Consider the following 72089-nt stretch of genomic DNA (forward strand, 5'->3'; position numbering starts at 1 on the left):
GATACTACAGAAAAAGAAAATTACAGACCAATATCACTGATGAATATAGATGCAAAGATCCTCAACAAAATACTAGCAAACAGAATCCAACAGGACATTAAAAGCATCATACACCATGATCAAGTGGGATTTATCCCAGGGATGCAAGGATTCTTCAATATATGCAAATCAATCAATGTGACACACCATATTAACAAATTGAAGACAAAAATCCATATGATCATCTCAATAGATGCAGAAAAAGCTTTTGACAAAATTCAACACCCATTTATGACAAAAACTCTCCAGAAAGTGGGCATAGAGGGAACCTACTTCAACATAATAAAGGCCATATACTTCAAACCCACAGCAAACATCATTCTCAATGGTGAAAAACTGGAAGCATTTCCTCTAAGTTCAGGAATGAGAGAAGGATGTCAACTCTCACCACTCTTATTCAACATAGTTTTGGAAGTCCTAGCCATGGCAATCAGAGAAGAAAAAGAAATAAAAGGAATACAAATTGGAAAAGAAGAAATAAAACTGTCACTGTTTGCAGATGACATGATACTATACATAGAGAATCCTAAAAATGCCACCAGAAAACTTCTAGAGCTAATCAATGAATTTGGTAAAGTTGCAGGATACAAAATTAATGCACAGAAATCTCTTGCATTCCTATACACTAATGATGAAAAATCTGAAAGAGAAATTATGGAAACACTCCCATTTACCATTGCAACAAAAAGAATAAAATACCTAGGAATAAACCTACCTAGGGAGACAGAAGAACTGTATACAGAAACCTATAAGACACTGATGAAAGAAATTAAAGATGATACCAACAGATGGAGAGATATTCCATGTTCTTGGATTGGAAGAATCAATACTGTGAAAATGATTATACTACCCAAAGCAATCTACAGATTCAATGCAATCCCTATCAAACTACCAATGGCATTTTTTTACGGAACTAGAACAAATCATCTTAAAATTTGTATGGAGATACAAAAGACCCCGCATAGCCAAAGCAGTCTTGAGGGAAAAAAATGGAGCTGGAGGAATCAGACTCCCTGACTTCAGACTATACTACAAAGCTACAGTAATCAAGACAATATGGTACTGGCATAAAAACAGAAACATAGATCAATGGAACAAGATAGAAAGCCCAGAGATAAACCCACGCACATATGGGCAACTAATCTATGACAAAGGAGGCAAGGATATACAATGGAGAAAAGACAGTCTCTTCAATAAGTGGTGCTGGGAAAACTGGACAGCTACATGTAAAAGAATGAAATTAGAAGACTCCCTAACACCATACACAAAAATAAACTCAAAATGGATTCGAGACCTAAATGTAAGATGGGACACTATAAAACTCTTAGAGGAAAACAGGAAGAACACTCTTTGACATAAATCACAGCAAGATCTTTTTTGATCCACATCCTACAGTAATGGAAATAAAAACAAAAATAAACAAATGGGACCTAAGGAAACTTCAAAGCTTTTGCACAGCAAAGGAAACCATAAGCAAGACGAAAAGACAACCCTCAGAATGGGAGAAATTATTTGCAAACGAATCAATGGACAAAGGATTAATCTCCAAAAGATATAAACAGCTCATGCAGCTCAATATTAAAGAAACAAACAACCCAATCCAAAAATGGGCAGAAGACCTAAATAGACATCTCTCCAAAGAAGACATACAGATGGCCAAGAAGCACATGAAAAGCTGCTCAACATCACTAATTATTAGAGAAATGCAAATCAAAACTACAATAAGGTATCACCTCACACCAGTTAGAATGGGCATCATCAGAAAATCTACAAACAACAAATGCTGGAGAGGGTGTGGAGAAAAGGGAACCCTCTTGCACTGTTGGTGGGAATATAAATTGATACAGCCACTATGGAGAACAGTATGGAGGTTCCTTAAAAAACTAAAAATAGAATTACCATATGACCCAGCAATCCCACTACTGGGCATATACCCTGAGAAAACCATAATTCAAAAAGACACATGCACCCCAATGTTCATTGCAGCACTATTTACAATAGCCAGGTCATGGAAGCAACCTAAATGCCCATTGACAGATGAATGGATAAAGAAGATGGTACATATATACAATGGAATATTACTCAGCCATAAAAAGGAACGAAATTGAGTCATTTGTAGAGACGTGGATGGATCTAGAGACTGTCACACAGAGTGAAGTAAGTCAGAAAGAGAAAAACAAATATCGTATATTAATGCATATTTGTGGAACCTAGAAAAATGGTACAGATGAACCAGTTTGCAGGGCAGAAGTTGAGACACAGATGTAGAGAACAAACGTATGGACACCAAGGGGGGAAAACCGCGGTGGGGTGGGGATGGTGGTGTGCTGAATTGGGCGATTGGGATTGACATGTATACACTGATGTGTATAAAATTGATGACTAATAAGAACCTGCAGTTTAAAGAAAAAAAAAAAGAAGTGCTCTTTCCTCCTCTTGCTACTGCCAACCCCAACATAGCCCAACTGGATATTCAGTGCTTTAGGACAAAGACAACCCTTGGTATGCATTCCAAAGATTAGCTCACAGCCCATTTGTTTGAAATGCTGATTCTTTTACCACCAAGTTTAGGTTTCTGGTGTTCTTTAGTCTCTGCAGCTAATTCCCCTTCCCTTCCCTTCCCTTCCCCTCCCCTTCCCTATTACCTGTACCAGCAAAGGTGTAGCATTGGAAAGAGGTCTGAAACCTGTTTGACTTTAAACTCTGCAATAACTAGCAAATCATTTGGTGAAGTAAAATTTACTTTTCTGGGTTTGAAAGTCAGAAGGTTGAGCTCTTTTATCTCTGCTAGTAATTGTAATTCTGAAATAACTCATATCTGAATTGACTGAATGCACTTGTTTAACAAATATTTAAGCTCCCATTATTTTCCTGTTAAGTGCTGACGTACAGGGTGAGGAAAACCAGTAGTAACCCTTGCCTTTTTGAGGATTACAGTAGAGTGGTGAAGAATAATAGCTACCATTCATGCTTTAAACACCTTATCTAATTTTTTGAAGACAGAATTTATAGATGGGCATTATGATCATGTCATAATTAAGTGCAGAGGACTGAAACTAAGCATATGTTTAAAATGTATTCAGGTATTTAATTATGCATTAGTTTACTTATTGACTAAATATTTATTAAGCATCTGCTATATTAAGGGCATGAGATACCAACCTTCGTGGTCTTGATAGTTTATTAGGGAGATAAAAAGAGCTAATTACAGTGAAGAGTGATGACTGTCATGCCTGGGGAAGTAAGGAACGAGGAGGACGTGGACATTTAAGAGTATAAATTTTGTTGTTTTTATTATTTTGAAGTGAGTTATAGTGACTTAAAGTGGCCTATAGTGATTTGAAATTGATCTAATGTTACTAAGGTATAAATAACTGTGAGGCTGATGTATGGAGAAAATCACTCAGCTGATTGCTTAGTATCTGTGTTTCAGCTTGGGTTCGTTGGCCACTAATCATCCTGGCAAATACAATAGCTCTTGTGAAGTGACTAAAAGCAAACAACCCCCCTCCCCCCAGCCAAACCAGTAACAGTTTTTAAAAGTTGCTTCTTTCTGAAAGATATCTCTGAAAAGAAAGCCATTTGCTAGTGCTGTAGGGGTATTTTCAAATCTAATGGTCTGTGATGCTTTCAGAATATGCCTGCTGTTGGTTGGTAAATCTTCCTGACTTCACTCTTGCAGTAGAATCCCAGGCTTAGGGCAAGGGATTTTTAGGGGAGAGGGCTATGGAAATGGGTGTCAATGGAAACAATCAATAACCAATCTATAATATGAATAGAAGAGAGTTTTATTTGAGCCAGACTGAGGACTATAGCCTGGGAGACATCCTTTCAGATAGCTCTGAGGAAATGCTCTGGAGAAGCCTGGTTTTCAGCACAGTTTTATATCTTGTCATAACAAAGAACATCATGACAGGGGCACATTCCTTCAAGGTTTCAAAAAAGACACCTGCACAGTGAGTCAGTATCACCTGGAAAGGGAGCCTTATCATTGAAGGAGTACTAGTACTAGTCAATGCTGCTTGACATCTTAGCTCCTCTCTGACCTGTGCTTCCATCCTGACATCTTCTCTTTCTCACTCTGATCATCCTGCCTCCCTTTTATAAGGTGATTAATTGGGTCCACCAGATAATCCAGGATAATCTCCACATTTTGAAATCCTTAACTTAATCATGTCTGAAAAGTTCTTTTTTGCCATTTAAGGTAACATACTCACAGGGTCTGGTGATTAGGACATGAACATCTTCAGGGGGCCATTATTCAGACTAGGATTTACCCCGTAAATGTTGCCCTACATAATGTAGTTGCCTCACAAAAAGTTGATTTTGGTGAAAGGTGTAAAAGTGATTAACCACCCTATTCCTTTCCATGTAATATTATTATGTAATTTGTATGGCTTATTTAAAATTAGAGTAAGAATTATCATTTTATATTTGTTTGACCTTTTTCAAAGTACACTGCATGATAAATACATGGACTTGAATGGATTTAGAGGTTAAAGGAATTGCTGCTTCTCCTACAAGTCAAACTCAGCCATTCTCTAAAAGAAAGAAGCCACTACACGTATGTATGCTATATAATTTTCCTCTTGTAGGATGATTCATTAAATAATTTTCTGACTCCTTTCTTCATATTTTTATGACTACTTATACTCCCAAAATATTTAGGATTAACATTTCCTAGATTTGAATAGTTGAACCAGCAAAACTGAAGATAATCATTACTTTAAAATTGATCATTACTTGAATTTTTTTAATTTTTTAAAATATAAATGTATTTATTTGTTTTGGCTGTGTTGGGTCTTCGTTGCTGCATGCGGGCTTTCTCTAGTTGTGGTGAGCGGGGGCTACCCTTTGTTGCGGTGCACGGGCTTCTCATTGCGGTGGCTTCTCTTGTTGCAGAGCACGGGTTCTAGGTGCGTGGGCTTCAGTAGTTGTGGCACGTGGGCTCAGTAGTTGTGGCTTGGGAGCTCTAGAGCGCAGGCTCAGTAGTTGTGGTGCACAGGCTTAGTTGCTCCGCGGCATGTGGGATCTTCCCAGACCAGGGCTTGAACCCATGTCCCCTGCATTGGCAGGCAGATTCTTAACCACTGTGCCACCAGGGAAGTCCCAGTTTTATTTTCTTTAATTAAGCTTATCATTGTTTTCTTCTTATTATTTAAAAAATTATCTATTTATGTCTGCAGAAAATATAAAAAATAAAAATGGTAGAAAGAAGAAGAAAATAATATACATTTTGTGTAAGCTAGGTAGGAAGAGAATCTGGGCTTCTATTATTAGGACTTTTATTCTTTTCAACCTTCATAATATCACTATTGTGTATATCATTGATTAGGTGCAAGTCTAAAGCTACTTTGTCCCTGTATCCACCACACAATTGAGCAAATATAAAATTTAGTTTAGAAATACATAAAAGTGATATATATTTCCTTGCTATTCTTACTGTTTCAAGTATTGAATGCCTACTGTTCATCAGTGGACATGATATATGTTTCAATAACTTATATCACTTAATTCTTACAACAAACCTTTGAGGTAGGCATTATTATTAACCTGCTTTTATTTCTGTCTATCTATCTATCTATCTATCTATCTATCTATCTATCTATCTATCTATCTATCTATCTATCTGGGAGATGGAAGGATTTATTACTTGCAATAAGTAAGGAGAACACCAGGGATCTTTTCCCAAAGCAGTATCTCCCTGAACTGCAAAACTGGGGAAATTTTAAACTAAGGGTACATGCATATTCATAAGGGGGCTTGAGCAGAGGAGAATTCAGCATATAATTGGGGGAAAGTTCGACAGAGTCCAAGCTTTAGTTGACTGAAGTCAGGAGGGTCAAATCATCATTCCATCCCCCACCTGAGTGGGGGGCCTTAGTTCCAAATAAACCTAATTAGTTTAACATTCCTCTCTGAGATGTCTCAGGGTTCCTTCGAAGCATCCCAGAGTTAACTGGAGGCCGGCATCAGGATTTACTGAAGCTCAGGTTCTTTATGTCTTGTTGCAGAAAGAATTTAGGGAGAAACAAAGTGATAGGTAAGAAGTGGATTTATTTATAGAGGTACAAATTTCATAGACAGAATGTGGTCTGTCTCAAAAGGCGAGAGAGGCCCTGGGAGAAACACGCTCCACAGAGCATGGGCCATCTCAGAAGGTGAGAGGCCTAACCTGCTTTTAGATATGGAAGAACTGAGACTCCTAGAGATTAAGTGACTTGCCAGGATTTTGGACTTTAGTTCTGACTTCAAGATCTGTGCTCTTTACCGTGTTCAGCCATCTCTCTTATATACATGAGTTAGTGCTTTGAGGTTTTTATGGTTCATAATATTATGAGTTAAATCTGAATTATCTGATAATTTGAATCAAAGCAGCCCTTCCTGGGGGAGGCTGTGCATGTGGAGGGTCAGGGGGTATATGGGGAATCTCTATACCTTCCACTCAATTTTGCTGTGAACCTCAAACTCTTCTAAAAAATAAAACTCATTAAAAAAAAATGAGTTGGATAAAAAAATTGTTGGATACAAAAATATCCAACTGTTAAAATAAAGGGCCAGATAGTAAATATTTTTGGCTTCATGGGCCATGCAGTCTCTGTTGCATCCATTCAACTTTGCTGTTTTTGTGAGAACACATAGACAGTGCGTAAGTAAATGAGCATCGCTGTGTTCCAATAAAACCTTTCTGTATTTATAAAAACAGAGCTGGGCCTAGTTTGCTGACCACTGGCCTAGGGATTTATAAACTATAATTTATCTTTATTCTGGATTGGCTAGCATAATTTGGTTGGAATTAGATAGGAAAGGTAACTGCCATTCTGAAATATTTATCCCTATGACCTCATTATTAAATAGATCTATTTAACAGATTTGAATAAGTCTATTAAAACATTTTCTGGAGAATAATAATGATCATGATGATTATGAAAACTACAGCTATATTTTATTTAGATTTTCTTCCTAAAGTTAGATGATGTTATAATGTTTCCAAAATATAATTAAGAAAATATTTGATAGGTGATAGAAGTATGCTGCTATTTTAGTCTATGCTTCATATATAATACATAATAATATATATTATATTAAAATTAATATAATCAATATTATGTACATTTGTTTCTATTTTATTATTATATATTAAATATATATATTCATTTAAATGATCACCTCATGATTTTACATTTCTACATTTTAACTATTTATTAGGATAGTACTTAAAACAATACCATTTTAAAATTGATACTGAGCTGAATTTGTTTTTTCTTACTCTTACTGTCAGAGTGATGAAGCCCAGTCTTGTTTAAAATTTCTGTACTTGCTATCAGTATAACAAAAATGACCATTAGATGATATTTCAGAAGTAAGCTATAAATGCTTATGGGTAAATTATTTCCTGCTTTTATTAACTTGAGCTTTCCCTAAGATTCATACATAGTTCTTATTCCATGGTGGCTAAACTCACTGTAATTTTCAGGTCTTTGCACAATTTTTGGCAATAAAATCAAACATTTACAAACATATACCTGTATATATTTGTCACTTCCTTGCTTAAAATCCTGTACTGTCTTCCCATTACCTTTGGGATAAGGTCCAAGTTCTTTAACTTGTATTATAATTTAACAGCTCTGGCTCTGAAGCCTTGCCTCATCCTTCTTCTCTGGGTATAGACTTGGATACAACACTTTCAAAGGGTTGTCCTGGTTTTATACTACTTTTGGAGCTACTGTCCCTCTCTGGGACAATATATATTTGCTTAGTACTCTTTTTAGATTTCTCTTATCCACTGGCTCTGTTATCTTTCATCCCATGGAACTGTGGCAGGGAGCAAAATAACACCAGAAGATAGAATATTTCAATATTCTAGAAATGGCAACCAGACATTCTCAGTATTAGTGATCTCCAATTCCAATGACTGTTCTGGAAGAAATGATTGACAATGGAGTTTTTCTGGGGCAGGAATAAAAAACCTATCCAAAACTCCTAAGAAGAAAGAAAAGTCATTTTTTCTTCTATTTTAGAACCAGGAGGAAAGTGGTGGTGGTGGTGGGGAGGTGGTGGTGGGATGAATTGGGAGATTGGGACTGACATATCTACACTAATATATATAAAGTAGATAACTAATAAGAAGCTACTGTATAAAAAAAAAAAAAAAAAGAACGAGGACTGATCTCCAGCTGGGAGACAAGATACAGGCTTAACTGGTATTTGAGGCCAGTGCCCATTCTGAGCAGTTCCGTGTGCTTTGATTGCTCAGTGATGCTGTACCAGCTAAATGTTTTAAATATGACCTCTCTTTAGAAAATAGATTATAATGGTCTGTTTCTTAGGCATAAATGCTAAGTTAAATGGTAAACCTGTTAATGTTAATAAGGAAAAATTAATACTAATTCTGATTTTTTTATGGTGATAGTATACTTTTTACTTCTAGGAGTAGGACATAATACCTGAAAATTTGCCAGTGCCAACAGACAAATATAAACTAAAATATCAGCAATACAAAACTGAAATGAAAGAGGGATACAAACAGCATAGTCAGAGAAATGCACAAAAGACAAAGTCAAATATCACACATCGACAGACTCCGAGAAACAAGATAGATGACAAGGTAATGTATGAGGCTTTATAAAATAGTAATGAAATTTAAAGAAAACAGTACACGTATTATAGAAACATCTTTTTGTCTGATATGTCTTGCTGTTAGTCATAATAAAGTATAGTAGCTAACATTTATTTCTGTGTGCCAGGGACCATTTTAAGTATTTTACTTACATTAACTAGTTTATTCTTCACAACAACCATAATGGGTTATTATCACCATTTTCAGGCGTGAAAACTTTAGTTATACGACCTACTGACCTACTCATCTTTTCTCTGCTAGTAGTTTTTCACTTGCCTTGGGTTGGAAATAAGACGGTATTATAGATCTGTTTTTGATGTAGCTGTCTTGAACTCTGCTGGTCTCACAGATTAAATTTTAAAGTTGAAAAGTGGTTTCAGACTTCAAAGTGACCCTGTTTTATTCTAAAACTGTCATCACTCCATGATTGTCTTCTAGCTCAGTTTGGGAGATGTTTTTAAATATCATGAACTGCTGAAACTGTTATACTTTAATTTAATCTTAATTAGGTGTAAACTCACCATTCATGAATATAAGAGCAAAGTAAACATAATAAATTTAATGGCTTTCCACAAGCATACCAGAAAGGTCAATCTTGAATTTTACAAAGGTTTGAAAACATAGTTTATGATACTACTGGCCATACTTTATGAGAGCACTTGGGTACAATTCTTCATTCAGTTAACTTTTAATAAGAATAATGTATTTTCAGGGAGGTTTGATGGTTGTATTTACTTAGCATTTTACTGTAGGTAAAAAAATGATAAATTGTAAGCAGATGCGGCATATCAGCTTTTTTTTTCTAACGCATGTAGGAACTATCTAGAACTGACTAAATCACATGGTGTTTAGCTGAAAGAGTAACAAAAGTTATGGGATTATTTGGTCTCTTTTATTTCAAAACAAATTTTCCAGATCCAAACAGATGCACATAAATATAATATTCTAGTATCTGTAGTAATAGACAGGATAATTTCATAACCATTTAGCATCTGGCTGTGTATTATTTGTAGGATCTACCATGTGACATTTAGATCACTGTAATAATGTTGGGAAAATAGAATGAAGGTTTCTATAAGTGCATGCTTTATTTTCCATGGCAAAATGGTTCAAATAACTTTAAAGTAAAACCTTGGTGTCCTTGAACACAAGTTCAAATGAGGACACTTGTTTACTTTTGGTTTAAGAGAAGACAAATATTGTTTGCAAATCTTCCCATATGATTGTAAATATTTATATAGTATGAATAAAGGGTTTTATAAATAAAAGCCAATATTTACATATTTTCTTCTGGAGAAGATCCTGTTTTACTTCTTCGATTGTTTTTTTAACCTGCATTTAACCTACATATTAAAAGTTTAATATGTTCTTGATAGTCTTTCAAAAAAGCCCTGGTTTCTATATATTCTATATATAATAATCTTGTACTTAAGGGGTTTTAGCAACTTACCTGATGTCTTTTTAAATGTATACCATTATGAGAACCAAAACTGCTGTATAAACGTGCTGTTAGTAAATCCTATTATTATTACATGAATTAACACTGGAATAGTAATCTCTGGAAATAGAAGAGGTCCCTGATATCCAAAACATAAGCCCCTCTTTAAAGCAGGGAGCCACATGTAAATTGATTCTCTTTGCTGATAAAGAAAAGCTAAAGTTAGATATATTTAGAATCCAAGATAATAACTAAAGACCATAGCTACTAACTAATCAGGCTGATTTATCAGTCAACTGATAATGTCAAACAGTAAAATAAAAGTTCCACTCTGCTTGATTTTTAAAGGCAAATTTCCTGTGTTGAGTTTTCCTTCCATTTAGTATAAAAAGGTGGTGAATCTCTTATTGTCGAATTGTTTTGCCACCTAAAACGTAAACTTATATGTGTGTCTATATATATATGTATTTTAAATAATGAAACATCTTTAAATAAAACATGAAAATCATTAAACTTCAATTTTACAGAAAATAATATTAATTCCCAAATTAATATTAATTAATTGTACTTATAATTAATCATTCCAGATATACCTTTTTTCACCAAGTCTATAAAAAGACAAAACACCTTTTGGATTTAGAAACGATCACCCTAATTCATCCATTCATTGTTTATTCTTTCAAAAATAGTTTTCTAATGTTTAACTACATGCAAGGTACCTTTCCAGGCACTGGTGATAAGTCAGTGAGTAAAACAGACAAAAATTCTTGCCCTTACAGAGCATATAACCTAATTAAGGAGTAAGCAAGAAAAAAAAAAAAAAAAAGAACAAATGAATGAATGAACCGATCAGTTCATCTAATATGAGAGATGATGATAAATGCTATGGGTAGAAGGGAACTGGAAAGGCTAGGACTCGAGGTTGGGGTAGCAGTTTGTACAGGATCATCAGAGAAGATCTTTTCCATAAGGTAGCATTTTAGCACACATATGAAAGGGGTAAGAGGTAAGCCAGTCAGGAGAAACTCTGTCATGAAGTGTCATGAAGTAGGAGTGGGCCTGGAGTGTTTCAGAAATATCAGGAGCAGTGTGATGAGGGGGAATGGTGAGGGAGAGGTGGGAGGAGATTGTTAGTGAGTTAAAGGGAAGATGAGGCTGGGAGGCAGACCATGGAGGTCTTGTAGACTGCTTAAGGACTTTGCCTTCTATTTTGTTCTGTTGAGGATGGGTTTTATTGAGGAGGTCATCACAGTAATCCAGGCAAGAGGTGAGGACGCTTGCCTGGACCGAGGTGGTCACAGCAGACTTGGATAAGAAGTGGTCATGAGGAGGAGTCGGATTCTAGATAGATTCTGAAAAGCAGGGCTGAGAATATTTGGTGATGGATTGGTTTTAGGCTTGAGAGAAAGGAAAGATGAAAAGCAACTCTAAGGCTTTTGAGCTGAGCAATCGGAAGGGTGGATTTGTCAATAACTGGAGTGGGGAAGACCACTGTGAAGTCTGATTTGGGGAGGTTAAATTTGAATACCAAGTGGAAATGTCACGGTTTCCTTTTTGTAAAAGATTAAAAACAAGTTGAAGCAAAATAAAATGTTCTTGAAAGTTTCCTCCAACCTACACATAATGCAGAGCTTGGCTTCTACTTACACATATCTGTCAATTTAATCTTTTAAATTTACCTTATATAATGCTAAACATCTTTTTGGTGCCTGTTAAAATAAATCACTATTTAGGAAAAACAGATATTAGTGGGTAAATAAATAAAATTATAAGGTATCCTCATAAATCTGTTCCCCAATAGTACATACTTAAGATTTATTATTCATTCATTGAATAAATAGCAAGTGCTCACTACATGTGGTCCTGTTCTGGCACCAGGGATCCTGCAATGAAAAAGACAGGCAAGGTTCCTGCCGTCGTGGAACTTATATCAGGAAAGGCAGGCAACAAGTCATAAACAAAAGTATAATAAAGTTTCATGTAGCAATCAAAGGTCATGAAGACAGCAAAGATTATGAAGATGGAATGTGACCTTTCAAGGAAGATCTAAAGTAAGAACAAATCCTGGGGGAAAGACTCTTGAAATCTATTATATTTTTGACAAGTTGCTATCCTATTGGGGCATTATTTTTTGTTAAGCTCATGTAAGCACATCCTATATTCAGAGAAAAATTTAGTGTTTATCTCTTTAGGATCCTTGTCAAAAGTTCAGAAATAGCAGACATAAAACCAATGAATCACCGAAGTAGTAATTAGTAAAACTTTTGTGCACACACCAAAAAGACAGTTCGTGAACTGGGAGTACTCAAATCAGACACGGGATGAGACTCAGCCATCTATTGTTATAAAGCAGTTTATGTAGTGAGGCGGCAGTGACTTTATTCTTCACAGTGGTTGGTTATAATATGAAAACTTTCTTAAATGATAGGGGATTGGTTAGTGGTTATCAATTTGGGGGAACAGTTTACGTTTTGCTTATGATTTCCAGAGACATAAGCAAGAAATGACCCAGGTCAAGTTAGTCTCACTTGTCTTGCAAAATAAGCTAAATTAAGCTTTGCTTTTATGACTAAACTGGTATTGTCTGCTCAGGGAATTTTCAAGGCTGGTCTCTGTTTGTGTTTGATTTTAACAATCTCAAAGGATACACCCCATCTACTGGTACTTTACTTGCGAACTTAATTTTATAAAGGAGTGACATGCCCATATTTATTAAGTTCACAAAGACTCAAATGGACAATTATAATAGTTGCTACTTTTTACGAAATGCTCACTATATGTCGGGTACTTTTATAAGTGTTGGACATGTATCATCTCATTTATCATTTTCGTGTGTGTGAAGTAGTTACTAATGTTAATTCCCATTTTATCTATGAGTAAACCAAGGCACAGAGGTGTCATCTAGCTAGAAAGTGGGAGAGCTGGATTCAAACAGGCAGTCTAATTGTCAGAGCCTGTACTCTTAATTTGACATATCCAGTGATCATTTTATCCTTTATTTTGTTAAAAACAAATATTCTAAGTATGTGTATGAGGGTTCACTTATTGCTTCATGTCTAGTGTGTACAAGGTGCAGAAGCCATCACAGATGATCTTACAACTCTGGATAGGAAAGCCCTCCTACAGCAAGGTTATGCAGACAACCCTTACATCACACAACAGAGTACAAGAAAATCTGATGCTGTAAGTTATTGGTATTTTTACTCATTTGATAAGATAATTTGCCCTCCAAGATTTTACAGACTTAAAATTGAATAGATAATTGCAACAGTTGAATTTGGCCTGAGGCGAATATTCATTAATATGCAAATTCAGTCCTCACTCTTACCACAGATTGGCATTTGGTATGTTTACTGTGGAAAAATCATCTTGAATCTTTGGGAGTTTGTAAAAATTTAGTTTATACTGTTCAAAATGTTCATTGACCACTACTTATGACAATGGGCTAATCTGCATCACCCCTTCCCCCAGAGAGAAGTAGCTGGATGATTTATTTATTTATTTTTGAAAGTTATAAGCTAATAAAACTGTAGAAATTCAGGCCAATTAAGAAAAATGGCAAGGATAAAGCAGTTTTTCTTTAGGAAAAGGGAAACAAAGCTCTAGACTCTCAATATCTCAACTTTAAATTATATGTTTTACAAAATCACTGAGATTGCTTAATGAGTATTACTTAGACCAGTTCTTGTACAAATAGATAGGTATAACATTTCTATAGTGTCCTGGAGTAAGCAGACCAAGCTGCTTGGAGTTGGAGTCCGTTGGCTACCTAGACACCCACAGGTGATTAAAATCTTAGGCACACCTGTAATGGATTGATGGAATATCAGTATGTGTAGGCTCAAGAGTTGAGAAAATTCTGCTTTAGATGGCCTAAATAATAATAAAACATGGATTTAACTAGTTACATTATCATTGAGAGGAAACTCAAAATAGATTTTATTTGGATAACAATCATCCAGAATCAATACATTTTGAACTGACAGCAATTTGTAATCAATCTCTGGGCCAGCTGGACTGATTTTCTGTGGCTGTCCCAAGTTGGTAATTTGTTCTTTTACTAAAATCACATATACATTATTTTCTATGCCTATTATTGTGTAGATATTTATACTTAATAGAATAAGGAGTATTGCCAGGATGAAAAAAAAATTTAAAAAGCTACTTTATAGGGCAAAGTTGTGTCCCAGATAGGGCTTATTTTGATATATTCCTGACGTTATACTTGCATGGATGTTACTTAAGGCCCATTGGGTACTGTTCTTGGTATAAGCCAAAGCCATTTGGGAGTCAGTGGATTTCTTTTCCTTATAATTACTTTCTTCGTGACATCATATCTAAATTCACCGTCAAGCACATTTTACTCTATTGTGGTAGCACTCATTTATCAGGTTTTTAAAGGAAAGTTTATGTGAGTAAACTTTGAATGCATCTGAAATTAGTACCAATTTACTTCTAAAATGTAGGTGGGAATGCTTCAATTTAGTTTTTAACTAAATAAACAACAGAAGCAGTGAACCTATGGTTTTTATGTCCATCTCTTCTAGTTTGTCATTTTTCAGTGTTGTCAGATCCTTTGCATCTGTGTGACTTCTGCTTCTAATCTGCTTTCTGTTTACACAGACCTCTACATCAGTGTGCCTGAGGGTGGTTCTAACCTTTCCTCCAAAGTGTAAGCCACCATAAATGTCAACACCCAAGGTGGGCTTTCGGCGTGGACTCTATATTCATTAACGTCACCTCTTTTGCTTGCTTCTGGGTTTTACATCCATTGTCTGGCCGATATGGAAATCTCCTATGATTTCTAACAAAATTTAAGTGTATTATTTTTTAGGAAATAAATGTATTTTTAGGTTAAAAAATTGGAATTTAAATTTATTAATGATGAATATAGTAATCTATATTTAAGAAAGAAACTGGAAGTGTTTAACTTATATTTTAGGACTCTTGTATTAACTATAGGATTGTTCTGCCTTGTGGACAGTGACATTTTCTTTATTTTCTCTTCTCAGGAAACTGTGGCTGCAGAGAAGAAACAGACTGTTGCAGAGCAAGTGACGATAGACCACTTATCCAGGTAAGGGTTAGTAACTCGTAATAGAAATCCATTCAGAAAGTATTCATTAAATTTCTTTTTTTGTACATGACACCCATATCTTTGGGTGTCAATCAACAAGTGGTCAACTCAGAAGTTTCCACACTTTCTGTGTTCACTGCACTTGTAGTGTTTTAGTAATTTTTTCACCAGACTCCTTGGCCAATAGAAATACCCAACAGTTCTATTTATTAACTATTTTTGTCTAAACAACTTAGTAAATATTTACTTTCTAACAACTTAATGGTCATCTGAAAAATAATACACATAAATTGAAAGAAAAAATATTTTAATTTCATTTTTAAATAAGCACAATTACTTACTAATGGGATGTCTGCACTTCTTGGCACCACACAATCTCTCAAACCTTAGAATTGTGTAGGATGATGCAAAGATGTGATATCATTCATTGAAGGAGTGTAGCATGATATCTTGTTGAAACTGTGAATTATCTTGAACTAGTAGTTTTTGTGGTATCCAACAAATATGAAGTATCACTATTTCCCTCAAAAGTTAAAAATATCTACAGGTGTCTCTGTGAGTTCCCTGTGACATCCCAGTGTGACTTAGTGCACAGTTTGGGAACTGTGAGACCATCAAGAATTTTAAAACCTAATGTAAAGTTTCACAACCCTTAGAAAACTATATAAAGTTTCAATACCTGCTGTGCTAAACTGCATGAATATGTAAGTATTGTAGGATTCAGAAGAGGCTGGAATAGTCTATGAAGTCTTCAAGGAAGAAGTAAGACTTAAGTTTAGCTTTGAAAAAAATAATCGTTTAGTTGGGTGGCAGAGAGAAAGAATGATGGTCTACATGCATGTGTCTTAGTTAATTCTTTGAAACAATTAATTTTACTTACAGTCTTTGGTGTATCTCCATTATCTCATGAACTGACTTTATGTTTTCACCCCCAAAATGCCACCACAGTGTCTCTTCATAAGATAACTAGTGACATCCATATTGCTGGACTAATGGTGATTTCTTCATTCTCATTTACTTGACCCATCAGTGACATGTGTCTGGGTTGAAAACTTTCTTCCCTTCAAAACACTTTTCTTTTTCTCCCTTGACTTCTGGCATACCACACTTGGCTCATTTTTCCTCCTACCTTCCACTCCTCAGCCTCCTCTCCTGGTTCCTCTTCATCTCTCCAGTCTTTATACATGGGAATACACAAGGGCTCAATTCTTAGACTTCTACATTTACTTCCTAAGTGATCTCACCCAGTATCATGTCTTCAGTAACCATCTACATGCTGATGCTTTCCTAATCCAAGATCCCAAAGTAACATTTTCCAAACTGGGTTCCTGAAAGTGGTTTCCCTTCCCTCCCCTCATGATGAAATCCTCTTTAGTTTTCCTCCATGGCAATCCCATTCTTTAAGTTATTTAGGCCTAAAATCTTGGTGATGCATTTAATCCCTCTCTTTCACTCAAATCCTATATGCAGTTTGACAGCAAACACTCTCAGGTCTACCATCAGGATAAATTTACCCCCTCTGCTGCCACCATCCCTGTTCACACTGTCATCTTCTTTTTTTTTTTGAATTTTATTTTATTTATTTTTTTATACAGCAAGTTCTTATTAGTTATCTATTTTATACATATTAGTGTATACATGTCAATCCCAATGTCCCAATTCATCCCACCACTGCCCCCCACCCCCGCCACTTTCCCCCCTTGGTGTCCATACGTTTGTTCTCTACATCTGTGTCTCTATTTCTGCCCTGCAAACCGGTTCATCTGTACCATTTTTCTAGGTTCCACATATATGCGTTAATATATGATATTTATTTTTCTTTTTTTTTTAGCATCTTTATTGGAGTATAATTGCTTTACAGTGGTGTGTTAGTTTCTGCTGTATAACAAAGTGAATCAGCTATACATATACATATATCCCCATATCCCCTCCCTCTTGCGTCTCCCTCCCACCCTCCCTATCTGGCCCCCTCTAGGTGGTCACAAAGCACGGAGCTAATCTCTCTGTGCTATGAGGCTGCTTCCTACTAGTTATCTAGTTTACATTTGGTAGTGTATATATGTCAATGCCATTCTCTCACTTTGTCCCAGCTTACCCTTCCCCTCCCCATGTCCTCAAGTCCATTCTCTACGTCTGCATCTTTATTCCTGTCCTGCCCCTAGGTTCTTCAGAACCTTTTTTTTTTTTTTAGATTCCATATATATGTGTTAGCATACAGTATCTGTTTTTCTCTTTCTGACTTACTTCACTCTGTATGACCGTCTCTAGATCCATCCACGTCTTTACAAATGACCCAATTTCGTTCCTTTTTATGGCTGAGTAATATTCCATTGTATATATGTACCACATGTTCTTTATCCGTTCGTCTGTTGATGGGCATTCAGGTTGCTTCCATGACCTGGCTATTGTAAATAGTGCTGCAATGAACATTGGGGTGCATGTGTCTTTTTGAATTATGGTTTTCTCAGGGTATATGCCCAGTAGTGGGATTGCTGGGTCATATGGTAATTCTATTTTTAGTTTTTTAAGGAAACTCCATACTGTTCTCCATAGTGGCTGTATCAATTTACATTCCCACCAACAGTGCAAGAGGGTTCCCTTTTCTCCACACCCTCTCCAGCATTTGTTGTTTGTAGATTTTCTGATGATGCCCAATCTAACTGGTGTGAGGTGATACCGCATTGTAGTTTTGATTCGCACTTCTCTAATAATTAGTGATGTTAAGCAGCTTTTCATGTGCTTCTTGGCCATCTGTATGTCTTCTTTGGAGAAATGTCTATTTAGGTCTTCTGCTCATTTTTTGATTGGATTGTTTGTTTTTTTAATATTGAGCTGCATGAGTTGTTTATATATTTTGGAGATTAATCCTTTGTCAGTTGCTTCGTTTGCAAATATTTTCTCCCATTCTGAGGGTTGTGTTTTTGTCTTGTTTGTAGTTTACTTTGCTTTGCAAAAGCTTTTAAGTTTTATTAGGTCCCATTTGTTTATTTTGTTTTTATTTCCGTTACTGTAGGAGGTGGATCAAAAATGATCTTGCTGTGATTTATGTCAAAGAGTGTTCTTCCTATGTTTTCCTCTAAGAGTTTTATAGTGTCTGGTCTTACATTTAGGTCTTTAATCCATTTTGAGTTAATTTTTGTGTATGGTGTTAGGGAGTGTTCTAATTTCATTCTTTTATGTGTAGCTATCCAGTTTTCCCAGCACCACTTATTGAAGAGATTGTCTTCTCTCCATTGGCACACTGTCATCTTCTGTCTCCTGTATTATTTCAGACACTTTTTAAGTGGACTCATTGTATCTGCATTTGCCCCTATTGGTCTGTTCTCAACCCAGCAGCCAGAGTGTGTCCATTAAAAGACAAGTCAGATCAAACCCTCCGGTAATTTCCCATCTCAATCAGAGTAAAATCTATAAGACCTATGTATTGGTTATATATCACCATAAAACCTAGTAGCTTAAAACAGCAGTCATGAATGATAGCTCATCTATCTTCAGGTCAGCTGTCCAGGCTAGGCTTGGCTGAGTAGCTCTTTTCACTTACTTTTGCCAGTTATATATGAGCAAAAGCAATGGGCTTAATTCTGAGCTTAAGCCTTAAGAAACCTCATGTGTTTCCATTTGCCTTTTTGTGCTTCAGCCATCTTTGTGAGAAGAACACAGCTTGGTCAACCCACTGGTCTCAAGAAGAAAACACTTTTATAAATGCAGCCAGGCCACTTAGCCAAGATTATCTTAGATGAGCAGATCCCCAACCAACCTACCCTTGCATGAATTAGTTCAATTGAGATCAGCAGAGCCATCCAGCTGCCAAAGCAAATCAAATAGCTAAGCTTAAAGCCAAAGGGAAAGAAAGTACACTACACTTATAATGAGGCCATGGCAAGGATGTGGATCAGGAGTGCTGAAAAACTGAGGTCAATAATACATTCTCCCCAAGCCCTGCATGATTTGCCCACCGTTAGACCCTGGACCCCTTTTCCTACTTCTCTCCCTCTTGTTTACTCTGCTCCACCATCTGGCTTCCTCCCTGTTCTGAAACATATCTGGTTCACTTCTGTCTCAGGTGCTTTGCATTTATTTTCCCCTCTGCTTGAAATGCTTTTCCCACAGAAATCCATATGGCGGCTTACTTACTTTGCTTTCTGTCTTTATTCAGAAGTCACCAGCACATTGTCTTTTTGTTTAAAGAATAGTAAGAGGAAGACATGAAGCTCTGAGTTCCCTCAAAAATTTCAATTTATTTTTAGATAATGCTTATGGAAAAAGAGATAGATAAGAATATTCACTTTTTTATGGTCAGTGTTTTTTAATTATTAAATTTATTCATTTAATATCTGACAGATCATGTATTCTGCCAGTAGTATAAATTGGCATTTGTATATGAGCTTTTCCAACTGCTTATAAATATGTGGATGCTAGAGCAATTCAGTATAACATTTAATTGTCAGACTTTGTATTTTCCTGAATAGGGCTGTAATCAGTGATCCAGAACAAAATTTAACCAGTGAGAAGCAAGAAATTGCTCATATCCTTCCAAATTCAAAGCTGGTACCTCTTCGATTTAGGAAAAGAACACTACATGAAACAAAGTAAGAAGGTTTTACTTATATAAAATGAGGATGTAGTATGTTATAAATGTATTTTTCAAATGTACTTTTGTATCTAATGGAAAAGTTTTTCTGCATGTTTTTGCTTTTTTCTATATAAAGGAAAGTGGAATTTTTGGAGTTCAGATCCCAGTTCTGCCACTTTAAGATACTGGGGTACACTTTGCCCTCCAGATCTTGTATTTAGAATTTAGGAGTCATAGCCAGAACCTTAGGCGATAATATGTGTGAAAAGACACAATATAGTAACTGAGACATTTGTATGTGAACAATATATATTGGCTGAATTTCAATGACATAATATATTCAAGATTAGTATTTAAAAATTATTACTTTCTGCCTTTTACTTTGTACTTTATAAAATCTTTGGTTTGGTATGGACTTTTACAGTCTGCTAGTGCAGTCCACTGAAATTTCTCAGTGACTTCACTGACAGTTGACATCTAGCCTCAGATTTAAAAGAATAGAAAACCCACCAGTTCCTGCAGCAGTTCTTTTATATTTTCAGACTGCCATAATTGTTAGTACTTTTTTATAACTTTTATCTTTTTATCTCATTCTTATTTTCTGGAAGCCTTTGTTTCCATGTCTTTTAATATTTGAAGGTATCAAGTATTAATTTCCTATTGCTGCTATAACACGTTACCACAAATGGTATTTTAAAACAACACAAATTTATTCTCCTCCAGTTCTGGAGGTCAGAAGCCTAAAATCAAGGTGTTGACAGGGCTGCATTCCTTCTGGAGGCTTCAGGGAAGAATTCATTTCTTTGCCTTTTTCAGTTTTTAGGGGCTACCTTTATTCCTTGGCTTGTGGCCCCTTCGCCCATCTTCAAAGCCAGTAATGGCTCGTGTTATATCAGTCTGAGGCTCCTCTTCTGTAGTCACATATCCCTCTGCTTTCCTCTTATAAAAACACTTGTGATTGCATTGAACCTACCTGGATAATCCTGGTTAATCTCCTCACTTCCAGATCTTTAACTTAATCACATTTGCAAAGTCCCTCTTAACCATATCATGTAAATTAACTAATTACGTGTTCTGAGGATTAGGATATGAATATCTTTCGGAGGCCATCATTCAGCTACCATATACCTAAACATCTCTTTCTTAAAGTAAACTTTTATAGAAATAAAACATTGATTCACAAAGTATACACATTTTAAATGTACACCGTAGGAATTTTCACAAACTGAACAATACTCATGTATCATTCCTAGACCAAGAAATAGGACATTACCCCAGAAACCCTCCATGTGCTGCCCCTCAGCTACTACCCACCTCCTCTGCCATAGCAGGTTAACCTCTCTACCTTGATATTGTAAGTATAACTATCTGGTTATATATTTACATGAAATCGCAAAATTCGGACGCTGTGTCTGGCTTCTTTTGCTCAACATTATGTTTGTGAATTTTATCCATGTTATTTGTGGTTGTCCTTTATTCTCATTACTGTACAGTATTTTACTGTATAAATATACCACAGTTTATTTACTCACAGCTGTTGATGGACATTTGGCAATTTATGAATAGTGCTGCCATGAACTTTTGTGCATTTTTTTGGTGAACATATGTACCCATTTCTCCTTAGTACACACTTACAAGTGGAATCGCTGGCCCATTTAGTATGCATATGTTCAGCTTTAAAAAATACTGCCAAATAGTTTTCCTAAGTGGTTGCTGCAATTAAAACTCCCACCAGTAGCAGTAGGAAGGTGCCAGTGGTTCCATATCTTTGCCAGTGCTGGGAATTGTCTATATTTTTCATTTTAGTTCTTCTCATGGGTATATATTGGTGATTTTCGCTTGCATTTCACTGGAGGCTAATGATGTTGAGCACTTTTCATATGTGTATTGGTCATCTGGATATCCTCTTATAGGAAATGTCCATCCAAGTCTATTGGGTTATCTTTTTCATATTGATTTGTGGAACTTACTTCTATATTCTAGTTATGCGTCCTTTTTAAGCTATATTTATTGGATGTATCTTTTCCTACCCTGTGGCCACCTTTTCATTCTCTTGACCATGTCTTTTGATGAACAAGAGTTGCTAAGTTTATAATAGACCAGTTTACCAATCTTTCCATTTATTGTTAGTGTCCTTTGTGTCTTCTTTACACAATCTCTCCCTACCACCAACTCATCCCTCTGACTCATAATGCCACTTAGGTCATATGCGAAGTTGTTATAAATGCATGGTTGGTTTCTAGGCTTTTTTTTTCAGTCTCATCTACCTGTTATGCATTCCTGGACCAATATTATCCTGTCTTAATTAGTATTGTTATATATTAAATACCTAAAGCTTGTTTAGCTTTAATATTGTCTTGGCATACTCGGCTCATTCCTCTTCAATATAAATTTTAGATTTAGCTAGTCTAGTTCTATGAAAAATCCTACGGGGGTATTGCTTACAATTATTGCAGTGATAGGCTTCACTCCCCTTATTCATTATTCCCAGAGGAGGAGGAGAAAATTCTGCTTCATAGAGTGGGAAGCAGGAATTGGCATGTGTAGTGCAGCCCTTCCTCTCCTCTTTTTCTTAGGAGCCAGCTGTCTGCAGAAGTGCACATTCTCACCTATGCACTAAGTTTTACAGGGTCCCTCCCCAGCTGGAATGAGTGGGTTGGTCTGTTTAATTCTAGTGTTAAGGACTTAGGTTATTGTTGCTACATTTCTAAGCCATGGTTTCCAAGTGCTTTATCAATAATAAAATTCAAATGTAAGTCTTCATCTGCCTGATTCTTATTTCTCTATTGGTTAAGAACTTGGAGATGTATTAGTGCTACTTATTGGATACATAAAACCCCAACATGGAACTTTCCATTTTATAATATAGATGCCTATTTAATTATTTTATGTTTTCAAAAAGACTCTAGACTCCTTGAGGCTATTATGTCAACCTATCACCGTTAAACTGAGTTCTGTTTACCTTTGAGAAGCAATATAATGTAATGGTTATGAGCAATTTTCTTTGGTTCTGCCATGTGCTAACTGTATAACTCTGTAAACTTGATTTTTAGAATGTGGATAATAGTACTTACTTCCTAGAGTTATTGCAAGCATTAAGTGAACCAATACACATTAAAATGATTTTAACACAGACTAGTGTCTAAGTTCTTAATAAGTAGTAGCTATTATTATTACTTTCATTTTCTCAGCATTCAAAATTGCTTCAGGCACATAGTGGGCATTCAATAAACACATTAATACTAACGGATTAAATTGAATTAAGATGACCAAGCTTTCATGGCTCCTCTCTGTGTTCACAAACTCTCATTTGGTTTACAGATTCTTATTTGCTATATCCTGCTTACCTTTCATAGAGACCTAGATTTTATAGAGGTATAACTTTTCAAGATCTCAATGAGCTACAGACTTACTTACTGTTTACATTATTGCAATTTCATTATACCTGCAGTTTTATGGGAATATCATAAAATTACTTAGGAAGGGAAGTAAAGAAACATCACTCAATCTTCAGATTTCTTAATATAAAGGAGATTATTGGTAGTAGGGTGTCAAAGTGTGTGTCATTGGGTTTTGCTTTACATTATGAAACAGAATTTTAGGACTGGCAGTCCTTGTGAGATAGTTCAATGCTATCTAAAGGCCATAAAGATTAAATAACTGATCTGAGTTTCACAGCTAGAACTATAGCCAAGACTGGAACCTCATCCAGCACTCTTTCTCTCTACTCCATTTTGGCAAAGAATGTTTTCAGCTACGCATAACTGAAAACCTGACTGACAGTGGCTTAAACAAGTCACGATTTATTTTCCTTATACAACCAGCTGCTTGGAGGTAGGCAAGTTGGTTTTAGTTCAGTGGCTCAGTGATGCGCAGCTCTGGGCTGGCTTCCCTGAGATCGTATTGGCCTCTCCGACATGGTTACCTGATGGCTACAATGGCTCCTAGCATCATATCCCTGCCACGTTCACAGGCAGGAACTCTTCCCGTGCCACTCTCTTATCAGGACAAAAGAAAGTCTTTCCTGGAAGTTTACTGGAAGAACTGGGTCCCTTAGTCACTTCTAATTGCAAGAGGCTAAGAAAGCAAATTCTGTGGTGGGAGAGAGGCAAAGAAGAGGGCTAGAAATGGCTGTCGGGTAGCCCTGCAACTGTGCCAGGCACAAATTTGCTATCTCTGCTCCGTACTGACTTTGTAGCACTTTGATGTAAGTTCTAACGTTAAAGTCATTCATGTATTATATACCATAGCTCTGGGTTATTTCTTCTCTGTCTGCCACAACTAGCAACCTGGAATAAAAAGAGGTTTATACCTCATCTTTATCCAATATGTGCATTTTCAAAATATTATTTTTTTTGGTACTTTTATCATTTACATCAAATTTAAATTTGTAATTTAAATATAATTATTAACAATTGTATTTCTTAACAGGATAAGAACTCAGTCTACATTAACTGAAAGTATGCTTTCTCATAAAGTACAATTTGATGGTAGGATCATATCAAGGTAATTGTCATTTTACTAAACTTTTTAATCCTATGATTATAAAAAGGTATTTTCTTTTCAAATAAAAATAGCAATAATAATATTAGTTAAATTTGTCACATTTAAGTGAAAAATGTGAATTTAGCACAAACGTTTTTAGGTAATATATATTTAACCTGTTACAAAAATTATGGGAAGTATGAGTCTAAAAGAAAAACATTTCAATTAGAAGTTATTTAAAATGTGATTTTAAAATGTCTTTCAAAAAGAAATTTACAAGTGAATCTTTAAAGATACATATTACTATTAGAAGATCCTAAACTATTTAAAAATCAACCCTTATGTAAGCTGCTTTATTTAATTTCATTTTAATGGCTTAAGTTAACACTAAACTATTGGTAGATGTAAAGTGACAAATTCTTAAATCTGTTATCCAGTCTTATAAACTTCCAGTAATACGTAATGCTACTTGATGTTCTACATGAATATTAAAGGTAGGGTGGTTTTTTAAAAACTATATTTGTTCAGTGATTTTAAACTTGCCATGAGAAAAGGTAATAAATGTATATCTATCTCTGAGTGGCTTCTTGCAAGCTCAACATTTTTTTTTAAGGTCTTTCACTGTATCTTAAGTCTATGCCAAAATAGTAATCTATATTGTAATATATCCATATTCGTATCAGTGTAAGATAAAGCTTTTTTCTCCATCCAAATCTGACTTAAGTTGACACTTCAGCAAGCTCTGTCATGGTTTCCCATAACTCTTGCCCATTACCACACATTTGAGCGAGTCCTCTTGTCCCTCCTTGATATACACTATCCATTTATTATTAAATATGAAAAGTATCCTACTTGAAAATCTTTGATATTATTCTGTTTTTCTAGAAATGGACGTGATGCTTGCAGAGAGCTGGTTGGGTTCTTTTTTACTCATGACCAGTCCCTTACAATTTATGAGATTCGGCAATTTGGGAAAAATAGGTATGCCATAAAACATTGTTACAACTCTCAAGATGATTACTTCCCAGAGAAGCTGAATAACTTTACATTTTTGTCATTTAACTTCTAGAACAAATGTGCTTCCTTTTATTCAAAAAAACATTTATTGTCATCAGCATGGACGAAGAAAAGGAAAACAATACCAACTTGGTGATTTTTATATTGTAAGTTGAGCGTGTGTGCGCGCGCATATGTTTTACTCACTGGTGTTGGATTTTGAGGGATCCTGTGGGGCTAGCGGAGCAGAGTTTCTAGTTTCCAGTTTATTTTTTTCCCTCCTTCCTGAGCAGGGACATTTGTGTTGGCTAATGGTTGATATTTCCCCAGGAGGTTCTGTCTCTCAGCTCCAGATCCCAATGGTCTGAATCTAAGCATAGCATTTATTCCCTGTAACACTCCCTCCACCACCACCAATTCCACAATATAAGCCCAGGAGAGCTTGTCTCTTGGTACTTTTAAAGGCCCTGCCAGGCTATACTGCTGGGTAGGTGGCCACTTCAATAGTACCAGGAGTAATTCTCCACCTAATGCAGGCTTATCTTCTGAGGACACACATTTTTCTCCACATGGGGCACTTGGCTTCTGGAGCCGTCATATATCTCCTAGTTAGCTTATCTTCCTTGTGATTTCCCTGCCTTGCACACCTCCTGGCGTACGGCGTATAACAAGGATTCCCTAGCATGAGTCCATCATAGGTAATGTCAGAATTTGTATAGTGCTCTTAAATTTTAAATTGTTACATTCATGTCACCTCATGATTAAAATGTAGCACTATCCACAGTGATCATGTAACAAAAATATACTCATAGGCCAAATCACTGGAAATGGAACTGTGAATAACTTAAAAACATTCCCTGCTTTTGTGGGAATTACAGTCTAATGGGAAACAGTCAGAAGGGCCAGATAGGAGGGGCAATGACCCAGTTTTGTCGAGTCAAAGGAGGCTTCTTGGAGAAAGTGCCATCTAACCTTGACCTAGGTAGGCTGGGATACGTAGATGGAAGAGGGTAGGGAAAGGCTTCCAGGTGGAGGAGACAGCTGGTGCAAAGAACAAAAGCATGAAAGACATGGCTTTTTTTGAGAACTGAAAGTAGTTCAGTGTTGTTGAACTCTGCTTCAAGGTGGGGGTGGGCAAGAGACGAATCAGAGCTTATTAAGAGTGGCCTTTTGTTAAAGACTTGTCAAAAATGTCTTGGGGAGTCACTGAAAGGGGAGAGGTGGATGAAATGAAGGGAGGTGGCATCATCAGGTTTGTGATTTAGAAAGACTTCTCTCGTTGCAGTGTGGGGAATGGATTGAAGACTAGTACAAAGGACCAGATTGTATTGAACTACATTAATCTAGGAAGGCAGTTGAGACAACCTGAATTAGGCGAGTGACTGTGGCTATGAAGCTAATTAGAAAAATTTAAAAAAAAATTTTCAGGCAGTAGAATCATAAGATGTAGTGACCAGCTGGGTGAGGAGTTGGGGGTGAGGAAAACCTTTACATCTCAAACTTGGATTTAATGCATTATGCATACACTCTATATCTGTATCTATTATCTATATCTATATCTGTGTGTATGTCTCTTAAGCCAGCCTCTAGAGATTGAGAAAAGTATCTCCAACTCACATTTCACAACCTGTAGGAAGAATGTTTAATGCCTATCCCAGATAGATGAAAGTTACCTCTAGCCCTGAGCTGCTGTCTCTAATAATTTGTTTCTTCTCACTGTCCCTGTTCCATATTACTTGAACCAGATGTGGAGCTTTGCTCCCTCTTATGATTTCCAAGAAAAAGAGAGAGAGAAAGAGAGAGGGAGAGAGAGAGAAGAGGGAAGGAAGGAAAGAAAGGAGGAAGGGAGGGAGGGAGGGAGGGAGGGAGGAAGGGAGGAATGGAGCAAAAGAGAGAGAGAGGGAAAGAGAAAAAGAGAGAGAGAAAGAGCCACACACAAACTATATATATGATACCTTCGGTGTGTGGCAGACATTTTGAAGGGGATATGGAGGGAGGTTTATATTGCAGCAGTGAACGGAATTTACAATTTGTTATTAGACAGTCTTATTCTTAAAAATATGTCCTTTGAATATTTCCCATGGTAAAGGCCCTCCTCTCAATTTTCTGACTCCTTCCACCTCTTGCTCTTCCCCACAATCTTCTATTTCTTTGTGCAGAAATATTCAACCTTATCTTTCTTTTTGGGGGGCGTTGGGTCTCTTTTGCCTTCCAGGTGTTGCTCTGGAACTTATCTTTTCATTTCTATATGCCCCATCAAGGTCTTTTTTCTAAATACTCCCTAAAATAAATTGTAATGCCAGCTGTTAAGATAATACTTGTAGAAACATGCACTTGTGTCCATAGACACACACACATAAAAGTGCACCCACATGTGTTCACTCACATACATACATATATTGCTTTGGATGCACTGACACAGACCTCATAGATGTACCGTTACGCACACATGTATGTATACACACATATGCTTAGATGCATAACCCTGCTACGCATATCATGTAGTCTCTTTAATTGCTTAAATAATAATTTCAAGAAAATTTATATACATTTCAAAGAGTGAAGAAGGTACTTATAGTTACAAGTTTTCTAAAGTAAATGCTCCAGGATAAAGGAGAGGAGAGAAATCTCTTCCCTTATTTTCAAAAGAGATAATTAAGCCTCTTATTTTAAATTTGTGTTTGTCCATATTTGACCATATTTATTTGAGAAACTCAGAAATTAAAATAATAATTTTCTAAGTTTGGATTAAGGATTTTTGAGGGGAATTTTTTCAGCAAAGCCTTGATGCTCTAAATAGCTTAAAATTAGTTTTACATTTATGTAATGTTTGTCATCAAAAGACCAGGTGAAAGAGGGTGATGAACCTGTCATAGTTCATCAATTTGCAGCACATCTTTCTGTGGATCAATAGCTCTATTTCTGTATTTTGGGGTGTCATAATTTCCACTGAAATAACTTGTCCTTTCTTCCTCTGATTCTAAAAAACAATTGGAGTTCTTATTTTTTTTCACATGAATTGTTGAATCTAAGATTGTTCTAATTGGGAGATTGGGAAATTAGTTCTCCTATTTTCCTATATTATTAGCTGAAGCCTGTGTGGTTTCTAAATATTCTCTCAATATACTTTTTTATTAGTATAAAAGTATATCAAATCAGATATAATCAAACTTGAATATTTAAAATTAGTATTAGTTGTATTTTACTTCTTATATATTTTATAGTTTAAATAATTCAATTTGTTCATTTCTTTAGGGTGCAAACTTGACATTTTTGAGTTCTGATCATCCCAGACTTCCAGAAAGCATAAAAGAAAACACATTGCTTACACTTCGAATCACAAATATTGATCAGAGAGCTTTGGATTCTCTCAAGTAAGTCAAACATGCATTTGTCATTTTGGAGGTAAGTGAAAACATTATTTTTATTATATTAAAATGAGATTCTATATCAAAGCATTTTGATTTTAGTTAAGATTTATATTTAAAAAAATAAAGCATAGATATACATATCCATTTTATGTGCTATATCTTGTACTCAAATACACTCAATGTGTGGGAACAGTTATAATCAAGTAGAAATTTAAAATGTCCCATTTTAAGTTAGTTAAAGTACTTTATTAATTTGCCTGTGCTATAACACTTTTATTTTACTGAATGCTACCAAAGTAATACACTTTAAAAGATGGGATACAATACAATATAATAACAACTTTTTCCACATTTTTAGTGTGATGCTTTTTTTAAGCACTAAAAAAAGTCTTGGGTCCCACATGCTTGTGGTATTCACTGATTGATAATACATATAATGAAAAAACAATGCTATGAATCAAAAGCTTTTAAATGAATTTTCAGGTTTTTTTTTTCTTATCACAGAAAACATATATGCCATTCTTGTGGAGTGTTTTTTGGTGCTAAATATAATCAAGATAACAATAATTGGTGTACTCTCTGTACATTAGAGGCCATTTGCCATAAATTGGCTATAAGGAAGTCTGTGCTTCTTTGTCTTTTACTATATTGCTCAATATGATTGCATTTTTTTTTTTTTGCTTTTTAAAATAACATTTTTACATTTTATACATTTAAAGGTAAAACTGCTTTTAAATTTAATAGTTTTAATTAAGTATTTTAAAAGAACATTGAAATAGCTACAAAACTGAATATAATGTTTAAAGGTAGTTCTTGGAAGGTTTAAGGATTTTAGCTTTTGATTTATCATATTTAATTCTCCCAAGGATTAAAGCAGGGAGCAAAGGTGGGACTTGATTAATCTCTAAGCACTCTTCCAACTTTCTGTAGCTTATTAAGAGTGAGAATTTATTTGAGAATTTCTTTGAGTCTAGAGCAGGGAAAGCTTAGAGTTTCCATACTCAAGATTGCAAAACAATATATTTTTATCACTGTGAACATGTCAATTGCAGAACTGATTCTGTGGAACATGATGATGTAACCAATGAAGAAGCCAATGACAGATTGGTTTTCAAGGCCATTCAAGGTGTGTGTCATTACTATACTCTCAAGTATTAATTTTCAACCATTTTCTTTGTAAGTAGTAAAGCAGTATTTTCCAGATATATCTTAGATTTTTGGCACTTGATTTATATTTCCTATCTTTTTATAAATTTATACACACATATACATGTTTAAAAATATTTTTAGTATTTCTCCTACTTTAATGATCCTGTCTAACTGAATAACTAGTATTTTATGATTTATGAATTTAAAAATTTTAGAAAGTACTAGATAGTATGGCTTTTATTCATGAAATGAATATAAGTGATTTTTGCAATATAGTACTTGTCTTATGCATTAGATGATATCCTAAAGAGATTTGTGGCGGCCTAGTGTGAAAAAAAAATACTAGACTGGGAGCCAGATTCATGTTTGGACCTGTTCATTCAGTAGACATATGACTGTGTATACTCTTGCACCTCTTTCTTTATATCTAAAATAGGGATAATAAGCTCTTTTATTAACTTTCAGAGTTGTTGTAGGTGATAAGTGAAATATATGTAGGTTTTGTACTCTAAAGCATTTTATAGATTTGTTTCTAGAGTCCACTCTTGTAATCAGTACAGTATACTAGGCTCAAATAGACAAGTCCTTTGTTGAATCTCATAGTCAAGAAGGCAGGAAGGCATTAAACAAGTAATCACGGAAGTCAACATATAATTTATAAATTTTGATAAATCCTGATTTATCATATAAAGATGATATGGGAGTAAGAAGGCTAAAAACAGATTTAAAAGTTGTCTGGGATTGGTATTTGAACTCTCAAATATTCTTGATGCCATTGTTACTAAATAGTTTTCTCCGTTCTATCATGATCAATATGGTATTTGTCACTATTGTATCTAGTGACATTTGTTTTTTCTTCTAATGTATTATATTTAATAACTGCTCTGGTAAAGTTACCTATATTTTCTTAAGTAAAGATGGCACAAACTGCATCAAATGAAATCTGTCCCACAAAGAGAATGAGCCTAAGAATATAACTTCTCATAAATTCCTAGAAGAAAGGGTTACTTTAAATGTATAAGTATAGGATAGCATTCCAAAGCCTTGATGCTATTTAATATATAACCTACAGTTTTAAGATTTCAAACTATTTTAGAAATTTTGAACTGATGAATTGATGTCAGGCAGATCACTCAAAAATCTGTAATTCAGTTGGTAATTACAAAGAAAGAGGAAAGAGATTAAAGATATGGGCTTGACAGATGAAGAGGAAACCTGGAAAATTTTTAAAAACTAAGATTTTATTTGTAACATTTAGGTTATTTTCATGCTGATAAAGTGAACCATTATTTTCCTATATATAAAATATAACACTTTCACCACACAGTGGTGCTATTGTTCTGGTATATTTTACATGTGATTTTGTATATAACCCCCTTTACTAAGAGCATTCTATTTTTCAAAGCCTTTTGTCAGTCATACGTATGATCTGGTTGCATACTCACATCCCTTATGTCAGTTATATCAACTTTAATTTTCTTACCAGAGAGACAATTGCAATTTGATACATCTGTGCATAGGAATAATTTGTTTCCATCTCTCTTCTTCTTAAACAGATGTGCTAAAAGAACAGCTATGTAAAAGAGGTGTTTGTATTTTGACTGGATTGAGAAAATACCTTCAACAATTGGACAAGGAAGGAAATGGACTTTTAGATAAGGCAGATTTTAAGCAAGCTTTAAAAGTATTTCACTTAGAAGTGTCCGAAAATGTATGTACCACAGATAATTCTCTGCAGTGAATGACATATTATTCTTCAGTGGTCTTATTCACTTTTCTACTGAAATTTTAGTAGTTCATTTGTCTCCTTCTTTATGCCTCATTATCAGTGTTAAGCCATCAGGCAAGTCCTGCTGATTTTTAAAATGTCGACATTCATCCCTCCCTCATATACTTATTAAGAGCCTAATAAGTGGGCATTGTTCTAAACTCTGAGAAGACATGCTCTGTACTCTTAAGGTCTTCATAAGTAAAGGAAAGAAAAATATAAATGATTACAAAACAACATGATAAGTGTTAAATAGAGAATGCTTTCAGAACATGTGAGATAAATTGCAAGCCAGGTTATGGAGGAGGAAGTTCATAGGATTCCTGGAGGTGGGTATATGTCAGAGCTGAGTTTTGAAGGATGAGGAGGAATGAAGCAGACGAGAGGGGAGGAGGAGTGTGGATCAGACAATGGCTACTTCAGGAAAGGGAGAAGCACATGTGAAGGCTTCCAGGGGAGAGGGAGTGCGGCAGGTTCCAGGAATTGCCCCAGAGGCTTCACCCCTACCTTTCCCTCTGCTGTGAGTAATCTTCCACCAGACCTTTGCATGGCTGAATTTTCTCATCATTCAGGTTTTCTCTACTAAGAACACTACACTGACACCTCCATCTAAAGGAGCATCCCATCTGATCCCTGATCCTCTCTATACCATTTATCCATTTTGTTTTCTTTATACCACTTTGTATATATCCTCTGGCTCTGCCTGCAGTAGAATGTAAGTCCCATCAGGGCAGAGACAAAGGTGCTTCTTGTTTCCTGCTCTATTTCTAATACCTCGAATAGAACCTGGCGTTTGGCAGGTGCTGAATAAATAGACGATGCATGAGTTGAAATAGATAGATAGGTGGAAGGAAGGAAAAGAGAAGAATGGAGAGAAATAAGCCTATCAGTGTCCATTACATTAAAGCTTTGCATGCTATGCTCAGAAGTTTAGATTTTATCCTGAGTGTATATGAATTTGAAACATGTCTACCTCAAGGATTTTAGATAAGGCATTCTCTTGCATTGTTCTCTTTTGCTTCAAATCGTCTTGTCACATGATATAGTACATTTTGTGGGAGGAACACTGGAAATTGAATTTATGAGATAAAGGTTCAAGTTCTAGCCTTAACATTTGAACTGTGTGATCTTGAAAAGGCCTTTTCACTTTTCTGACACACAGACTCTGCTGGAGCAATCCAGAGATAATACTTATAGTCAGAGTTGCTTTGAAACTCAAATGAGAAAATTACATGCCTTATCAATTGTAAACTTCTGTGCCGGTATGGTATTGCTTATTATTGCTGTGCCATACCTGTCTTGTGTTTTTTTACAATATTTAACCTTGTGGCCCACCTAGTGACACACACTAGGGATTATCTAACTTCATCTCTTCCTTGCGTTAATAATAATAATAATAATAGTAATAAAACAGCAATAGAAAATTAGAAAGATGTGGTGTCTTATACCCTGTTTTTTCTTTTCCTCTATAATATCACTGGAGACTGCCCATGCAATGAGAAGCAAAAACAAGAACATGAGAATCACCAACCTGGGTCTAATTCTGGCACTAGTTTTAGGGAAGGCAAAGTCATTGTTACTAATTTGAAATTTTAAAAAATTGGTATGCCCCCTAAATAGCCTAATTTATATAGAGATACTATCAGTAAATATACCTTAGTTTTTTTTCAACTGAATTATCACTTTCCATCCTGCACCATATTTTAGAAAGAGTTATATAAATTTGTTGCCACTTTTGGTAAATTATTCAGTTCTTGAAAAATGTTTCTTTTAAGCTTCTAGCATTATCTTTTAATTCTAGTATCCCTTGAGTTGGGTGAGCAAATTCATCTTCTATCCATATTACGTATGATTTTAAAGATTAAGCTCATTTTCACACTTAAAAGCTCATTTTATAGACCTTAAAGTCTTTTTATGTACAGGGCATTACAACAGACCAAAAAAATGTATGGGTTGTTGAGAACCGCGGGGGGGCAGGGCGTCTTAAGTTTCCTTATTAAAATTTTAATTGAAAAAATTAGGAGGAAATGGAAGAGAATATTTTGGGGGTAACCATTATTTGTCAGTCACCTTGCTAGGTGTTTCATTTATATTCTCATTTAAAGCTAACAACTTGACTGAAATATTGAAAATCTATTTATCTGAGTTTAAGAAAATCTCATGCTGTATTTTTTTTGGTTGTTGTTAGGAACTTTATGAATAGAATATTCTATTAAATAGTGCCTTTGCCGAAGAAGTAAGTGGCAATAGTAAAATGAATAAATTGGCATAAGGGATCTACTCAAAACAGCACCTTTCAGTGTAAATCATGGAATAATTGTTAGAGTCATTCAAATCTCTTATACTTTCAAGTATGAAGACTAGCAGAAGTACAGTCAGTATCCTAATGCCTTTTGGCATTCCAGTAAGTGAAGTGACTTCTTAATTGTCACTGATATAATACATTAAAGATAATGAAATGGTCAAATTCAAGTGAATGGTAAGCATTTTTTATTGAAAAAAAAAAATTTAAAAAGATACATTTGTGATTTATTGCCACTCTTAAATGTTTCTTAACTTTATGGAACTGTCCACTACAGAGTTCCTCTAAATAAGCTTTTTTAGTGCCTTTGATTGGATTTATATGTAACTTTTTGGAATTTTCTTATTAAGTCCACTACCTTGTCTAGGGCTACAACAGATGTAACAAAATGCTATTATGATGATTATTGTTGTGGCCATATATAACTTAAAGGTGTAACAGTGGTCTCTGTGTGATCATTTCTAGGATTTTGAGTCTTTGTGGCTAATTCTAAATGGTTATGGCAATGGCAAGGTTGATTACGGAGAATTAAAGCGTGCTGTTATTGGTGAAATGAATGAATACAGGAAATCATTTGTTCAAAAGGTAACTTGAAGTAATCTTTCAAATAGTTACTTTTAATAGATTTTTAGGTTCATTCTTTTAAATCTTTAATGAATTACCATTGAAAATGTTTTAAATTCCTTTCCCTGTAATGTATTTTGGGTTTAGTATAACACAAACACACACATACACATACAAATCTACCCAGTATAAAGCTAAATAAATTATGCCTATGTTTTAGGAAAATATTATAAAAGGAAAACAAAATCTGAAATTAAATTTCAGTTCACAAATTGCTAATTCCATAAATTGCTGGCTCCATATAGTTATATGTCTATATCTATTATTAAATATTTCCAAGCCTCAGTTTCTTATCTCACAGAACTGGTCTAAGGTATTACATGTAAAATGATGAGCATTATAGCTGTCCCAGTGTCAAGGCTCAATGCACATTATCTTAGGATGATGACTAAAACATGTTTCTCTACTTTTTAAATATGCATGCTAAATGTTAAAATGAAGATTAAAATGATCATGTTAAATTGTAATTAAAAACAGGAGCTCTGACTTATGTAGGAGAGAAGATACTAGGTTCTGGTAGCCATTTTTAGAGCATGCTTTTGAGCAATGTAGTTTTCTTTTTCTTTTGTATACGTACCTAATATAAAATGTATATTCATCTAATACTGAAACAAAGCTATTGTGAATAGGGTAGTATGAACAATTACATCGGGTACAAATCTCAAATAGAAAATATCAAAATCTTTATCTTTACTGGCCAAAAGACAAAATAAAAACCTTATGTTAAACAAATTCACCACATAATATTTATAAATTTGTATATATTTTTACCTTACATGTCCTGGTGATAGGTGTGAGTATCAGGAGTAGAAACTGGAGGGTTGTCTCTTTCATAAGTCTTGGTCCTGGGAATAGAGGACAAAAGTAGACTTATTTTGCTAGGGCTACCATAACAAATACCATAGACTGGGTGACTTACATGACAGAAATTTGTTGTCTCACAATTCTGGAGGCTAGAAGTCCAAGATCCAGGTGTCATTAGGTTTGGTTTCTCCTGAGGCTGCTTTCCTTGGCTTGTAATTAACTGGCTGTCTTCTCCCTGTGTTCTCATGGTCATCCCTCAGTCTGTGTTGTCTGTGTCCTAATCTCCTCTTCTTATGAGGATACCAGTCATATTGGATTAGGGCCAACCCTAATGATTTCATTTTAATTTAATCACCTCTTTAAAGGCTCTGTCTTCTTCTGCAGTCACACGCTGAGGTACTGGAGGTTAGGGCTTCAACATATGAATTTTGGGGAGGATGCAATTCAGCCCATAACAGGTACCACATACCTGTGACATTACTGTGAATAAACAAACTTGATTCCAGTTTTGACTCATCTGCAAATGTAGGATGTTGCTTTTGGTCAGTTGTATGTTTCTATGGACCCACTCCTCTTCTCAATAAAATATATTTTATGATCCTCAGAATTGCATTGAATTAGAGGAGTGATAAAACAACTAGCATTTCGAAAGGTAGTGTTAAATTTCAGGAAATAGAGTAACAAAACCCATTTAAGAATTATTTAACTTTCTCATTGATTTTAGTAATGGAATATTTGCAGGTTTACTTTTTGAATCAAAATAGTCCTGGTCATTTGTCTTGGCCATTTATCAATTTCACGTGATTCGTAGAGCTGAAAGTTACCTGAGAGGTCTTTTACCCAACTCCTCAGTGTGCAGAAGAGGAAAGCCAGGGTAACAGAGGTTAAGTTACTTTCTCAAGGTCAGGGTGCTAGAAAGTGGTAGTGCACCTTAAGTGTAGGTTACCGAATATCTTGCTCCAATATCTTTCTCCCTGTTTTCATGATGCTTCCTTCATATACCACTTTAGTACTTTAAACTGCCTTGTTTAGAGGTCAAAAATAACCTGCTGCAGAACAGAAAATTAGGTTCTAATGATTTCATAGAAAAAAATAACACTTCTCTCTTTATTTAGGCCTTTATGAAACTGGATTTTAACAAAACAGGCAGTGCGTCTGTTATAGACATAAGAAAATGTTATTGTGCAAAGAAGCATCCTCAAGTAATTTCAGGTAACTATTACAAGTCAAAATGCATTAGATTACTAAAATGTGAGTTAATCAAAGTACTATCTTTAAATTATATTAATTTATAGCATGGACTTGAGGCCATTAAGTGAGGAAATAAATAATTATTTTTTAAACCAGAAATGTGAGAGCTTTCTTTTCTTTTTTTTAACATCTTTATTAGAGTATAATTGCTTTACAATGGTGTGTCAGTTTCTGCTTTATAACAAAGTGAATCAGTTATACATATACATATACCCCCATATCTCCTCCCTCTTGCATCTCCCTCCCACCCTCCCTATCCCAACCCTCTAGGTGGTCACAAAGCACTGAGCTGATCTCCCTGTGCTATGCGGCTGCTTCCCACTAGCTATCTATTATACATTTGGTAGTGTATATATGTCCATGCCACTCTCTCACTTTGTCCCAGCTTACCCTTCCCCCTCCGCGTATCCTCAAGTCCATTCTCTAGTAGGTCTGCATCTTTATTCCCATCTTGCCCCAAGGTTCGTCTGACCACTTCCTATTTTTTTTTTTTTTTTAGATTCCATATATATGTGTTAGCATACGGTATTTGTTTTTCTCTTTCTGACTTACTTCACTCTGTATGACAGTCTCTAAGTCCATCCACCTCACTACAAATAACTCAGTTTCATTCCTTTTTATGGCTGAGTAATATTCCATTGTATATATGTGCCACATCTTCTTTACCCATTCATCTGTTGATGGACACTTAGGTTGTTTACATGTCCTGGCTATTGTAAATAGAGCTGCAATGAACATTTTGGAACATGACTCTTTTTGAATTACGGTTTTCTCAGGGTATATGCCCAGTAGTGGGATTGCTGGGTCCTATGGTAGTTCTATTTTTAGTTTTTTAAGGAAACTCCATACTGTTCTCCATAGTGGCTGTATCAATTTACATTCCCACCAACAGTGCAAGAGGGTTCCTTTTTCTCCACACCCTCTCCAGCATTTATTGTTTCTAGATTTTTTGATGATGGCCATTCTGACCGGTGTGAGATGATATCTCGTAGTAGTTTTGATTTGCATTTCTCTAATGATTAATGATGTTGAGCATTCTTTCATGTGTTTGTTGGCAATCTGTATATCTTCTTTGGAGAAATGTCTATTTAGGTCTTCTGCCCATTTTTGGATTGGGTTTTTTGTTTTTTTGATATTGAGCCGCATGAGTTGGTTGTATGTTTTGGAGATTAATCCTTTGTCAGTTACTTCATGTGCAAATATTTTCTCACATTCTGAGGGTTCTTTTTTCGTCTTGTTTATGATTTCCTTTGCTGTGCAAAAGCTTTTAAGTTTCATTAGGTCCCATTTGTTTATTTTTGTTTTTATTTCCATTTCTCTAGGAGATGGGTCAAAAAGGATCTTGCTGTGATTTATGTCATAGAGTGTTCTGCCTATGTTTTCCTCTAAGAGTTTGATGGTGTCTGGCCTTACATTTAGGTCTTTAATCCATTTTCAGTTTATTCTTGTGTATGGTGTTAGGGAGTGTTCTAATTTCATTGTTTTCCATGTAGCTGTCCCAGCAGTTTTCCCAGCACCACTTAATTGAAGAGGCTGTCTTTTCTCCACTGTATATTCTTGCCTCCTTTATCAAAGATAAGGTGACCATATGTGCATGGGTTTATCTCTGGGCTTTCTATCCTGTTCCATTGATCTATATTTCTATTTTTGTGCCAGTACCATCCTGTCTTGATTACTGTAGCTTTGTAGTATAGTCTGAAGTGAGGGAGCCTGATTCCTCCAGCTCCGTTTTTCTTTCTCAAGATTGCTGTGGCTATTCGGGGTCTTTTGTGTTTCCATACAAATTTTGAAATTTTTTGTTCTAGTTCTGTGAAAAATGCCAGTGGTAGTTTGATAGGGATTGCATTGAATCTGTAGATTGCTTTGGGTAGTAGAGTCGTTTTCACAATGTTGATTCTTCCAATCCAAGAACATGGTATATCTCTCCATCTATTTGTGTCATCTTTAATTTCTTTCATCAGTGTCTTAATTTTCTGCATACAGGTCTTTTGTCTCCTTAGGTAGGTTTATTCCTACATTTTATTCTTTTTGTTGCAATGGTAAACGGGAGTGTTTTCTTAATTTCACTTTCAGATTTTTCATCATTAGTGTATAGGAATGCCAGAGATTTCTGTGCATTAATTTTGTATCCTGCTACTTTACCAAATTCATTGATTAGCTCTAGTTGTTTTCTGGTAGCATCTTTAGGATTCTCTATGTATAGTATCATGTCATCTGCAAACAGTCTGTATACGTCCCTAGGTCTGAAGTGGGTCTCTTGTAGACAGCATATATATGGGTCTTGTTTTTGTATCCATTCAGCCAGTCTATGTCTTTCGGTTGGAGTATTTAATCCATTTACATTTAAGGTAATTATCAATATGTATGTTCCTATTACCAGTTTCTTAATTGTTTTGGGTTTGTTATTATAGGTCTTTTCCTTCTCTTGTGTTTCCTGCCTAGAGAAGTTCCTTTAGCATTTGTTGTAAAGCTGGTTTGGTGGTGCTGAATTCTCTTAGCTTTTGCTTGTCTGTAAAGCTTTTAATTTCTCCATCAAATCTGAATGAGATCCTTGCTGGGTAGAGTAATCTTGGTTGTAGGTTTTTCTCTTTCATCACTTTAAATATGTCCTGCCACTCCCTTCTGGCTTGCAGAGTGTCTGCTGAAAGATCAGCTGTTAACCTTATGGGGATTCCCTTATGTGTTACTTGTTGTTTTTCTCTTGCTGCTTTTAATATTTGTTCTTTGTATTTAATTTTTGATAGTTTGATTAATATGTGTCTTGGTGTGTTTCTCCTTGGATTTATCCTGTATGGGACTCTCTGTGCTTCCTGGACTTGATTAACTATTTCCTTTCCCATATTAGGGAAGTTTTCAACTATCATCTCTTCAAATATTTTCTCAGTCTCTTTCTTTTTCTCTTCTTCTTCTGGGACCCGTTTAATTCGAATGTTGGTGCATTTAATGTTGTCCCAGAGGTCTATGAGACTGTCCTCAATTCTTTTCATTCTTTTTTCTTTATTCTGCTCTGCAGTAGTTATTTCCACTATTTTATCTTCCAGGTCACTTATCCGTTCTTCTGCCTCAGTTATTCTGCTACTGATTCCTTCTAGAGAATTTTTAATTTCATTTATTGTGTTGTTCATCATTGTTTGTTTGCTCTTTAGTTCTTCTAGGTCCTTGTTAAACATTTCTTGTACTTTCTCTATTCTATTTCCAAGATTTTGGATCATCTTTACTATCATTATTCTGAATTCTTTTTCAAGTAGACTGCCTATTTCCTCTTCATTTGTTAGGTCTGGTGGGTTTTTGCCTTGCTCCTTCATCTGCTGTGTGTTTCTCTGTCTTCTCATTTTGCTTAACTTACTGTGTTTGGGGTCTCCTTTTCGCAGGCTGCAGGTTCATAGTTTCCGTTGTTTTTGGTGTCTGTCCCCAGTGGCTAAGGTTGGTTCAGTGGGTTGTGTAGGCTTCCTGGTGGAGGGGACTAGTGCCTGTGTTCTGGTGGATGAGGCTGGATCTTGTCTCTCTGGTGGGCAGGTCCATGTCTGGTGGTGTGTTTTGGGGTGTCTGTGGCCTTATTATGATTTTAGGCAGCCTTTGTGCTAATGGATGGGGTTGTGTTCCTGTCTTGCTAGTTGTTTGGCATAGGGTGTCCTGCACTGTAGCTTACTGGTCGTTGAGTGGAGCTGGGTCTTGGCGTTGAGATGGAGGTCTCTGGGAGATTTTCGCCATTTGATATTACATGGAGCTGGGAGGCCTCTTGTGGACCAGTGTCCTGAACTTGGCTCTCCCACCTCAGTGGCACAGCCCTGACGCCTGGCTGGAGCACCAAGAGCCTGTCCTCCACACGGCTCAGAGTAAAAGGGAGAAAAAAAAGAAAGAAAGAAAGAAGAAGATAAAATAAAATAAAATAAAGTTATTAAAATAAAAAATAATTATCAAGAAAAAAAATATTTTTAAGTAAAAAAAAAAAAACGGACAGAGAGAACCCTAGGACAAATGGTAAAAGCAAAGCTATACAGACAAAATCACACAGAGAAGCATACACATACACACTCACAAAAAGAGAAAAAGGGGAAAATATATATATATCGTTGCTCCCAAAGTCCACCTCTTCAATTTGGGATGATTCATTGCCTATTCAGGTATTCCCCAGATGCAGGGTGCATCAAGTTTGTTGTGGAGATTTAATCCCCTGCTCCTGAGGCTGCTGGGAGAGGTTTCCCTTTCTCTTCTTTGTTCGCACAGCTCCCGAGGTTCAGCTTTGGATTTGGACCCGCCTCTGTGTGTAGGTTGCCTGAGGGCGTCTGTTCTTCGCTCAGACAGTACAGGGTTAAAGGAGCAGCTGCTTCGGGGGCTCTGGCTCACTCAGGCCGGGGGGAGGGAGGGGTACGGATGAGGGGCGAGCCTGCAGCAGCAGAGGCCGGCGTGACGTTGCACCAACCTGAGGAACGCCGTGTGTTCTTCCGGGGAAGTTGTCCCTGTATCACAGGACCCTGGCAGTGGCGGGCTGCACAGGCTGCACAGGGAGGGGAGGTGTGGATAGTGACCTGTGCTCCCACACAGGCTTCTTGGTGGCGGTGGCAGCAGCCTTGGCGTTTCATGCCTATCTCTGGGGTCCGCGCTGATAGCCGCGGCTTGCGCCTGTCTCTGGAGCTCCTTTAAACGGCGCTCTTAATCCCCTCTCCTCGCGCACCAGGAAACAAAGAGGCAAGAAAAAGTCTCTTGCCTCTTTGGCAGCTCCAGACCTTTTCCCAGACTCCCTCCCGGCTACCCATGGTGCACTAGCCCCCTTCGGGCTGTGTTCACGCCGCCAACCCCAGTCCTCGCCCTGCGATCCGACCTCTGAAGCCCGAGCCTCAGCTCCCAGCCCCCACCCTCCCCGGCGGGTGAGCAGACAAGCCTCTTGGGCTGGTGAGGGCTGGTCGGCAGCGTTCCTCTGTGCGGGAATCTCTCCGTTTTGCCCTCTGCACCCCTGTTGCTGTGCTCTCCTCTGTGGCTCCGAAGCTCACCCCCTCCGCCACCCCCCCACCGCCCTGCCGTCTCCGCCCGCGAAGGGGCTTCCTAGTGTGTGGAAACCTTTCCTCCTTCACAGCTCCCTCCCACTGGTGCAGGTCCCGTCCCTATTCTTTGTCTCTGTTTTTTCTTTTTTCTTTTACCCTACCCAGGTACATGGGGAGTTTCTTGCCTTTTGGGAGGTCTGAGGTCTTCTGCCAGCGTTCAGTAGGTGTTCTGTAGGAGTTCTTCCACATGTAGATGTATTTCTGATGTATTTGTGGGGAGGAAGGTGATCTCCGCGTCTTACTCTTCCGCCATCTTGAAGCCAAACAGTAAACTTTAGTATGTTCTTTTACTATAAATGGCTGAGGCCCTTCCTGAGATACAGCAAAGTTTAATGGGAAAACTGTGGGAATTCCAATCAGAGAGATCCATGTAATTCACTGCTTAACCATTTACTGTCTGTGTCCGACCGGTGGAAATAGCCTACTTAATGTCAGAGATTAAAAATAGAATGAGTTAATCAAGTAAAATTTCTTCCAGCAAAGATTTTCATAGGCCTCTGAATCCTGTGTTTGCAGTAATATTTTCTAGCTGCAGTCATGAGTAACTGCTTCATAAAGTAACTAATGCCTTTAACATATTGCATTACTGTGTTATCAGCCTATAAATCATGAAACTATTTACTTGTGTTCTTCTTTCCTCATTTCTAATGGGAATGAAACCGAGTTGTCTAAAACATTAACAAATACAAGAATATCTACAGTAGTAACTATTATTTTGCCTATACATAAGGATACACCCTGTCAGACGCTTTTAAAAGATGCTTCAAATGTGTGTTAAAGTCCTCACCATTAAATTCTAGTTCATGCAAGAAAATGTTTAAATAAATTGAAGGGTAGTTTGACATAAGATTTCAAATTGTTGGAAAGATTTCATCAGGTGACTTAAGTATTTCTTTATCATCATCAGCCATTTCACTGAACTTTTAAGGACATTGTTTCATAGTCAGTACTATTTTACAGGACATTCCACAGAGGAAGAAATCAAAACATCTTTTCTAGAAACATTGAAAGATGCCTGCAGTAAGTCTGATGAAGTGTCATATGGTGAATTTGAAGATTACTATGAAGGTCTAAGTATAGGGATAGTAGATGATGAAGATTTTGTTAATATCTTATGTACTCCATGGGGGATCTAGTTTTTTAAAATGAGTATGTAATCAGTACTAAGCATTTTAAAGGAGAGATGAATTGAATGTAAAGTATCAAACACTGGAATATATTTTTCTAGGGCTCTCATTATTCTGTTTGTTTGTTGTTGTTGTTTTCTCAAAAAAGTTGAGACTGGAAAGAGAAGTATTCAGAAAGATAGATGTAAGGGTATGTGTATATTCACACACATGTACGAGTGCTCGCCTGCTTATAAGTTTATAAAGATCTGTCTTTTTGATTTATTACTTATCTTGAATAAGTAATTATTCAAGTAATTTTAGTAGGTCATATTTTATTAGCCTTCATAGAAAAGTAACATCTGTATCAAACAACAGGTGAGCAGCTATACAGTTACCACGTTTCTTGTCCATTGATTTTTTTTGCTACCCATTCCCCAAAATATAATTGCCACCATTCTCAATTTGATGAACTAGACTTGGGCCCAAAGCCTATGAGACTGAAATAGTTCAGCTTGCTTCAAACATCTGAAAATGTTAAATGAATTAAAGGATATGCAAAAGAAACTTTCCATGCCGTGTGATTATAGATGTTTTCTGTACATAAATATTTAGAATGGTGGAGGCTTACCCCTCAAATGCTTATTTAAACACTGACTTGTCTTCTGAATTCTTGTCTTCCAAATCATGTACTATTGCTTGTTCAATAGAGCACAATGTAATTATTCTGGTGACCAGTTCTATTTGTTCTTTTATTCTGTTTTTAACTGCAATTCCTATTACCTGCACAGAATTATTATTTAACTAGAAACAATACAAAATGGGAAGAGAAATATTTTCTTAGAATATTAAATAAAGACCTCAAAAAGTATGTTATCACTTATATGGACTAAGGGATAATTTAGTAATTCTTAACCAAAATGTAAAAAGTTCATTTGTGTCCTAAAATGAATTATGCTATCCTAAATAACACCTCTTTTTGGTATACTAAACAACTGAAACATTTTTTTCTAAATAGATCTTATTTAACAGTTAGATGTAATCATTCTTTATAAATTCTTCTATGTTCCTCACATCTCTTTGGAAATACAAAGAGAAGAAAAAACTTTATAGAGTTATTTTCAAGTTTATGATATAAAATTTTATGTATTAAGATAAAACAAACTATAAAAAATAGTGTCAAGCAAAATAAGAAGTGGTTCAAAAATGAAAATACATACTGTGTAGAATATGAATTTTGGCATATAACTTCATATCTTTGACAACATTATCAGAAATGTGATGTGTGTGAACCCCATAAATTTAAAGTAGTACTTTTTCAAGATTCGAGGAGGTACTAAAACTTTCTACTGAAATATCAGAAACAAAGTATGCATGGACATTTTAGTGCTATTTTCTCTAGCTAAATTCTTTATTCCTTCTTCAATTAGGTTATTGTAATTAAAACAATATGCTGGAAGATGTTTTGACAGAAATAAGTCTATAAAACTATTTCTGAGTCACATTCTTTTTCTTGGAAAAATTTATCCAGCTATAGTCATTTTAAACCCTACAAATTGTTTTCACATTAAAATGACTAATAACTCTGGGTGTTCAATATGCATGTAATATTTTTCGTTGGTAAATTTTTATTTAGTTCTCCTTAACAAATCTATTCTTAATATTGTTATGTCATATTTTCCTGTGAATATAATCAGAAAATGTATAGGCTGTCATATTGGGGGAAAAAAAGGGGGCGGGGAGATTCTTCCAGGATTTAACATATTAATATAACAGCATATTCTTCAACAAACCTCCACCCTCTTAATATAAATATTCATGTGATTATTTGCAGGAATTTTCTCTGTTTAGGAGATGTAACTTCTTGTAGTTAATTTCTTATTATTTTCCACTGTTATTTCCATGTAGAGCTAGAAAATACATGTTCAGTATGTTATTTGGCATATTTTGTTAAATTATAATTGGTGGCACAATAAATCATTCTGCTTTTGCCTCACTGTCTGCATTCTTCTTTGGTATAGTAAAAATCTATTGTTTAGTATTCAATTTAATAGAAGAGCATTTAATAGAAGTTACATTTTCAAACATCCACAACATAATAATTGACTTGAAATTATATTAAAAATATAGTCTTACTATTCTAAAAATCTCTTGATTAGCTTTAGAATACTGTTATATGTTGTAATGATGTTACATGAAGTTTATGGTTAAGAGTATTTAATTGTTCTCTAGATCTTTAAAAGGTAGTTATTTGTTTGTGGTATAGAATTGCTTTTCCAGTTAACCATACTGTTTATTGAATTCTATATATTGATGTTACTGTTTCTATTCTTATAAGTAAAGTTTTACAGAATTTTCAGGGAAAATTTATATTTAATTAGAAAAGGGATATTATTTAAGAACTTTTAGCTATATTTTAATTAGGAAAGAATATACATTTGTATGATGGAGCAACTAGAGTGTAGTATAGATAAAAGTATATGTTTCTGTTTTAAATTTTATGGTATATGAACATATGTACTTAATAAGCCAGTGATTCTGCACAGGGAGAGTCACTTAGGATCATTCATAATGTAGATGCAGCTGTAAAACACATCTTAGTTTATGAATTACTTTGGATTTCTAGTCAATCTAAGTTGTCAGTTACTTCAGGAGAGAATTGTATAAAGTAAGCTGTGCTTACTGCAGATTATCTAACATGCATTTGTGAGATTACAGTTTATGCTATAGTGCTTGCAAAATAAAATATGTACTGTGATAAATTGTAATCACTACTAGGTTGACCAGAAAGAAAAAAAACATCTACAGTGAAAGTGCTTAAAGAAGTAGAAGGGACTGAGCCTGTATAACAGAAGCCAAGCAAGAGAAGAGAATCCACTGGGTTGACAGGGCTTATTAGAAACTGATGAGAGAAGAAGCTTGTGTCATTGCCTCCTACTTTTATTTTATGGTTATACAAACTTCTAAGGACAACTTACGTATTGGATGTCTTCATACAGTAAAGAATAAATACTCCATAGTGGAGCCACTGTTCATTTGATCATTACTTCATTCATTCAGTCATTTATACCTATTGTGTAGCACTATCCATACAATTGCCCAAGGCAGAGGTATTCTAAATTTTTCTCACACTCTGTATATCCACTCAGTCTCAAGTCCTTTGGTTTCTTTCTTTTGAATCTGTTCCTTTCACTATTCTCAATTGCTTATGCCTTTGCTCAAGCTTTTACCACATACCCCCTCATCAACTCTGTCTCTTCCCCAGTCCTACTTCAACCCATCCTACATATTGCTGTTGGAATGATCTTTCTAAAATGTACACTTCTTCCATGATTAAAATCTTCCCCTGGTATACCATATCTTTTAGAAAAGTTCAAACTGCTTACCTTAACATGTAAACCTAAATGATCTGGTCTCCCTAAGCTCCTCTCTCTCCACTCAGCTCACTCTCCATGACCCCCAAGCCATTCTGAACTACTTACAATTTTTAAAATGGATTGTGAGGTTTCAAACTTCTCTGCCTTCAGAACTGCTCTGTTACTTTTGTCCAAAATTATTTCTTCCACTTAGTGCATCTAAATTAATTCATAGTTGTGTTCTGATACTACCTCAAGAACCATGTCTTTTAGAAAGCTACATCAGACAAACTCTTGAGTCTGATGTAGTTGCCCTTCTTTGGGATCCTCTTGGCACCTTGGATGTGCCCTTAATCCAGCATTTATCACTTCATACTATAGTGATGATTTCGCTTATGTTTCTCCAACTAGATTGTAAGCTTCTTGAGGATAAGAACCATATCTTATTTAACGTTATGGTGTCTAGCATTGTGTCTGACCTGTGGTAGGTGTTAAATCAAAATTTGTTGACAGGATACACGTTTGATTTACTGAGCCTCGACTGTTAATGGTTCTTACATACGAACACTTTTGCATTAAAACGTTTTAGCATAGACCATGTAAATAGTATGAATGTGCACTTTAGGGCAAACTTCAACTACAGGGGCAGTAAGTTTCCCTAATAAAGAATGCACAGGCTGCACTTCATCAACAAGGCCTCACGGCTCAGGGGCTACTATATTCACTTCAGTTAGCTGGGACTCAGTCATTATCGGATGCCTAGGTAATTAGCCTCCTAAACACAATGGGTTTTATTCATGAAAACAGTGTCTTGTTAGAGTCCTAAATGGTCTTGTGTCCACCTACGGATTAGAACGACTTCTGGCTGACCAACTGTAACAATGCAGTAACCAGATCCCTCCCCTGGAGTGTGGCTGCTTCTTCCTCTGGTGAGCATTTCAGCATAGCATTGATTGGAGTTCCCAAAAGGACAGACTGCTGGGATTTCACTGAGTTTACAGAAGAGGTTTGGTAATCTCTCTGTGCCTCCTTGTTAAGATGTGCTTGTTTAATAAATGTCTGTATGTTTGGCAGAATTTACTCTGAAATTTATTTCATTATAACTGGGTAGTGAGGATAAGAGGAATAGCTAATTCACACCTACCTCAAAGATTTTAGGGAGGGTTGGGAAGTCACAGTTAACTACCATAAAGAACCTATTACTTGTGTACAACTAAATTAGCTACTCCTAAATTAGTTGTTAGGTCACAGCTGCAGTTCTCTGTCAGACACTACAGTAGGCATCACGGACCCAAATATGGCATGGCACAATGCCTAAGGTAGTAGAGTTAGAAATTCCAAAACCTAATTCATGATTGTTATAACACAGGCATAAACTAGGCACAGTGGAGCATGGAAGGGCTGGCTGTGTCATCCCAGGGGAATAATAATAACACACCATTCTGAAAATATTCGATTTATTAAGGTATTATTTAGATGGCAATTAAAAGGTTCTATTGATATATATATAAGCTGAAACAGAGAATATTTTGGAGATTTGATCATGGAGATTTTAGAAATATATTAGTGGATACACATTTTCAGATTTCTCTCTTTAATAACCTGCGTAAGCTGATTTGTATAGTTTTTGGATATCCAAGCAAGTAAAGTTATTTGGAAGGATTTGAATAAAAATTACCTCTCTGGTGACAAATTTTAGGCCAAGAGAAAACAATCATGGTCCCTGTTGTGTTTAAGTATTCTTTTTATCAACTTAGAATGGGATTTCTGAGCCATGGCTGAATGATTTTAGATATAAACGAAAAGATTCCTCACCCTTGCAACTGTATGTTGAGTTTTCTGCGATTTTCAGATGATGAGAAAGCCAGGGTGAAACAAATGACTGCAATTCAAGGAAATCATTGTGTGTCACTTTTCAAAGTTGCACACTTATAAAGTAGTTGAAGAGATTCTAACAGAACTTTTAAGTTGTTAAGGAAAAGTAATTTGGGGGAAGTATTCAGGTGACCATCACATCAAGGAAAAGTATGTGCTTATAGTAATATTTTAATGTAAATGATGTTGTGGAAAGAGCACAAGCTTTAAAGTCACTGAATACTGCTTTCAAACCTGAGCTCTGCTACAAATCAGCTATACGACTTTGGGAAGCAACTTAGTATCACTCAGTCTCTACTTCTGCATCTGAAGGTTGAAATGAGGGTTGAATATAGATATAGAAATGGATATACTTAAAGATGTTAAGTGTAAATACATATCTAGATACAGTACTTAGCACAATCTAGCAGACAGATATAACTCAGTATACATTTAGTTCCTTTGTTTTCTTGCTTGAAATAAAGTAATCAAATGTTTTCCTTATTTTTTTCTGATTAATCCCAAATGGCAATCATAAGAGCTATTCTTTTTTTTTTTAAATATCTTTATTGGAGTATAATTGCTTTACAATGGTGTGTTAGTTTCTGCTGTATAACAAAGTGAATCAGCTATACATATACATACATACCCATATCTCCTCCCTCTTGCGTCTCCCTCCCACCCTCCCTATCCCACCCCTCTAGGTGGGCACAAAGCATCGAGCTGATCTCCCTGTGCTATGCGGCTGTAGAGCTGTTCTTTTAAAGGGATATATATTATGGGTAGAAATAGTTTGTATGTCACCATTTACTCCTGCATCTAATAAACTTCTCATTATTATCAATTCTCTTCCTTCATCAGAGCCCATGAAGGAAATTCAAAATCTTGTATTAAGGCTATCAATTCTTTAGTGATTAGTAATAAAATGTATTGTTATTGAAATTAATTGAAAGATGATACATATGGAAGACTAAGTTTATATCTATACAGACTTTAGGCGACATTTCTAATATCTTTGGTGTGTTACAGTAAGACAATAGACTGCCTGGAATTCTGTAAGTGATTGTTTTCCAAAGATGGCTGCAACAGTATCCCATCCCATATAGTGTTCTTACATAGTGAATTTGGCTTCACATCAAGAAGTGGGGTCTATTTCCCCTTTGCTTGGTTGTGGATAACTTGTTACTTCTTTGTAACAATGGATTATGGCTACAGTGATGCTGTGTTACTTTTCAGACTAGGCAAGAAAAAGCCACCTAGTTTTTGCCACATTTGTTGATACCTGAGCCACGTGGGACTGCCAAACTGCAGAGGTTATATGCAGGTGCTCTGATCAATAGCCAAATCTGCACTCGCAGCTAGTAGATAGTATCAATTGTCTGCCAGGTGAGTGAGTCATTTTGGGTTAATTCCAGTCCCAGCCAACATCTCACTATAGTTACATGACAGACCCCAAATGAGAACCACCCAGCTGAACCCTTAGCCCTTCCATATTCTTTTTCTTTTTAATTTCAGATTTATTGAGATATAATTGATCCATAACTTTGTGAGCAAAATAAAATGGTTGCTTTAACCTGCTAAGTTTTGGAGTTAATTTTTATATAAAAATAGTTAAACAAATCCTTAAACTTTGAATAAAGCAAGGATATTAAAAACATTTTGTCAAATATTCAGGGGATTTAATTTTAATTCAGAGGGAGGGTAAGATTTTGATGTATTTCCTATTTATGTTTTTCTTTTGTATTTCAGTATCACTTAGAAGGTAACTATTCTATTTCTGAAATTTCTTGTGAACAATTTAAAACCCACTTTCAGGTTTCATCTGTAATGCCAGAAATATTAGGACTCCTTTTTTACACCCTCCATAACATTCTCTTTATCTGTTGTATCACTCTGCCACTAGTATTTGTCTAAATCAATTATTATCTTCCTTGAGAGGGCAGTTGACATTTTTAACCGTTCATCACTATATTCTCATAGTCTAGTGCAATTCCTGGTTTTGTGTCTGGCACATAAATAGAAAATGAATATTTGTCCACTGACATAATACATAAAATTGTATCTACCTCAACAATACCACTACTTTTGGATCATTTTTATATCATATATTTTATGTTGTTTATCTTATCTATCCTGTCATATTCTTTATGATTTCTATATGAAGAACTGATATTTTTGAAAGTTATGTTCAAAAGTTACTGGAGTTATTTAAATTCCACACCAACTTCTTCTAAATGTTTGTATTTTACCCTTTTAAATGATCACTTTTATCTTCTTTTTATTATTTATGAGTCACTAAAGTAGTTAGTTTATAAAACATCCAAAGACTTTTTTTGAGTTTTCCTGTAATCTTTTAGTTATTGATGTTCTAAGTGCTATACTCTATTGTCCTCTGAAGAAAGATGTATGAGTGGAAAAGATGTTGGAAATTGGCCTTTCTTAGTATGGCTCCTATAGCCACCATGCAGTAGGGACAACTTGAGATTAGTCTTAGATCACCTGCTTTCTCTTTCAGGCTTTTGGAGATGTCACTCCACTGTCTTTGGTAGTCTGAAGCACTCTTAAATTTGGTTTCCTGATGGTAATCTGTTCACTCTCCTTCTGCTTTTGAAGTTTAGTGAATTCTTTTTTCTTGAAATTTAAGGCTTTTATTAGGACATATCCCAGTGTTGACTTCAGCTTGTTCATTTAACACCAGACATATTTTCTAATTTTTCCATTTCTCACCTTAGTTATTTTTCAGAATTTTTACATTATAATGTGGATTATCAATTTTGCTCTATTATTCAGGTATTTTCTTCGAATATTTTAAGGTTGGATTGTAATAATATAATATCCATATCCATATTTCTTATATTAAATGTTTGCTGTTCTCCATATTTTTCTTGACTATCTTCTATTTTATAAATGGCACGTTCATATGTCACTATATCCTTTTTTTTTGTATTAAAGATCCATGTTTATATGTCACTATATCCTTTACTTGTATTAAAGTTCTTTCTTTCGCAGTGGAGTCAGATTAATGTTTTCTGGTTTTCCTGTTACCTTGCAAGCTCCCCCGTCCCATCCCCAAGTTAGGACCTATCAATTGCATCTCCTGAGCCAGCTTTTCCTCAGAACTCAGTAAGAAGAAGTTATCTTTTAGAAAAATGAAACAAAAATACGTGTATGCATGTGTGTATGTGTACACACACATTTATTTTGTACAATCCCTGTTCAGTATTATTTTCCAATTAAATCACTGAATTGTAGTTTCTTCATTAAGAGTCTCACTGGTGTTCCTTATTGTTGGCTAATTCTGAAGCTATAGATAAACACTAATCTTAAGTGAAAGTATTTAGCCTAATTGTTTTTTACCCTTAAGCAGGCCCATAGTACTTCTCCTTTGTTATTTCCTTCAGCAAATATATACTGAATATTTACTATATATGTCAGGCACTGTGCCAGGCACTGAGAGTATACAAACACAAACCACATAGTTACTACACTTGTGTGACTGTCTCATATGGGAAACAGCTATGTTATACAAATATAAGCCAAATTATAAAATATCAGGAACTATGAAGTCCCAGTAATGTAATGGTGGTGGCTAACCAGAGAAAAGTTCTTATAGGAATTGAAACCAGAGATACTTCTTAAAGGACGAGGAGGAGTTATTTAGTGAATACCGGGATGGAGGTGGGAGAAGTGTGGAAGAGAAAGGCATGAGCAAATGCACAGAAGTAAGGACCAGCATAGTAGGTGGTGTGTGTGTGTGTGTGTGTGTGTGTGTGTGTGCTCCCGTACAGTTTAGTTTTGCTGGAATTTGACTAGTCCAACAAGGAGTGGCAGAAGCCCAGAGCAGGTCCTGGAAAGCCTTGTATGCCTTATAAAGGGACTTGGATTTTATACTGAAGGTGAGTGGTTCTTAATCTTTGGATAATGTTCCCCTTTGAGAATCTGTTGACAGCACTGGAACCTCTCCAGAACAGAGGGGGGAGACTTACACATGTTCATAGATTAAAGGGCTTGCACTCAAGACACTTCATATCTTCTGCTCCAAATACAAGCAAATGACAAAATATTCAATGAAATTAACTGACAATAAAAAGTTATTTTGTGTGTGCATTTAAAATAAAGAATAAAATGAAAACTGTAAACAACAATAACATTGTGCAGGAAGGGATTGTGAAAGATGACATGATTGGCTAGGGGTAGAGGTAGCAATACTGTTACATTTTGCTAAAAATTCTAGTTAAGTATTCATGTCAAAATTTTAGCAGAAGTCACCAAAAAGAATAAAAATGTAATCTACAGTTTAAAAATCATCATAGATAAAAGAAAACATAAAAATATTTATCAAATGGAAGGTAAGTAAGGAAGGAATCTAAGACAAACTTTGGATAAACAGAAACCACAAAATAGGATTATAATAAAATCCTAGTATACTAGTGACCATAATAAATACAATTGGGCTAATTTCACCAGGCAGATTTTAGCACATTGAATAAAAAAAATAAAAATTTTAGCCACATACTACTTATAAGGGACACCCAAGTTAAATAATTAATTACCTAAATCAAAACCACACAGAAATGGATGAGGAAATATATACCATTCAAAAAATAACCAAAAGAAAGTTGATCTAGCTAAACTAATATCGGACAAAACATTGTAAGGCAAAAAGCATTTATGAGAATAAAGCAAGGGTACTACTTAAGAATAATAAGATAAAAGGGAAGGAGATTAAAAAATATGAGGGACTGATGGAGTACTAGGTAGCTTGGGACAAGATGGTGTCAAGGGTACACACGATGAACTTTAAGATTCTTTTTTTTTTTTTTAAATAGATTGGGACGTTATCTTTTTTTTTTTTTTTTTAAAGAGCTCCTGACTTATTTATTTATTTATTTTTATTTTTTTGGCTGTGTTGGGTCTTCGTTTCTATGCGAGGGCTTTCTCTAGTTGTGGCAAGCGGGGGCCACTCTTCATCGCGGTGCGCGGGCCGTTCACTGTCGCGGCCTCTCTTGTTGCGGAGCACAGGCTCCAGATGCGCAGGCTCAGTAGTTGTGGCTCACGGGCCTAGTTGCTCCGCGGCATGTGGGATCTTCCCAGACCAGGGCTCGAACCCGTGTCTCCTGCATTGACAGGCAGATTCTCAACCACTGTGCCACCAGGGAAGCCACTGAACTTTAAGATTCTTGAGAAAGAATAGTGCAGTTGGTTGAGAATGGGTGTAACCTAATTGTTGGCAGGTCTCTCTTGTGGTTAGAAAAATTGGGGTAGAGATGAGGAGGCGTGCATTTTCACTTGTGACCAGTGGCTATTCAAAAAAAGCTCACTTTGAAGCTTTCCCAAGTTATTCTGGGAGGCTTGAAAGTGGTATTTCATATGCTCCCAGGACCATTCTCCCAGCTGCATTAACTGAGCTTATGGTCGACTGTTCAAGGATAAATTCCTAGTCTTAGTACTGGATTGGCTACCTCCTCTCAGGACCATGTGGTTCACATTTTTCTTATAGGTTTGCTGAAAGCAAAAATAGGAACTGCATGTACATAATAAGCACAAGGAGGCTGATTACTCAATGAAAGTTTACTACTCTTATTTCGACAAAACTACAAAACATCAACCAAGATTGTTCTTGTCATTGGAGGTTCACGTATTAAAGATCTTTTCTTGTATGAAAGAGGCCTACCCATTTTATATTCTCCACCCCCCTTTTCTTGACATAGAATACATGGTTGTCAGTGGTCTATACCCCTTCTACAGAGGGCAGCCATGAATGGGAGTTAAGGGGCTGGTGAGCACATATTAAGGTGGCAAATGAATGTTAGGTTAGATTTAAATCTGGGGGGAAACTGAAAGCCTATTCCTTGAAATGACTGCTAGGCATCTACTCATTGAACAGTACAAGCATTAGTTACGACTTCTCCTCCAAATGCTAGCAGGCACAGTATGGGGCTGAAGTCAGCTATTGGGCAGATTTCAGGCATCAGGATAAATCCAGATTGGCTTTTCTCATTTGCTACATTGTTTCAATCCACATGACAGATGGTAGTGTCCTGGTATAAAATGATATCACTGGATTAGGATGACAGCTATTGGGGAGTTCAAATTCTGATCATACTTTGAAGGTAGAGTCAAAAGGATATTCTAATGTTGCAAATGGTATATGGCATTACCTATTGCCCTCCAAACCACCCATATGTACACTTATGATGTTGTCCAATGTTTTAGAAATATCAACAGTTAACTACTGAACCCTTCCAGTTAAGTTTGGCAGATTGACCACCCTTGCCCATCAGCTCTCCCTCCAAAAACTTCATTAAAATATCAGTGAAGAATCAAAAAAGTATTAACCACAAGGGTAAATTCAACATAAGGGAAAACCATGGATGAAAGATTTCAAAAAATGTTTAGACAACAAACTGATGGAGGAGATTTAATGAACTTACCAGACTAGAAGAAGTGGAAATCCAAATACCTGCAAGAGGTGGGGTACCTATAAGAATTTATCTAATTTGCCTTGAAGAATGCCTAGAACATGGGCTGAGGTGTGACTGGCAACATGATTGGTTTAATATCTGTACATCAACTGGTTGAACTTGCCTGCGCCCCCGCACTTCCCTGAGCAGTCAGAGGATGACTCTACCCACCTCCATCGTATGCAGCTACAGGTTTGGTCTGGAGAAACTAAGCCCAGGAGCTCTGGATTCAGAGACAACAGACATAGGATAAGATAGGGGTGAGCGTTGGAGCTAAGAACAGTGGAATTGTGTAAACATCTGCGTATTGAAATACTAGCAGGCGGCTTCTCCTGCTTTGCTCCTAGAATCCTAGACAGCCAGGTTGCTGCCCTCCACCAACACACACCAACGCACTTCTTCCAATCAGCTTCTCATTTTTACATATAAAGGGAATGCCGATAATCACTGGACATTTGAGAAAAGACAACTCAAGAGGCAGAGACAAAAACAAACAGAAAAAAAACTTGGACAAAAACAATCAATGGAACAGAGAACCAAAAAAAGTCATCGTTAATATCATCAAAGATAGAAGAAAAGATTATCTGTTTATGAAACCAAAACGGGATCTTATAGAAAAAGAAAAATCAAAGAACAATTTTTAACTTTGGAAATTAAAAATATGATGAACAAGAACAGGTTTGCTTCAGCTTCTGCTGATGGCATGGCATGGCCCAAGAGCTTCCGGGAGACCAGAGTCTGCGGGAGGAGGTGCTACCAGTAGGAGGGTGGGCATGGGCAGCGGTGTGAAGCTGGGCTGTGAGGCTGCAGAGGAGGTGGCAGAGGCGGTGGAGGGTTGGATGCTTGTTGGGGGTACTGTTGAGCTGGTGGGTCACTGACCCAGGGAAGAGTCCATCGTGTTCTTCTGGGCTCAGCTCTCTCCAGGTCAGATGCTGCGTCTCCCACCTAGTGAAGGATCTGGGGGCTTAGGTCTTGGCAGTCTGGAATAAGTTCAGCTCTCTGAGCTACTGAAACTCTACTTGGAATAGGAACAGAAATTCCAACCACAAAAAAAGGACTGAGCTTGACGAAGGCTTTCCCTGAGAACAATAACATTGTGTGTTAAAGACAGAGACAGGTCAAGATTTAAGGGATTTAACCAACTTTTTTATTTTCCATCTTGCACATAAACTTTTATCCTGGTTGTCAATATTTTGGACAGATCCTTGGCTTTTATGAAGGTGAAACCTAAAATTTGTCTTGCACTGGAGTCTGTTGTTTTTGCTGCCTGCCAGAAGAGTTGAAGAAGAATGCAATGATTCATCTTCTCATGAAGTAATCTGGATTAGTCAATGTAAATGCACTGCTTCTGACAGAAAATGAAGGAAAAAAATAACTTTGGAAGAAAAATTAGAACTATGAAATGGAACATACTGCTGTATTAAACTTTTTTTTTCTTACACAAGACTATTATACTTCTTCATATTTCAGAAAGGAAAGAAATATTGAGCCTTGATAAACTGGAAGCTCAGCTGAAAGCTTGCAATTTTCTACTAGTCTTTGCAAAAGCAAAGCCATCTGTATTAACTTTGTGTCTTCTCAATTTGGAAGTAGAAACGTAATTTATTAAGTTATTGCAGTTTCTCCAGCTTGTTATAAAGTATTCAAAGATTGATGATACTGAGTCCTTTTACTGGAGGTAAGTAAATAGTTTCTAAATGACTAGCTGGATATTTTCTCTTGAATGTTGCAAGAAGTTGGTTTGGATTGTCTATAGGCACAGAGCCCACACCCTCCAAGACAGCAACTGTGGTGTTCCTGAGTTGTCAACAATACCGGAAGATTGTTGTCTTGATGAAAGTGAAAGTGAATCCTTGGAGGATGTGAGTTTTAGAGAATGAAGTCTCAGCAGTTCTCTTGCCATCTCAGTGATCAAAGATCCATTTTAGAAATCTAATTACATTGTGTCAGAATTTAAAGTATACATATAGTTTATAAGCAATAAATGGGGAAGTAGGTAGTTTTTGGTCCAGCCCCTATCTAGGTAGGAATACAAAGACTGGAACACCTGTTGTCTATAATTATTCAGATCAGATCTGGTTTATTTTCATATTCTAAGCTATCAAATGGGTTAGGACCTCTCAAATGATTGAAAATGATTTAAATTTTGCACTTTAGTTTTTTCTTTGAATAAAATAATTTTTAGCTACTTTTCCATATGGATAATATATTTTGTTGGTAAGGATGTAGGGAGGTAAAGAGAGAACCTTTTTTTCCCCCATGATGAAATATAAAGTAGAAGACTTTGGTATCTGCTGAGAATAAAAGAGTCGAGTCTGAGTGAAGATGAGGTTTGAGGGGAGTGGTGCAAGTTCTGAATGTGTTTTGAGGGGAAGGTTGGAGGGAACTAATCAAGGAAAGTAAGAGTACTGAGGTTGATGCTGAGGTCCTAGCCAGGGCTGAAAATCATGAATTTATAGTAGTGCAAAATCAAAGAATTGGGAGATTTTTATCCAGTATTCTCAACTACCAAAATGTAGAAACAAAAAAGGTTAACTGTTCCTGCTCCAGGATTTGGGTTTTGCAGTTGCTGCTGTTGCTGAACTTCTGAGGTCCAAGCTCAGTAAGGAAGGAAGTTAGCCTAGGATGGAACTGATAAATCCAAAGAAAATGGGGAATCCAGGGACTGGAGGGTTTGTGGAAATTGTTGTGCAGATTTGGTGGGAAGGAGAGTAGGAAAGAGGTGAAAAAACAAAAATCTGTTTACAAAGTATAGAATATGAAACTTTGAAATTTCTGAGTGAGCTATTAAAATGTGTTCTTTAGAGGAGCGCTGTAATGCAGAGGAGGAAAGGGTAAGGTGAAAGAGGTCTAGGGAATTTGAAACTAGGATGCCATCCTTTGTCTACATGAACGCTAAAATCTCCTAGAATTATGGCAGAAGTGTGGCAGAAAAATACTGTGAGCCAGGTCTGAAAGTCTACATTCAATGAAATGAGCTTAACAAGGATGATGTACAATAAATAGCCTTAAATGAGGATGGACTTTTACAGGCAGATGGAAGAGTAAAAGTCAGGAAGAAGAATGAGGGAATCAGGAGAATGTCACCTCCACTATCTCTCTATATATCCACTTTCCTGTGGACATCGGAAAAAGAATAGCTTTCAGTAGAGAGGCTTATGGGAGTACTAAAAGTCGCAATTAATCAAGGTCTGTCTTCCTGTAGCATTAATTTCCATGCTTGGTAAACAATTTCATACATCTCAGATTAATAGAAACTCAGATCCAGTTTGAAGTAGGATGCTAAATTTATGTACATTAATGATAAAACAGCAAATGACAAAGAAAATTTACACTTATGAAATGCTGCTTTGGGCTAGTCCTATGGTTCCTTCCAAAGACTCTCTTTTCACGGTCACGTATGTGGAAAACTTTAGAATTATCTAGGAGGTAAGGGGAGGGAAAGAGGTCCTGAAAGAGAAGGACACAAGGCAGTTCATTATCCACAGAAAGGACTCTTGCATGGTAACGAATAAGGTGGAGGTTGTGTTGTTTAATAGAGAGAAAGATCAGGAAGAGACATTTGAAAACAGTAATAGTGCAGGTGCCCAGGAAAAGAAAAGAGGAGAAAGTGTAGGATGTTGCAATTTTTCAGTGATTAAGAAAAACAAGAATGAAGATTGTTCACAGGTGATTGTTCTCAGATATTTTCCATTCTAACTTTTGCACAAGTCATTTTTGTGTGGGAAGTACAGTACCCTGCTTGTCTTAGGCATGTGGTGAGGACTACATGTGAGTAGATTTCAGCCAGTGTTAAGAGTGCTGATAAATCCAGGGTTTTTCATGGTGTTAGAAGCCGTGAGTCATTAGTTTAAGTTCCTTCATCATAACCCTCCATGTATCTTATAATTAATTGAAATGGTGATGAGATGACTTAACTTTAGCTCAGTAACTCTTTTCTGTCAGGTCAGAGATAACCAGTGAAGACCCCAAGACACAATTTTACTTTTTTAAAAAATTGGTTTTCATAATGCTTGTCTCTTCCACCTCCTTAGGAGAGACAATAAATGCATGCAAACTGCTAACACCGAGTTTCTCAGCAAATTTAACTTTTAAGTGCCCAAGTATCAGATCTTTTGGCCTTCGGCTCACAGTGTCTTAAATCCCGGTTCTTTTGTTGGAACTATTTGCTTTTATCAAAAATTACAGCAACACTGGTATTTTTTCCTCCTTAAGGGTTATTTTGTCCTCATGAGAGATCGCTAAAAATGCATCAGAGTAAAGACATAACCTCAGAACCCTTGAAGCTCTTTTCCTCTGTTGCCCAAATGATTCTGCTATTTTGAAATTATGCAGCATTTTTCAACCAGAAAGCTTTGTGAAGAACATTTCCTTCCTCAAATGTTTTTGGATGTTGAATTATAGTCCCTGTTTTCCCTGTTAGTGAAAGTGATCACATTATCTTCAGATAAACTAATTTCATGATTTATTAATAATCATATGGCAGTAATTTGACCTGGTATGGCTATGAATGGTGAAATAAACTTTTTATGAGAAACTCTGGAATTTAAAGACGTATATTTTTGACCTAGCCTGAAAGAGCAGCAGTCATTTCCAGAAGGACTGAAGGCAAGCCAGTTGAAAAATATTGTGAGTTTGGAGCCACTGATAAAAGGGAATTTTTCTAAAAAGGCAGGCAGTGGCCTCAGGAAAGGAGACTTGCTAAGGGTACTGGGTACAGACAGGAAATAATAGAATTGCCAAATTGGGTTTTTGAGGATATCAGGATGAGACTTAACCTGGAATTATTGAGTTTAAGTCTAGCAAGAAAGGACAGAGTAACACCTGGGGCTGTTATCAATGGTCTGCTAGCCCGAGAGGGTAATAACAAAGTAATGCTAACCCTAGCATAAATTGTTTAATTTTTATTTTTAAGAGATACTCTTCTCACCTAGGTACAATAAAGCATCAGCTGACATCTATTAAACAAAATCCGTACTTACTCAGTCATTTAAGCATCAACTGATTTACTGAATTTTTAAAAAGACTTAAAATTGTCCTAGAAAATTTCCCAACTGTATTGAGAGGTAGTGGGGATTTGTGGTGGATGCTTAAAGATGATGTGACTTAGATAATTTGAAAAAGAAAGTGTGTGACATAAGGACTAGGATGAAGAAAGGCAATAGCTAAAAACAAAACAATGGAAGTCATATTATAAATATTAGAAAGATATTTGAATGATAGATTGTTTGGATTTTTTTCAAATGGTCACAGAAAAATACTATACATCCTCAAATAGAAAAGTAGCACTGATTTAGGAATCTTAATCAATGATGTCATGTTGGATGGGCGAGGATTATATAGACAATAGGGTGACGGTGGTGGCTATTGCAATTACATAAATACTACGTGAACCTCCCTTGCAGGGCAAGCTTTGCGATTAAGGAAAAGTAAAAAAGGAATAGGTGTGAGAGGCTGTGGTTGTAGCTGATTGCATTTAAGCAAGCTGTTTCCACCATTGGTTTAAGATAGATGTGGTCTGTGTGATGGTGATTAGGTCTACTAGAGTCTATCCTGCCTAACTGAGGAGGCTTCTTGGATGAAAACTTGACCTAAGAGAAGAGGGAGTCAATGACTCAATCTGTAGATATTCAAACCAAAACCAGGCATTTTTCATCCTTGGGGAATAGTGATGCTGAGTACACATCATTTTTGCCAGTTAGATTTGTCTCCTCTATGGATCTATATTTTAAAGTAAAAACTAAGTTTTTTTAAAAAGTCTCTAAGATGGGAACAAGCAACTCTGCTGTGTTATCCTTTAGTAGAACATAACACAAAAAGAGGAAAGAAGCATTTTCCTCCAATTCAAAAATTTGATGCTTCTGGGATTTGAGTGCCACTATTGCAGCATCAGCAGAAATGGTGGGCAAGGCTGGGAACAGTGATCGTGATCCTCCAAGGCTACATCACTAACCAGAAGACATGCTTGTATTTAATGAACAAGGCTAAGGAAGAAAAGAGGGATAACAGTACAGGTGAAACGTTAAAAAATATGACTTGGCTTAAGTACATGCGAGGTACTGGTGGAACTCCCAGAAGTGCTCGGAAGGAAAAGAATTTTGCATAGGATTTGTCCCAAATTATGAAATAAGGGGGAAAAAAGCAAAAAAATGAAAAAAAAAAGGGTGGGGGAGGTGAGATTTCAATTGATTTGGATTAGATAATGTGATAGATAGAATAATGGCTCCACAAAGATGTCCAAATCCTAATCCTCAGAAACTGTGAATGTTACATGGTGAGGGGGAAATTAAGGTTGAGATTGGAATTAAGATTGCTAATCAGCTAATGCAGGAAATTATTCTGGATTATGCAGGTGGGTTCAGTGTAATCCAAAGGGTCATCGAGGAAGAAGGAGACAGAAAAAATAGAACCAGAGAAATGGCAGCATAAAAAAGATTCAACTAGTCATTGCAGGCTTTGAAGATGGAAGGGGACCATGAGCCAAGGAAGGTGGGTAGCCTCTAGAAGATGGAAAAGGCAAAAAAAATGAATTCTTCCCTAGAACTCTCAGTAAGGAATGCAGTCCCACTGACACCTTGATTTTAGCCCATTTCAGACGCTGTCCTCTAAAACTGTAAGATAATAAATTGATGTTGCTTTAAGCCACTAAGTTTGTAGTAATATGTTACAACAGCAATAGGAAGTCAATACAGATGTGAATTTATGGGAGTTGATGTGATTGATCAGGGAAGGAAAAGAGAAAAACAAATATATGAATCTTTTTTTTTTTTTTTTAATTTAAGTGGTCAATTGGGATAACAATGCATCCAGAGAAGCCAACCATAATTGGCAATGGGAGATGTTTCGGGGTAGAATAATGAGATTCAACTGATTTATGTTGAGTTTGAGGTAGTAGAATGCTATGAAAGCGTAAATATCCAGATGAAAAAATAGATTTGGATTTGGAAATTGACAATATAGAGAAGTATAAGAATAGAAGATTAGTCTAAAGAGTATTTTAGGCAAAAATATGGTTTCATTTTAGAGATTTTCAGATTTAGAGGTAGATCAAAATTATAAAAAATAAAATAATAGAGCAATCAGAAGTGCAAGGGGAATCAATAAAGGACAGGGATGAGTTTTAAGAGAGTTTGTGGAATGTAATTGGAGTCTGGTAAACATCTGTTGAATGAATAAAAGAGAAATATCTTAGAAACTAGATAAAGGCTAAGACTGGGGTGGTTAAACGTGGCCTTGATAGTCAAGAGCGGTGAAATTGCTCCTATAAAATAATATAGACTTAGAAATTGACTAGTTTATTATACATTCCAAAAAAACACAGATTAGAGTTTATGTCCTGAAAAGTATCATCTAATAGCAGTATATGTGAGTGCTTGTTTCACTATGCCCTTGCCCATGTGGAATGTTATAATTTGAGGAGGATCTCATGTGCATCCAACTAAATTGAGGTATATTTCTCGGTATGTTATCAGTCAGTATATGAGAAATTTTTATTTTGTATTTTTATACCCTTCATCTCCCAGCACGATCCCATCCCCTTATGCTTTCTTTCCTTTTGTGCTTAATTTTTGTCCTGCCAATTCATACTTCCATAAATGTCTTTACATGTGTCAAGGTAAAATATATAGTATTGCTTCATATAATGCATATATACTTATATATGTATATATAAATTATATAAGTTTCATATAAATATTAGATTCATATATTACTACATGTGTTGCATTACATTTCTTACTTTTTTCATTCAGCCCATATGGAACTGGATTAAAAAATAAATATATTGGAATTATCCTCTTTTAGTACTCACCTAGGTTATCTAGTCTTCTATTGATTGATACCTAGATTGCTTCCAATTTTTTTCTACTGTTGTACTTCAATGAGCATTTTTATTCATGCCTATTTGTGTACCTGAGCAAGAGTTTCTCTAGAGCTTGTTTTTGATTCTAGATGTACATACCCTTATTTAACTAACAGATTTTATTTCCAAAATGAATGCTACTGATTACATCCAAAAATAGTGCATCAGGGTTTTTGCTTCCCTGAATCTGCAACAATACTTGATATTATTTGAATTTTTGCCAATATGATGAACATGCAGTGTAGCCATTGTTATTTTTACTTGCACTTCTGTGATTACTACTGAAGCTGGTTTCCTTTTTGTATATTTAATGGTGTTTGTGTCTATAAATTGCCTATTCATATCCTTTCTCAATTTTTTGTGGTTTCCTTATTTCTTTTATAGCCTTTTTTAAAAAATTGAAGTATAGTTGACTTACAATATTTTGTTAGTGTCAGAAGTACAGCAAAGTGATCCAGATATATAATTTTTTTCATATTATTTTACATTATAAGTTATTACTGGTTTCCTTTTTTCTTGATAATTTTTAAGACTTCCTTGATATTCCAGATCTTAATCCTTTTGTCACTTTTGGATGTTGCAAATACCCTCTTACTGCTAACTTTATCTGAGGGGGCCTTGTCTGAGGAAATCTTTACTTTTGATGTAATATTATACATGATTTTTCTTTACCTCATTAATGCCTTCTGGTCTTATTTAAAAGTCATTCTCCATAGAGAGAGAAAAGATGTTAGAGTACACTTTCCACTAATTCTGCTTTTCTTTTCACAATGTATCTTCGATCCATGGAGCTTATTTCTGTGAAGAGTCATAATTCCTTTGTGTTTTACATAGTATAGTGAACCAATTATTTCAACATCCTTCACAAAATAATCCATACTTTATCCTCTATATAGTACTTTAGTTTTTTAACTTTTTACATCCAATGTTGCTCTTTGGGAACCTCAGGCCAATGATTCAAATTTAACATTACCATTTTATCCTACAAATGTTGAGAATTTCTCTTTGTGTTTAATGTTTTTAAATATTTCTGTACTATTTATAAATATGTATTATTTTATCTTTTCTGGTCTGCTTTGTACTCTATGAGGCTTCTCACCTGAGGGCATGTATTTTTCTTTAGTTATGAAGATTTCATGACTATTATATCTTTAGTTCTTTCCTCTCCATTATCTTTTCCTTTTTAAATTTTTGGCTGCGTTGGGTTTTCGTTGCTGCGTGTGGGCTTTCTCTAGTTGTGGCGAGCGGAGGCTACTCTTCATTGCAGTGAGCGGGATTCTCATTGCGGTGGCTTCTCTTGTTTGGGGCATGGGCTCTAGGTGCACGGGCTTCAGTAGTTATGGCACGTGGCCTCAGTAGTTGTGGCACACAGGCTTAGTTGCTCCGCGGCATGTGGGATCTTCCCAGACCAGGGCTCGAACCTGGGTCCCCTGCGTTGGCAGGCGGATTCTTAACCACTGTGCCACCAGGGGAGTCCCTCCTCTCCATTTTCTTATTTATTTTTTTCTTTCTGGGATTTCTATTAGATGGAAATTGATACTTTGACCTTTAGTGTTTGTATCTTGTAACTTCCATTTTTATAGAGTAGGGCTGAGAGTTTGTACAAGTACATAAAAGTCTATCTCATTCATTTAAAAAGCCATGTAGGGGGAGGACCTTCAAGATGGTGGAGGAGTAAGATGTGGAGATCACCTTCCTCCCCACAAATACATTAAAAAATACATCTACATGTGGAACAACTCCTACAGAACACCTACTGAACGCTGGCAGAGGACCTCAGACTTCAAAAAAGGCAAGAAACTCCCCATGTACCTGGATAGGGCAAAAGAAAAAAGAAATAACAAAGACAAAAGAATAGAGACAGAAAAAAAAAAAAAAAAAAAAAGAATAGAGACAGGACCTGCACCTCTGGGAGGGAGCTGTGAAGGAGGAAAAGCTTCCATGCACTAGGAAGCCCCTTCACTGGCGGAAGCAGGGGGTGGGGGTGGGGGGAAGCTTTGGAGCCGCGGAGGAGAGCGCAGCAACAGGGGTGCAGAGGGCAAAGCGGAGAGATTCCCGCACAGAGGATCGGTGCCAACCAGCACTCACCAGCCTGAGAGGCTTGTCTGCTCACCCGCCGGGACGGGCGGGGGCTGGGAGCTGAGGCTCGGAATTCGGAGGTCGGATCCCAGGGAGAGGACTGGGGTTGGCTGCGTGAACACAGCCTGAAGGGGACTAGTGCTCCACAGCTAGCTGGGAGGGAGTCCGGGAAAAAGTCTGGAACTGCCTAAGAGTCAAGAGACCATTGTTTCAGAGTGCGCGAGGAGAGGGGATTCAGAGCACCGTCTAAACAAGCTTCAGAGATGGGCGTGAGCCACGGCTATCAGCACGGACAACAGACATGGGCATGAAATGCTAAGGCTGCTGCTGCAGCCACCAAGAAGCCTGTGTGCGAGCGCAGGTCACTATCCACACCTCCCCTCCTGGGAGCCTGTGCAGCCCGCCACTGTCAGGGTCCCATGATCCAGGGACAACTTCCCTGGGAGAACACACGGTGCATCTCAGGCTGTTGAAAAGTCACACCAGACTCTGCTCCGCAGGCTCGCCCCACATTCTGTACCACTCCCTCCCCCTGGCCTGAGTGAGCCAGAGCCCCCTAATCAGCCGTTCCTTTAACCCTGTCCTGTCTGGCTGAAGAACAGATGTCCTCAGGTGACCTACACGCAGAGGTGGGGCCAAATCCAAAGCTGAACCAAAGGAGCTGTGTGAACAAAGAAGAGAAAGGGAAATTTCTCCCAGGAGCCTCAAGAGCAGCGGATTAAATCTCCACAATCAACTTGATGTGCCCTGCATCTGTGGAATACCTGAATAGACAATGAATTATCCCAAAATTGAGGCAGTGGACCTAGGGAGCAAATGTAGACTTGGGGTTTGCTGTCTGTGACTGACTAGTTTCTGAATTTTACGTGTATCTTAGTATAGTTTTTAGCACTTGTTATCTTTGCTGGATTTGTTTATTGCTTTGGTTGCCCTCTTTTTTTTTATTACTTAAAAATTTTTTTTATTTTAATAACCTTGTTTATTTTATTTTATTTATTTATTTTCTTTCATTTATTTCTCCCTTTTCTTCTGAGCCGTGTGGCTGACAGTGTTTTGGTGCTCTGGCCAGGTGTCAGGCCTGAGACTTTGAGGTGGGAGAGATGAGTTCAGAACATAGGACCACCAGAGACCTCCCAGCCCTACATAATATCGATCGGCGAGGGCTCTCCCACTGATCTCCATCTCAACACTACGACCCAGCTCCACTCAATGACTAGCAAGCTCTAGTGCTGGACACCCCATGCCAAACAACTAGCAAGACAAGAACACAACACTAGCCATTAATAGAGAGGCTGCCTAAAATCATAATAAGGTCACAGACACCCCAAAGACACCACTGGATATGGTCCTGCTCACCAGAAAGACAAGATTCAGCCTCATCCACCAGAACACAGGCACCAGCCCCCTCCACCAGGAAGCCTACACAACCCACTGAACCAACCTTACCCCCTGGGGGCAGACACCAAAAACAACAGGAACTACGAACCTGCAGCCTGCGAAAAGGAGACCACAAACACAGTAAGTTAGGCAAAATAAGAAGACAGAGAAATATGCAGCAGATGAAGGAGCAAAGTAAAAACCCATCAGACCAAAGAAATGAAGGGGAAATAGGCAGTCTACCTGAAGAAGAATTCAGAGTAATGATAGTAAAAATGATCCAAAATCTTGGAAACAGAATTGAGAAAATACAAGAAGCATTTAACAAGGACTTAGAAGAACTAAAGAGCAAACAAACAATGATGAACAACACAATAAATGAAATTTAAAATTTTCTGGAAGGAATCAACAGCAGAATAACATAGGCAGAAGAACAAATAAGTGACGTGGAAGATAAAATAATGGAAATAACTACCACAGAGCAGAATAAAGAAAAAAGAATGAAAAGAATTGAGGACAGTCTTAGAGACCTCTGGAACAACATTAAAAGTACTAACATTCGAATCATAGGGTTCCCAGAAGAAGAGAAAAAGAAAGGGACTGAGAAAATATTTGAAGAGATTATAGTTGAAAACTTCCCTAATATGGAAAAAGAAATAGTCAATCAAGTCCAGGAAGCACAGAGAATCCCATACAGGATAAATCCAAGGAGAAACACACCAAGACACATATTAATCAAACTATCAAAATTTAAATATAAAGAAACAATATTAAAAGCAGAAAGGGAAAAAAAAACAAATAATATAAAAGGGAATACCCATAAGGTTAACAGCTGATCTTTCAGCAGAAATTCTGCAAGCCAGAAGGGAGTGGCAGGACATATTTAAAGTGATGAAAGGGAAAAACCTACAACCAAGACTCCTCTACCCAGCAAGGATCTCATTCAGATTCGACGGAGAAATTAAAATCTTTACAGACAAGCAAAAGTTAAGAGAATTTAGCACCATTAAACCAGCTTTACAACAAATGCTAAAGGAACTTCTCTAGGCTGGAAACACAAGAGAAGGAAAAGACCTATAATAACAAACCCAAAACAATTAAGAAACTGGTAATAGGAACATACATATCGATAATTACCTTAAATGTAAATGGATTAAATACTCCAACCGAAAGACATAGACTGGCTGAATGGATACAAAAACAAGACCCGTATATATGCTGTCTACAAGAGACCCACTTCAGACCTAGGGATACATACAGACTGAAAGTGAAGGGATGGAAAAAGATATTCCATACAAATGGAACTCAAAAGAAAGTGGAGTAGCAATTCTCATATCAGACAAAATAGACTTTAAAATAAAGACTATTACAAGAGACAAAGAAGGACACTACATAATGATCAAGGGATCAATCCAAGAAGAAGATATAGCAATTGTAAATATTTATGCACCCAACATAGGAGCACCTCAATACATAAGGAAGATGCTAACAGCCATAAAAGGGGAAATCAATGTTAAAACAATCATAGTAGGGGACTTTAACACCCCACTTTCACCAATGGACAGATCATCCAAAATGAAAATAAATTAGGAAACACAAGTTTAAATGACACATTAAAAAAGATGGACTTGATTGATATTTATAGGACATTCATTCCAAAAACAACAGAATACACTTTCTTCTCAAGTGCTCAAGGAACATTCTCCATGGTAGATCAAATCTTGGGTCACAAATCAAGCCTTGGTAAATTTAGAGAAAATTGAAATCATATCAAGTATCTTTTCCGACCAGAACGCTATGAGACTAGATATCAATTACAGGAAAAAGTTGTAAAAAGTACAAACACATGGAGGCTAAACAATACACTACTAAATAACCAAGAGATCACTGAAGAAATCAAAGAGGAAATAATAAATAACTAGAAACAAATGACAATGAAAACATGATGACCTGAAACCTATGGGATGCAGCAAAAGCAGTTCTAAGAGGGAAGTTTATAGCTATACAAGCCTACCTCAAGAAAAATCAAACATCTCACATAAACAACATAAGCTTACACCTAAAGCAATTAGGGAAAGAAGAACAAAAGAACCCCAAAGTTAGCAGAAGGAAAGAAATCATAAAAATCAGATCAGAAATAAATGAAAAATAAATGAAGGAAACAATAGCAAAGATCAATAAAACTAAAAGCTGATTTTTTGAGAAGATAAACAAAATTGATAAACCATTAGCCAGACTCATCAACAAAAAAATGGAGAAGACTCCAATCAATAGAATTAGAAATGAAAAAAGAGAAGCAACAACTGACACTGCAGAAATACAAAGGATCAAGGGAGATTACTAAAGCAACTATATGTCAATAAAATGGACAAACTGGAAGAAATGGATAAATTCTTAGAAAAGCACAACCTTCTGAGACCAAACCAGGAAGAAATAGAAAATATAAACAGACAAATCACAAGCACTGAAATTGAGACTGATTAAAAATCTTCCAACAAACAAAAGCCCAGGACAAGATGGCTTCACAGGCAAATTCTATCAAACATCTAGAGAAGAGCTAACACCTATCCTTCTCAAACTATTCCAAAATATAGCAGAGGGAGGAACACTCCCAAACTCATTCTATAAGGCCACCATCACCCTGATACCAAAACCAGACAAAGATGTCCCAAAGAAAGAAAACTACAGGCCAATGTCACTGATGAATATAGATGCAAAAATCCTCAACAAAATACTAGCAAACAGAATCCAACAACACATTAAAAGGATCATACACCATGATCAAGTGGGGTTTATCCCAGGAATGCAATGATTCTTCAATAAATGCAAATCAATCAATGTGATACACCATATTAACAAATTGAAGGAGAAAAACCATATGACCATCTCAATAGATGCAGAAAAAGCTTTCGACAAAATTCAACACCATTTATGATAAAAACCCTCCAGAAAGTAGGCATAGAGGGAACTTATGTTAACATAATAAAGGCCATATATGACAAACCCACAGCCAACATCATTCTCTGGTGAAAAACTGAAACCGTTTCTTCTAAGATCAGGAGCAAGACAAGGTTGCCCACACTCACCACTATTATTCAACATAGTTATGGAAGTTTTAGCCACAGCAATCAGAGAAGAAAAAGAAATAAAAGGAATCCAAATCAGAAAAGAAGAAGTAAAATTGTCACTTTTTGCAGATGACATGATACTATATATAGATAAGCCTAAAGAAGCTACCAGAAAACTACTAGAGCTAATCAATGAATTTGGTAAAGTAGCAGGATACAAAATTAATGCACAGAAATCTCTTGCATTCCTATACACTAACGATGAAAAATCTGAAAGAGAAATTAAGGAAACACTCCCATTTACCACTGTAACAAAAAGAATAAAATACCTAGGAATAAACCTACCTAAGGAGACAAAAGACCTGTATGCAAAAACTGTAAAACACTGATGAAAGAAATTAAAGGTTATACAAACAGATGGAGAGATATACCATGTTCTTGGATTGGAAGAATCAACATTGTGAAAATGACTATACTACCCAAAGCAATCTACACATTCAATGCAATCCCGATCAAACTACCAGCGGCATTTTTCACAGAACTAGAACAAAAAATTTCACAATTTGTATGGAAACACAAAAGACCCCAAATAGCCAACGCAATCTTGAGAAAGAAAAACGGAGCTGGAGGAGTCAGGTTCCCTAACTTCAGACTATACTACAAAGGTATAGTAATCAAGACAGTATGGTACTGGCACAAAAACAGAAATATAGATCAATGGAACAGGATAGAGAGCCCAGAGATAAACCCATGCACATATGTTCACCTTATCTTTGATAAAGGGGGTAATAACATACAATGGAGAAACGACAGCCTCTTCAATAAGTGGTGCTGGGAAAACTGGACAGCTACATGTAAAAGAATGAAATTAGAACACTCCCTAACACCATACACAAAAATAAACTCAAAATGGATTAAACACCTAAATGTAAGGCCAGACACTATAAAACTCTTAGAGGAAAACATAGGCCGAATGCTCTATGACCTAAATCACAGCAAGATCCTTTTTGACCTACCTCCTAGAGAAATGGAAATAAAAACAAAAATAAACAAATGGGACCTAATAAAACTTAATAGCTTTTGCATAGTAAAGGAAACCATAAACAAGACGAAAGGACTACCTTCAGAATGGAAGAAAATATTTGCAAACGAAGCAACTGACAAAAGTTTAATCTCCAAAATATACAAGAAGCTCATGGAGCTCAATAAGAAAAAGAAAACAAACAACTCAATCCAAAAATGGGCAGACGACCTAAATAGACATTTCTCCAAAGACGTACAGATGGCCAAGAGGCACATGAAAAGCTCCTCAACATCACTAATTATTAGATAAATGCAAATCAAAACTACAATGAGGTATCACCTCACACCAGTCAGAATGGCCATCATCAAAAAATCTACAAACAATAAATGCTAGAGGGGGTGTGGAGAAAAAGGAACCCTCTTGCACTGTTGGTGGGAATGCAAATTGACCCAGCCACTATGGAGAACAGTATGGACGTTCCTTAGAAAACTAAAAATAGAACTACCGTATGACCCAGCAATCCCACTACTGGGCAAATATCCTGAGAAAACCATAATTCAAAAAGAGTCACGTTCACAATGTTCATTGCAGCACTACTTACAATAGTCAGGACATGGAAGCAACCTAAGTGCCCATCGACAGATGAATGGATAAAGAAGATGTGGCACATATACACAATGGAATATTACTCAGCCATAAAAAGAAACGAAATTGAGTTATTTGTAGTGAGGTGGATGGACCTAGAGTCTGTCATAACAGGTGAAGTAAGTCAGAAAGAGATAAACAAATATCATATGCTAACACATATATATGGAATCTAAAGAAAACAAAAAGGTTCTGAAGAGCCTAGGGGCAGGACAGGAATAAAGTCACAGACATAGAGAATGGACTTTAGGACACGGGGAGGGGAAGGGTAAGCTGGGACGAAGTCAGAGAGTGGCATTGACATATATACATTACCAAATTTAAAATAGCTATTGGGAAGCAGCCACATAGCACAGGGAGATCTCCTTGCCTTGTGACCACCTAGAGGGGTGGGATAGGGAGGGTAGGAGGGAGACAGAAGAAGGAGGGTATATGGGGTTATATGTATATGTATGGCTGATTCACTTTGTTATACAGCAGAAACTAACACAACATTGTAAAGCAATTATATTCCAATAAAGATGTTAAAAAAATAAAAAAATAAAAAATAAAAACCCATGTAATACATTACAATATTATTAAAAATAATTTTTTGATGGACACTTAGGTTTCCAATTTTCACTACCACAAGAAAGAAATCATTCTACTATATACATTTTGATGCTCATCTGTGAATATTTCTCTTGAATTGTTTCTGAGACGTAGAACTGCTGAGGCAATGGATATGTATAATTTTATTTTGATAAACTGTCAAGGTGTTTTCCAGAATGGTTTCTTCAATTTATACTCTCACTAAAAGTGTACAAAAGTACTATTTCTTGTATACTTGCCAAGCCTTGATATTGTCACTGTAATTCTTGTCAAATTTATGAGACACAATTCCTTTTAATTTGCATTTTTCTTATAACTAGTCAGGGTGAACATCTTTTCATATATATTTATGTAGACATTTGTTACTATCGTTTGTGACTTGCCTCCTTATATCCTGCCCATTATTTTTCTTTTATTTTATTTTTTAAAATTGACTTTAGGAACTCTGTATATATTCTGGACAGCAATCTTTGTCAGTAATATAAGGTGCAAAGTTTTCCCCAGCACTTTGTTGAAATGTTAACTTTATTTATGATTTATTTTGTTTTAGGGAGGCTTTAGTTTTTATGAAATAAAATCTGTCAGTCTTTTCCTTTGGCTTTTGTGTTTTACTTAGAAAATATCCCTACCAATATTAACTTGTATTTTCTTCTGTGACTTTTGTAGTGTTAATTAACCTGGAATTTCCACAGGCACACAGTTCTATTCTATTTTTTTAAATATGTAAATCCAGTTGTTCAAATTCTAGTAATAGAATAGTCCACATTTTCATTTTTACTTGAAATACTGTCTTTATCACAAACTAAATTAAAATATAAACATAAATCTGTTTATGGATGCTCTTTGTAATGTATTTTAACTTCTGTCTTTCATGTCCTTCTTCATTAATTAGAAAAAGTTATAGCTATATTTGTCATAGAATTCCTACCTTATTCCTTTAATGAACTTTAGAATTAGTTTTTGGTTAATTTCTTTTATCATTGGTTGAGGTGATATTTAAACATAGGTTTATTTATTTGTTCCTCTATTTCTCATGATACATCTCTTCCTTTTCCCGATCTTTTAGGTCTTCAGTAAATTTTCATAGTTTTATTCCTCACTCTTTGGGGTTTTTTAGCTTTTCAT

The 72089-nt window shown here is 36.2% G+C and overlaps 1 protein-coding gene and 1 pseudogene across 1 annotated transcript; both read left to right on the plus strand.

The window, feature by feature from the left end:
- The first annotated feature begins 4498 nt into the window (after positions 1-4498).
- Positions 4499-42675, plus strand: CAPS2 (calcyphosine 2). The gene is given in 14 exon segments (XM_061206641.1): positions 4499-4603; positions 8477-8647; positions 13158-13280; positions 15110-15174; positions 19644-19763; positions 24179-24253; positions 25118-25213; positions 25302-25395; positions 28484-28602; positions 29652-29725; positions 31305-31459; positions 34284-34403; positions 36362-36458; positions 42500-42675. Coding segments are annotated over 14 exon segments (1587 nt in total). The 5' UTR covers positions 4499-4501.
- A 12417-nt stretch (positions 42676-55092) lies between these two features.
- LOC133101649 (cyclin-G2-like) lies at positions 55093-56247 on the plus strand (annotated as a pseudogene).
- The last annotated feature ends 15842 nt before the right edge of the window (positions 56248-72089 follow it).

Source organism: Eubalaena glacialis, chromosome 11 (genome assembly GCF_028564815.1).
Source record: "Eubalaena glacialis isolate mEubGla1 chromosome 11, mEubGla1.1.hap2.+ XY, whole genome shotgun sequence".
NCBI lineage: Eukaryota > Metazoa > Chordata > Mammalia > Artiodactyla > Balaenidae > Eubalaena > Eubalaena glacialis.